Source organism: Eretmochelys imbricata, chromosome 6 (assembly GCF_965152235.1).
Source record: "Eretmochelys imbricata isolate rEreImb1 chromosome 6, rEreImb1.hap1, whole genome shotgun sequence".
NCBI classification, from domain to species: Eukaryota; Metazoa; Chordata; order Testudines; family Cheloniidae; genus Eretmochelys; species Eretmochelys imbricata.
The window spans coordinates 2,980,919-3,053,007 of NC_135577.1; the positions used below are offsets into that span (position 1 = coordinate 2,980,919).

Sequence of the window (72,089 nt, forward strand, 5' to 3'; positions counted from 1 at the left end):
GTTACTCTCAAACCAGGAATGACAGAGAAGATATCAGCTACACCTGCAAACAGTTACTACGTTTCACCTGATCTAACTTTCTGGTCCTTTGATTCCAAATTTGATGCTAAGGCTGGTTGAAAATTTTTCTTGAGAAGTTTTTTTGAGAGGAAATTGGATTTTCGGTTTAACTATTTTTTCCAAGGAGTTATCTTTTCCCTGGAAATTATAAGCTTTCCATCAAAATACCAAACACCCATCCTCCCTAACCATGGCTGTGGGACTCTGGTGATGTTCCAGGTCAGTTCAGCAAGAGGAGAGTCCATCATGCATCATGGAAGATGTAGTCCAGCCTGGGAGCCTGGCCCATGGATTGTTGGTGTGTAGTGTCTGAGGTACCCTGATGGTATTTCCGAGTCAAATGATTAAGTTTTTACTGAGAAGATTTTGGTCTTCACAAAAAAAAAAAACAAAACAAAACAAAAAAAACATCCTTTGTGGCTCAGGTCTACACAATACCCAGCCTGAAGTGAAAACAGCAGGAAGAAATACACCCCTAACCTCGTACTCTGTAAATGTGGCATAAATTCCATCATTTAATAAACCAGTAAGAAAGAGTCAGTCAAATTAGTCCCCAGGGCAACAATTACACGAAGGATGACTTTGGTTAACTGAATTAATTAATTATGTGTTATGGCTCTCTGAGCTCAGCTATTCCCAGTTGCTTCAGGAATCATGTCCCATAGATCACACATCTTAGTATAAAGCTTCCCGAATGGTCCAAACTGGCAATTTCTGTCAATGATTAAACACCACCACAGCTATCTCTATCTTCTCAGCAGGTACGTGCTATTGTCCTGAATTCCAGACACGCACGCAAGCAGGCATCTTGGGGATCTGCAGGTATTGAATTCCAGACCTCCACCACTGAAAGCCTCAGCCCCAACTCCCGCCACTTCAGCTAAAGGAGCGACCTCCTTGGTTAGAAAAAAGTAGGCAATTGCCTAGTCACTGAAGCCAGGGCTTCCCATGATGTCTCTGGGTTTTCATACAGGATAAAGTAAATGCCAAAAAGCTTACAAAGCATGGTAAGCAACTTTACCCCAAACGGACATGCCAAGACACAGAGCTTCCCTTGCCCAAAGAGTGTGGAAAGATTGACATTCCTTTACTCTCACTCCTTCTTTCACTAAGGAATAATCCCTTCAGATGGATTCTCTCCCAGCAGAGTCACAAGTTGCTGTTTACTTTTCGGATTCGTGAACAGTAATATTTGTGTGTGGGACATGATTAACCTGTGTGTCATTGTGTTTGCACAGAGTGTGCATTTTATCGAACATCTGGAATGACCAAGTGTGAACACCTGGCTCTGTGGACTAAGCCCTTCCCTGAGTGGGTACTGATGTCCACTGAGAAACTGATCTCCATTTATCCTCTCTTACCTCTTTACAGAGAAGGGACAGATTTTCCTCACCATCCACCTGCTCACATCTCTGTAGATGCCTGATCTGTGTTCAGAGGACATGGGAAATCACTCGGATGTGACTGAGCTCATTCTGTCAAGACTGACAGCTCGTCCGGAGCTGCAGGTCCCCCTCTTTGTGGTATTCCTACTGATTTATGGTATCAACCTGCTGGGAAATGGAGCGATGATCTTGTTAATCACAATTGATCCCCGACTCCACACCCCCATGTACTTTTTCCTCAGGAATTTGTCTTTCTGTGACCTCTGCCTTTCCTTGATAATTTCCCCTCAGATGCTGCTGAATTTCTTAGCCGAGAGGAAAAGTATTTCTTACACTGCCTGCACTGTGCAAATGTATCTCTCTATCGTTTTTTTTTTCAGATATTGAGTGCCTCTTGCTAGCTGTGATGGCATATGACCATTATGTGGCCATCTGTAACCCACTGCTCTATACGGTCACCGTGTCCAGACATCTTTGTAAACAGCTGGTGGCTGCGGTGTACACTGTGGGGGTGGTGGATTCAGTGATACACACGTGTTTTACATTTCGGCTGTCATTTTGCAGCTCCAACATCATCAATCATTTCTTTTGTGACGTCCTCCCACTGTTGGTGCTCTCCTGTTCTGACACCCATATCAATGAGATTGTGGTCTTTGCTTCCATGAGCTCCACTCAAGTGATCAGCTTTGTGAGTGTCCTCCTCTCCTATGTAAATACCATCTCCGCCATCCTACAGATCCGCTCTCCCGAGGGAAGCCACAAAGCCTTCTCCACCTGCACTTTCCACTTGACCTCTGTGGTCCTGTATTTTGGCACCCTCTTCTTCATGTATTTATGTCCCACCCCCAGCTATTCCATGGACCCAGACAAAGTGACCTCAGTGTTTTACACGCTATTGATCCCCATGTTGAACCCCCTCATCTACAGCCTGAGGAACATGGAGGTGAAGGATGCCCTGAGGAAAGCAATGAATAAACTCCTAACCAATTCTTGAATCTTTTTAACTGTGTATTGGTTTAGTGGTGGGAAATGGAAATAGGTGAATTCAATTCCCAGACCATTAAAAGTAATTTTTTAGAGCCCGTGGGAGTATTGTTGTTTATTGTATTGTTGTTATTATTATTTTTTTTTCTATTCCTACAAGGTCTGCAGGCCCAAACTGAGATCAGTGGACATAACATGGGAAGCATCACAAGGCCAAAGAGAAAGAATGGTTTTATAAGCTGGTGGCCAGGGGCATCCACCTTGAGGATGAAATGTTGAACTTCAGATCTCAGGACATTTTCTGGCAGTTCCAAAGGGAATTCTGTGACCCAACGAGTTACACGGAGTTTTAGGAATAAAATTAGGAAAAAAATTGCAAAAACTATGTGTGTGTGTGTGCGTGCGTGTGGGGGGGGGGGGAGGAGGGCAGGGGAAGATAGCACAAGAACCCATGTACTTCAATTGCAGGAAGGGTGGTTTAGGTTGGACATTAGGAAAAACATCCCAACAGTGAGGGTGGCTGTGCACTGGAATAACTTGCCTTGGAAGTTTGTCGAATCTCCACCATTGGAGATTTTTATGAGCAGGTTAGAGAAACACCTGTCAGGGATGGTCTAGATAATACTCAGTTTTGCTGTGTGCAGGGGAGTGAAATAGATGATCGCACAAGAAGCCCTGCACTTCGAGGAGGGCAGATGCCAGGCAGAGCACTGGACAGCGCAAGGGACACACACCTGCCAACAGTTGATATTCAGCTCCACTGTACCCCGCACCACATGCACACACAGAGTGCCTAATACACACCAAATGCACACACACAGAAGGCACAGTACACACACACAGAATGCCCACTACAACTCACACAGGGTGCCCACTACACACAACACACACAGTGCCAACTGCACACAACACACACACACACACAGCCTGACACTGAGCTTGATCAGAATGCAGAATAATCTCTACTGGGAAGCTGGGACAGCTGCAATATTTCTAACTTGCCTGAACAAAAAGAACTGAAGGGGATTCTGCTGCCCTGGCAGGGAGATCTGACTAGTTTTCCTAACTGGTCTTTTCTATTGACATCTGTGAAGGTTCCTTCCCCACTCTGAACTCTAGGGTACAGATGTGGGGACCTGCATGAAAACCTCCTAAGCTTACTTTTACCAGCTTAGGTTAAAACTTTCCCAAGTTACAAACTATTTTACCTTTTGCCCTTGGACTTTTGCAGCCACCACCAATTTTTAACCGGTATTATTATTAGGAAAGAGTCCATTTGGAAACGTCTTTCCTCCCCAAAATTCTTTCAAACGTTACCCGCTCCCCCTTTCTGGGGAAGGTTTGATAAAAATCCTCACCAATTTTCATAGGTGACCACAGACCCAAACCCTTGGATCTTAAGAACAATGAAAAACACTCAGTTTATTAAAAGAAGAATTTTAATAGAAGAAAAAGTAGAAAAGAATCACCTCTGTAAAATCAGGATGGTAAATAACTTACAGGGTAATTAGATTCAAAACATAGAGAATCCCTCCAGACAAAACTTTAAGTTACAAAAAGACACAAAACAGGAATATCCATTCCATTCAGCACAGCTTATTTTCTCAGCCATTTAAAGAAATCAGAATCTAACGCATATCTAGTTAGATTACTTACTACGTTCTAAGACTCCATTCCTGTTCTGTCCCTGGCAAAAGCATCACACTTACAGAGAGAGAGGCTTTGTATCTCCCTCCCCCCAGCTTTTGAAAGTATCTTGTTTCCTTATTGGTCATTTTGGTCAGGTGCCAGAGAGGTTATTCTAGCTTCTTAACCCTTTACACGTGAAAGGGTTTTTCCTCCGGTCCGGAGGGATTTTAAAGGTGTTTACCCTTCCCCTTATATTTATGACAACATCTATTCTGAGACCTGGTTCAGGCTTAAAAAATAGATCAACAGACCTCTATCGCACAGGGCGGGGAAATTTTTCACACCCTGTGCAAGGCAGTAAGTTTGTGCTGACCCTAAGTGTCATTCTTCCATTAACCTACCTATTGCCTCTAGGGGACGTGGATTAACTACATCGAAGGAAAAACCCTTCCCTCAATGTGGAAAGCATCTACACCATGGCGCTGATGCACACCAATGCTGAGTCAATGTAATGGCTTTAGTATAGACATTCCCTGACTCGAAGGGGGGGGGGGGTTCCCCCTTCCCATTAGAGTGATTTTTCTCTCCTATTCCATCGTTCTTCTACCTCCCTTGTAAAGCTCTTTCCTTCTTTTGATGGTAAATATGTGCATAAAGTTTTACTCTCAGCATCATTCCTTCCTTCCCCACCCATGAATGCCATTTCAACTAAAGGCTGAAATGCTCTGAAACTGACTTGTTTGCCCATGACTTGGTGGTACCTCTTCTTTTTTTCTCCCTTCACTTACTATATGTTAGGAGGGATGGAAGCAGTACCATCTCAGAACCCTAAAATCAGACATAGAGTCAAATCTTTCCCTGTTTGCTAACCACACCAACATTACCCTTAATACCTCTGGAGCTGCTTCCTTGGCCAGAAGAGGTTAAATTTGGCTTTGATGACATTGAGATTTGATCCCCGGAGCATCTTTGCTCCCAGGACAACAGGTGTGCACAGCAAATGGAATTAATGTTGTTGCCGTGTATTTCCTTGTGGAAATGGAACACAGACTGGCAGAGAATCACCTGGCCTGGATCGCTGTCTCTCCTGTGAGGTCATTTTAGCATTATACAAAACTGAGGTGACTTTATTCCACTTTATTTGTTGGTCACCTCTCCAAAAGTCTCTTTAAATAATTTCCCAACATTGAGACACAAATCTCTCTTTTAGTAATTTCACAGGTTTGGGACACAAAGGTGTCCAGAAATGAGTGAATTTCTTCTGGACTAATAATTTATTGTCAAAAATAATACCATTCTGATTCACCTGAAACTCTTCACAAATGTGTTACAAATACGCTGAATAGCTTTTTCCCAAAACAATGTTTGTGTGTCGGGGGTGGGGTGAGGGGGGGATTTAGATGCCAGTCAGAATGCAGCCACTGTAGGAGGCAGTGGTGGGCCTTCCCTTTGGAATTTTTAGCACAAGAGTTGGGGTGTTCACCTGTGAGGTGGGAGATCCAGGTTCAATTCCCCCTTCTGTCAAGGGTTTGGAAAAGCTCTGTGTGACATTGCACTCCATATGCTTTATGAAAATATGCATATGAATATGACATCACTGGAATTTGCTTTATGATGAGTGTCCCTTGTAACATATCATTATAGATGTAATAATCTAGTAAGTGTGTTCATTCTATTTGTTTACATGGATTATTTTTATGTCTGGAATTAGGAGAATAAGATATAAACTTGTATTACTGTTTTAGACATATTAAGTGGAAGTCATTAAAGATGCTTCAGAATCAATGAACTGTGAATGGCTTTGTTTACCTATAAGCCTTTTTCTGTACATGTGTGAGGAACAAGGAAGAATGGAGATAGGAGTCTTACAGTGACATGTGTCGATGTCACCAGATACTGAACTCCATCTTGAAGCTGGTACTTTTCCTGAGCGGGGTGGGATTCCAAACAAAGTTTTCCCACCTTGGGGAAGTTCTATATAAAGTGGGGAAGCAAACAATGAGTGCCTTCAACTGGCTTAGCTTGTGATAGCTGCAAGCACCTGGAAACATAACAACTGTAACCACAGGGGTGGGTGAGAACAGGCTGGACCCAGGTTAGAAAAGGCATCCGGTCTGAGAAGGATTTTACCTGAAATAACAACTGGGGTGAGAAGTTAACATTTGTAACTGATTTCTGAGTGTATTAAGCTTAGCCTTGCACATTTTACTTTGAGATTTACTTTGTTCTATCTGTTATGACTTAAAATCACTTGAATCCTACTTTTTATACTTAATAAAATCACTTTTGTTTATTTATAATCTCAGTGTGAGTAATTTTTACCTGGGGGGAAACAGCTGTGCATATCTTTCTTGAAGTGATAGAGAGGGCAAACATGTATCATTTTACCCTGTATAAGCTTTATACAGAGTAAAATGGATTTATTTGTGGTTTAGATCCCATTGGGAGCTGGGTATCGGAGTGTTCAAGACAGGTATCCTACTGAGGTTTTTTCAATCTAGATCTGTAGCTTTGGGGGTTTGACCCAGACCCAGGGTCAGTGGTGCAGCAGACCGGTGTGTCTGTCTCAACAAGGCAGGGTTCTGGAGGCCGAGGATAGCAAGGAAAACAGGCTCACAGGTAATTTCAGCACATCAGCTGACCATCCCAAAGGGGGTCTCTGAGACTGAACCCGACAAATTATGCACTTGGGTTACCTGCATTTCCAAAAAACATCCCAGCCCCTGAGTGATGTGCTATTTCAGTCTGGGTTTCTCTCAATCTCTCCTTTCAGAGTTGTTCTACTGTGGATAACTAATTTAATAAGCATTAAACAGCTTTATACAGATTAAAATTGATTTATTTGGGGTTTAGATCTGATTAGGAGCTCGATATCGGAGTGCTCAAGACAGGTATCCTCCTGAGGTCATTTCAGTCTAGATCTGCAGGTTTGGGGGTGTGGCCCAGACCCTTGTTCTGTGTTGCAGCAGGCTAGCATGTCTGACTCATCAAGGCAGAGTTCTGGAGGCCCAGGCTGGCAGGGAAAACAGCACACCAGATGACAGGAAGGAGGGAGGAGGGTGTCATGCTTGGACATACTTTGTTGAAGCAGCTGCAGAGATCTTCAGTGTTAACCACCAGTGACCAACACATGAAGTGGAATATACTCACCTCAGTTTCAAATTATATTGAAAAGGCCTAACGGGAGAGACAGCAATAGAGACCAGGTGATTTGCTGGCCCTGTGTGTTCCATTTCAAGAAGAAAAGACACGGCAACAACATTAATTGCATATGCTGTGCAAACTTTTTGTTCTGGGAGCAGAGATGCTCCAGGGAGCAAATCTCAAAGTCATCCCAGGAAGCAGATCCAGAGGTACTAAGGGAAACTTTGGTGTGATTAGAAAACAGGAAAACATTCAACTCTGATTTTACGGTTCTGATTTCAGGGTTCTGAGCAGGTACTGCTTCCATCTACAACTCATTATAAGTGATGGGAGAGAATACAAAGAGGTACCACCAAGTCATGGGCAAACAAGTCAGTTTCAGAGCGCTCCAGCCTTTAATTGAAATGACAGTGAGCCATTCACGGTAGGGAAAGGAAGGAATTATTCTAAGAGGTGAAATGTCAACTTTTATGAACATATTTACCTATCAAAAGAAGGAAAGAGTTTTACAAAGGAGGGAGAAGAGTGATTGGAAAAGGAGAGAAAAATAGCTTTAAGAGGAAGGGGGAAAACTACATCATCGAGTCAGGGAATGTCTATACTAAGACCATTGCATTGATTCAGCTATGGTGTGCAGCAGCGCCATAGTGTAGATGCTTTCCACATTGATGGAAGGGTTTTTCCATCAATGTAGTTAATCCATGTCTCCAAGAGGCAGTAGGTAGGTCAATGGAAGAATGACACTGAGGGACAGTACAAGCTAACTGCTTTGGACAGGGTGAGGAGACAGGTGCATTTCCCTTTTCCTGCCCACGGCTCAGGCTGGTGTCCCCCCTCCTCCCAGTGCAGGGCTCCTTATAGGATCATAGAATCATAGGACTGGAAGGGACCTTGAGAGGTCACCTATTCCACTCCCCTGCACTCATGGCAGTGCTAAGTATTATCTAGACCATCCCTAACAGGTGTTTGTCTAAAATGCTCTTAAAAATCTCCCAGTGGTGGGTATTCCACAACCTTCCTAGGCAAGTTATTCCAGTGCACAGCCACTCTTACTGTTGTGATGTTTTTCCTAATGTCCAACCTAAACCTCCCTTTCTGTAATTGAAATCCATTGGTTCTTGTCCTATCCTGTCCCCCCACCCCCCCGAGACATTACTTTGTAGTTTTATTCCTAAACTCTGTTTAACAGATGATAAATTATAGGAAATAAATAAAATTAAGAGAAGAATAATCGGGACAGCGCTGGGATGCTCAGAGATATTTTGTAGCAGCATCTGCAGAACATGCTGCAAAAGTCTTGAGTGTTAACCACCAGTTTGGGGAGTATTCTCTATTTTGCAGCCTGCCCTGACCTTGGCATTTTCAGTGAGGACTGCCCCAGGCACCTCTGGGTCACAGGAGGCAGAAAACGAGGAGAAGGAGTTATGAGCATGAGTCTTAGAGGAAGTAGGGACATAGAGTTGCCTGGGAACAGACCTGGAGTGACAAACTTGGGAGTTTCTGAATACAGCGATTGTTGGCTGTAGGTTATTTCTACTGGTGTTCAGGGAAGCAGGACTTTGGGTACATTCTTTGTCACCTCTCCTCCAAGGATTATACCAAAGAATATAGCTGACATTCATCATCAATTTTTCCTCCTTATACAATCAACCCTGCAGTGCCTCACAGATTGGCACCACTTAGGAAAAGGGGGCACCCATATGCTCGGGACCACTGATAATACCCGGCAAGCCTGAACACCCGTGGTGGATAATTTCTGCTACCATAGTGAAGAAGGGAAGAGTCATCACTGGGCTTGCCATGGATCTCCTTGCGGGGAGGAGATGACTGCAATGTACTTGTGCATCTGCAGCCATGGATCAGTGCATGGGTCCATCCCTTTGGTGACCTCACCTTTCATGTTTATCGAACACTACTGTCAGTCAGCATTACAACTTTGGTGTTACTGGGATATTTTCTAGGCTGGTGGCAGTGACATATCAGGGTCCAACCCAGAGTAATCAGCAGCTGTGTCAGAACCTTACAATGCCTTGCTGAAGTGGCTTCCACCGGGGCCACTCACAAACAACGTCTAGCATGCAAAGTGCACCCTTAGCCTCTGTATGTGTAACTGCAGCCTGAACAGGAATAGTTGGGTTACACTCAGACTCTCACCACCCTTGGGTATACTGTAGGGTGACCCCAACACACTCCCAAGTCTTTGATTTCCTCCAGAAATGTGCGTCCTGTGCTACCCAGTCCTCTCCTGGACAATACAAGCTACATTGTCCATTATTTCTTTAATAGCACTAATATGACTGCCACTTAGCTTCTCAGACACTTCTATTTAAACACAGTGGATTAGATCAAACAAAAAAACAAAGTTTTTTAATGACAAAGATAGATTTTAAGTGAGTGGAAATAAGGAGGCATAGAAGTCAGACATGGTTTCAAGAAAAATTAAGCTAGAATGCAACTTGTGCCTAAGTTAACAAATTATGTGAAATTCAAAGCAAAAGTTTCCTCATCACATGCTTTCAGCAGTCCTAGTGATGAAACTTCTTCGGTCAGGACCCCTCCCCCAGTCCTATGGCTGCTTCCTTTCTCCCTTCAGATGCAGTGAATCAATGGGCAGAGAGAGAGAGAGAGAGAGAGAGAGAGAGAGAGAGAGAGAGAGAGCGGTGCCTTTGGATGTCTGCCCCTTCTTTTTATAGTCCTATCCCTCCTTAAGAAACATTTCCACCTGGTTTCCAGAAGATGAAATGTCTATGTAGAAGGATGTTCCCTGCTGCTTTTTCCTCACCTTTTTAGGTTATCTTTGTTTCCGTTCCTGCTTGACGACTCTGGTTACTGTTTAGATACAAAATTAAGTAGAACACACCTTTCTTTGGTTAAGACGGACCAGTTTGCCAGCCTCAGTTTGCAACATGTATTAGTAACAAGATACAGGGTCATCTTATAACTTCACATACTTTATCAAAAAATTTGTATTAATATTTGCAGTGAGAGCATGACTATTTCTTGTTGACTCACAGATTTGTTTAGCATATAAAAGCTGAGCTCTGTGTGCAGATAATATGCATGCAATAGGGATAGTTTTTTGAACTTCAGAAGTCCATAGCATCCCACAAATACTTTTTAGGATATAGATATTCAGGCCTGTCTGTAAAGGCCTATACTCTAAGAATTCAGGTGTATTCTTATCGCTTGGCTAGTTCTAGAGATATAAAAGAAAGAAATCACTGTCTGCCGGTGTAAGGGCCTTCTCTTACTGTGACAGATTGAGGCCCTGTTCTTAGGCTAAGGCCTTTGACTAAGCAGCAGAGGCAGCCATAAGCTAGGAAGCGACCGGTCACATCCTCACATTCCAAACTAGTCACATTGAAATAAGGTGCTATTGGGCTGTTAGGCACTATCAGGACAGGATTGTATCCTATCACCTCCAGAGAAAGGGAAGTGCCTAGAAAATGTAAAAGGAAACTTAGTTTGATAGCATCCTGTCTGGCAAGAACTCACTTATCAATAGCTGGGATGTGAAATCCTCACTTCTGTATTGTTTTGTCATTATAGTTCCCACCTTGCTATTGTTTGTCTGTATAATCTCTGTCTGGTTCTGTGATTGTTCCTGTCTGCTGTATAATTAATTTTGCTGGGTGTAAACTAATTAAGGTGGTGGGATATAATTGGACAATATGTTAGGATTGGTTAGTTAAATTTCAGGAAAATGATTGGTTAAGTTATAGCTAAGCAGAACTCAAGTTTTACTATATAATCTGTAGTCAATGAGGAAGTGAGTGGGTGTGGGTGGGAGTGGGCATGGGCATGTGGGTGAGGGAAATGGGAGCAGGGAATGGGGGTAAGAAAATTGGAATCATGTTTTGCTAAAGGGGGAAATGGGAACAGGGAATGGGAGTAAGGAAGTTGGAATCATGTTTGGCTAAGGGTAGGAATGGGAACAGGGACACAGGTGTAAGGCTCTGTGGTGTCAGAGCTGGGAAGGAGGACAGTAAGGAAGGAAACTGGAATCATGCTTGCTGGAAGTTCACCCCAATAAACATTGAATTGTTTGCACCTTTGGACTTCGGGTATTGTTGCTCTCTGTTCATGCGAGAAGGACCAGGGAAGTAAGTGGGTGAAGGAATAAGCCCCCTAACAATACTGTTTTACATCATCACTGCACATATTCAGGAATTGTTCCTGAGTAACCAAATCACACATTTCTTCCAAGCTTCTAATGCCTTTTCCCCCTCACCCACTTATCTAACAAATCTCTCATTTCATTTACATAAGCCATATTACTCAATCCAGATCCCCGCTTAAGACTCCTGTAGGTTTCAGTTGTAATCTGAAACTGTTTCAAAACCATAAATTTACCATGGTTTGAAGCATCATCAAAAGAATCATCAATAGAAATCTTATTGAATATGTCCAGAGCTCTTTCAGTCAATTTTGCGACCAATGTGCTCATTTTTTGATTGTCAGGAACTGTATGGAGGGTGCACAGTCTCTCAAAGGTGATGAAATATTGAGCAATATCACTGGACTCATCATATCATGGAGATATTCGCTCCCATTGTGTATTTTTGGGGAAGTGGGGTCAGCTTCTGGAGGGATTTGTCTCTTCCACTACATAACAACAAGTTCAGCCTTCTGGGCCTCAGTCTGGGCCTGTATTTCTCTGTCTCTTAACCACAGGACTCATTGTCCATGATTGCTTCTGCTTTCTTAGCCCTTTTGTGGGCAGCTTCTTCCCTGGCTGCCTATGCCTCTTTGAGCTTCAATTGAAACTCCAGGTCCTTTGCCTTCTCTTCTGCTTCCAGTCTGGCCAGCTCTACTTTAGCAGCTGCCTCACTGGTAGTCATTTTTCTGCTTTTTTGTGCTGGGTCACACCCCCTCTGCAGTTCACTGAAACTGAGATTCACTCAGTTCAGGGGCTCCTTAGTTAACAGAGACATTCCGAATACCCAGTTTTCAGCCATTCTGGCAGTCTGCAACATCTGCAGTTCTAGCTTCTTTTGATCTTCACTCTTACTTATTTCATTTATTTTTCTGTCCCTACTTACCTTACCCGAAATAAGCAAACAGAAAATATCAAACCAGTAATCACTTTGTCTATGCGCAACCCACCGCAGCCAAAAATCACTGAAAATCACAACTAGATTCACAAAGCAATCAGCTGTGCACAGATCCTTCTCAGCTACGCCACTCTTACGTGTTGGGTCACAGAAACCTCTTTGGGACTGCCACCCAATGTGCTGAGTCTCCCTGTGAGCCTGTTATCCCTGCCAGCTTGGGACTTCTGTACCTCACCTTGTTTGTGCTAGACACACTTGCCTGCTGCAAACCTAGATCCAAGTCTGAACCACATCCCCCACAAGCTGCAGGCTTCACTGAAAACAGCTTAAGAAGTACTCCTGTCTCCAGCACTCAGATACCCAGCTCCCAATGGGGTCCAAACCACAAAGAAATCCGTTTTACTCTTTATAAAGCTTATACAGGGTAAACTCATAAATTGTTTGCCCTCTATAACACTGATAGAGAGATATGCACAGCTGTTTGTCCACCCCCGCCCCTCCCCCAGTATTAATACATACTCTGGGTTAATTAATAAGTAAAACGTGATTTTATTAAATACAAAAAGTCGAATTTAAGTGGTTCCAAGTAATAACAGACAGAACAAAGTGAATTACCAAACAAAATAAAATAAAACATGTAAGTGTGAGCCTAATACAGTGAAAACTAAATGCAGCTAAATCTCACCCTCAAAGATGTTGTAATAAGCCTCTTTTACAGACTAGACTTCCTCTTAGTCTGGGTCCAGTAATCACTCACACCCCTGTAGTTACTGTGCTTTGGTCCAGTTTTTTTCAGGCATTTCCTTGGGGTGGAGAGGCTATCTTTTGTGCCAGCTGAAGACAAAATGGAGGGGTTTCCAGAGAGGCTTATATAGTCTCTCTCTTGTGGGTGGAAACCCCTTCCCCTCTCCTATGCAGAATCAAGCTCCAAGATGGAGTTTTGGAGTCACATGGGCAACTCAAAGGTCCATGCATGACTCAGTTCCTTACACGACAATGCTACATTCCCAGGAAAGCTAAGATGTGGACTGGTGTCTCTCAAAGTTCATTGTTATCTTTAGTGTTTCTTGATTGGGCACTCACATAGAATAGTCTTTTCTCAAGAATCTGTCCAACTGCTTCACTAAGCCTACTTAAAATCAAAGAAGTACATAATCAGTATTCACAACTTCGAATACAAAAATGTTACATGCATGCAAACAGGATGAATATATCCAGTAGATCATAACGTTTGCAGAGATATGTTACATGGCCTATCTACCATAAAACATATTCCAGTCATGTCATATTTACAGCCATGAGCCTATTTCTATAAAGAATTATGCGGTGCAGTGTCATACTCTGTTTCACGGACTATAAATTATGGGAAATAAATAAAACTAACAAAAGAATCAGAAGGGAGCTGGCCTGTTCGGAGATATCTTGTAGCAGCATCTGCAGAGATGATGCAGAGATCTTCAGTGTTAACCACCAGTTTGGGGAATATCCTCCTTTTTGCAGCCTGCAATAACCATTTTCAGTGAGCACTGCCCCAAGCACCTGCGGGTCACAGGAGGCAGAGAAGACAGGAGGAGGAGTTCTGAGTTCCTAGAGGAAGTATAGGCATAGTGTTTCCTGGGCAGAGACCGGGGGTGACAGACTTTGGAGATTCTGAATACATCTGACTTGGATCATCAATTTTTCCTCCAAATACAATCAACCATGCAATGCCTCACATTTTGGCACCACTTTGGAGAAGGGGGTACCAACTTTCTCTGGAGCACTGATAATACCAGGAAAGCCTGAACACCCATGGGGAATAATTTCTTTTACCATAGTGAAGAAGGGAAAAGTCATCACTGGGCCTGCATTGGATCTCCTAGGGGGAGGTGATGACCACAATGTCCTTGTGCATCTGCAGCCATGGATCAGTGTATGGGCCCATGCCTGTGGTGACCTCACCCTTTCATGTCACTCAAACACTACTGTCAGTCAGCACCACACCTTTGGTGTTATTGGGATATTTTCTAGTTTAGTGGCATTGACATACCATTGTACAACTCAGTAATCAACAACTGTGTCACACCTACGTGGAACCTTACAATGCCTTGCTGAAATGGCTTCCACCTGGGCCACTCACAAACAACTTTCAAGCATGCAAACCACACCCAAGGCATCTGTGTTTAACTGCAACCTGGCTTGGAATACTTGAGTTACTCTCAGGCTCTCACCACCTTTGGTTATACTGCAGGGGGACCCCAACACACTCCCCAGTCTTCGATTTCCCTCCCGAAATGTACATCCTGTGCTCCCCAGTCCTCTCCTGGACAATACAAGTTACATTCTCCATTATTTCTTTATCAGCATAATATGCATACAACTCTTAGACATTTGTATTTAAACACACTGGATTAGATAAAACAAAAAAACAATGAAACAAAGTTTATTGAACAGAAAGATTTTCAGTGAGTGCAAATGAGAAGGCAAAGAAGTCACACAGGGTTACAAGAAAAATAGAGCTAGAAGGCTACCTGTGCCTAAGTTAACAAATGATGTGAAATAAGAAGCAAAAGTTTCCTCACCACATGCTTAGAGAAGTCTTACTTGCCATCCTTCTTAGGTCAGGACCCCTCCCCCAGTCCAATGGCTGCTTCCTTTGTCCCTTCACATGCAGTGAATCAATGGGCGGGCAGAGAGAGAGCGAGAGAGAACGGTGCATTGGGATGTCTGCCCCTTCTTTTTATAGTCCTGTCCCCAGTTTGAGAAACATTTCCACCTGGTTACCAGGAGACAAAATGTCTATGTAGAAGGATGTTCCCTTCTGCTTTTTCCTCACCTTTTTGGGCTACCTTTGTTTCTCTTCCTGCTTAATGACTCTGGTTACTGTTTAGATACAAAATTAATCAGAGCACACATTTCTTTGTTGAAGAGAGATGAGTTTGCCAGCCTCAGTTTGGAACATTTATGAATAACATGATACAGTGTCATCTTATAACTTCTCATACATTATGAAAAAAAAATATTAATATTTGTGATGAGAGCATGACTATTTCTAGTTGACTCATAGATTTATTTATTGTCTTAAACTGTGTGCAGATAATATGCATGCAAGAGGGATAGTTCTGTGAACTGCAGAAATCTGTAGCATACTGTGGTCTCCCCCTGAGCTCTTCTGGTCATCATGTGGTCTCCATCAAGCAAAATGAGTGAACCTATCTTTTCTACTTTGGGGAGTAACCTAGCAAGGGAAGGACATAGGATACCATGGTGATTGGCATGCTATAAATTGCTAGAGAATCTGGAGTACTCTTATATGTCTTACAGGTTTTATATTCCACCCATTCGGGCCAGGACAATGAGGTGATTCTGAAACCAGGAATTACTGAGACAATATCCTCTATAGCTGCAAACAATTTGCACGTTTCACCTGTGTCTAACTTTCTGTTCCTTTGATTCCAAATTTCTTTCTAAGTCTGGTTGAAAATTTTTCTTAATAACTTTTTTATGGGAAATTGGATTTTGCATTTAACTATTTTTTCATGAAATTATCAGCATTCCATCAAAATAAAAAAAACTCCCCTCCTCCCTAAACCCATGGTTGTAGGACTCTGGTGATGTTCCAGGTCAGTTCAGCAAGAGGAGAGACCATGATGCATAATGGGGGGATGTAGTGCAGCCTTGGAGCCTGGCCCATGGAAGAGATTGGTGGTGTGTGGTATCTGAGGCACCCCCATCGTATTTCCATGTCGAAATATTAAGGTTTTAGCAAAAAAATGTTAGTCTCCACACACACAAAAAAAAAAAAACACAAAAAAAACTTTGTGGATCAGGTATACACAGTACCGAACTTGCACTGAAAAAAGCAGGATGAAATACACTGTAACCTCATACTCCGTAACTATGGTAGAATTTGCATCATTTAATAACATAGTAAGAAAGAGTGGGATAAATTAATTCCCAGGGAACCAATTATACCAAGGTGTCTTTGGTTCACTGAGTGCATTAATTAGGTGTTCTAGCTCTCTGAGCTCAGGTATTCCCAGTTGCTTCTGGAATCATGTCCCCCAGATCACACATGTCAGTATAAAATTTCCTGCATGCTTCAAACTGGCAGTTTCTACTGATTGGGAAATGTCACCACATCTCTCTCTCTCTTCTCAGCAGGTACGTGCTATTGTCCTGAATTACAGTCACACACACACTCAGACATGATTTTTCTCAGCAGCTATTGAATTCAGGACCTCTAGAACTTAACGCCTCAGTCCCAATTCCTACCCCTTCAGCTAAAGGAGAGACCTTCTGGTTTGGAAAAAATAGACAATTACACAGTCACCAAACCCAGGGCTTTCCATTATGTCTCTAGATTTTCATACAGGCTCAAGTAAATGCCAAAAAGCTTAATTAGCACAGTAAGCAACTTGACCCCAAAAGGACATGCTAAGCCATAGAGCTCCCCTTGCCCAAAGATGGTAGAAAGATTGACACTACTTTACTCTTACCCCTTCTTTTGGGAAGGAATAATCTCTTCAAGCTGAGATGGTTTTTATCCCGATTCTGTTACAGCAGAGTCACAAGTCACTTTTGGCTGCTGGGATAAGTGAACAGGAGTGTCCGTGTGAGGGGCATGATTAACGTCTGTAATTGTATTTATGCAGTGTGTATTTTATCGAACAACTGGAAAGACCAGCCATGAACATCTGGCTCTGTGGACTAAGCCCTTCCCTGAGCGCGTACTGATGACAATTGAGAAACTCATCTCCATTTATTTTCACGTACTTCATTAAGAAAAGGAACAGGTTTTCCACACCATCCACCTGCCCACATCTCTGTAGCTGCCTGATGACTGTTCAGAGGAGATGGAAAGGGGAAATCACTCGGAAGCAACTGAGTTCATTCTCTCAGGACTGACAGTTGGTCCGGAGATGCAGGTCCCCCTGTTTGGGGTGTTCCTACTGATTTATGGTATTACCCTGGTGGGGAATGCGGGAATGATCTTGTTAATCAGGATTGATCCCCAACTCCACACCCCCATGTACTTTTTCCTCAGTAATTTGTCTTTCTGTGACCTTTGCTATTCCTCGATAATTTCCCCTAAGATGCTGCTGAATTTCCTAGCTGAGAGGAAAAGCATTTCTTACACTGCCTGCGCTGTGCAAATGTATCTCTTTTACGTTTTTTCAGATGTTGAGTGCCTCTTGCTGGCTGTGATGGCCTATGACCGTTATGTGGCCATCTGTAACCCGCTGCTCTATACGGTCACTATGTCCAGGCATCTTTGTAAACAGCTGGTGGCTGGGGTGTACGCTGTGGGGTTGGTGGATTCAATGATATACGCATGTTTTACATTTCAACTGTCATTCTGCAGCTCAAATATCATCAATCATTTCTACTGTGACATCCCACCACTGTTGGCGCTCTCCTGTTCTGACACTCACATCAATGAGATTGTGATGTTTACTTTAGTATGCTGCATTATCCTGAGCAGCTTCATGAGTGTCCTCCTCTCCTATGTCTATATCACCTGCACCATCCTGCACATCCGCTCTGCCAAGGGCCGACGCAAAGCCTTCTCCACCTGCACTTTCCACTTGACCACTGTGGTTCTGCTTTTTGGCACCCTCCTCTTCATGTATTTACGACCCACCTCCAGCTATTCCATGGACACAGACAAAGTGGCCTCAGTGTTTTACACACTGGTGATCCCCTTGTTGAACCCCCTCATCTACAGCCTGAGGAACAAGGAAGTGAAGAACGCCCTGAGGAAAGCAATGAATAAACTCCTAACCAATTCTTGAATCTGTTTAACTCTGTATTGATTTACTGATGGGGAGTGGAAAGAGGTAAATTCAATTCCCAGCACATTGCAATCTAATTCCCCAAAGCCCATGGTAGTATTGTTCATTATTCTATGTTATTACTTTTAATTTGTGTGTATTCCAACAAGGTCTGCAGGCCCCGACCAAGATCAGTGAACAAAACAAGGGAAGAGTCACAGGTCCAGAAAGAGAGAATTATTTTATCAGCAGGTGCTAGGGGCATCTACTTAGAGAGTGAGACGCTGAACTTCACATCTCTGTTCCAATCGTTATTTAATTAGTTATCCACAGTAGAACAACTTTGTCAGGAGAGATTGAGAGCAACCCAGACTGGAACAGAACATCAATCAGGGGCAGGGATGCTTTCTGGAAATGCAGGTAATCCATGTGTATAGTGTGACAGGTTTGGTCACAGACACCCCTATTGGTACTGTCACCTGATGTGCTGAAATTACCTCTGATCCTGTTTTCCCTGCCAGCCTGGGCCTCCAGGACCCTGCCTTTTTGGGCCAGACACACTAGCCTGCTGCAACACAGACCAAGGGTCTGGACTACAACCCCCAAACTACAGATCTAGACTGAAAGTAGCTCAGCAGGATACCTGTCTCCAGCATGCAGACATCCAGTTCCCAATGAGATCTAAACCCCAAACAAATATGTTTTACTCTGTATAAAGCTTATACAGGGTAAAATGATAAATGTTTGCCCTCTATATCACTGCAAGAGAGATATGCACAACTGTCCCTCCCCCCACCCCCCAGGAACAATTATTTACAGTGAGTTTATAAATAAACAAAAGTGATTTTATTAAGTGTAAAAAATAGGATTAAGCGGTTTCAGTAAGTCACAAAACGAAATAAAACAAAACACGCAAGGCTAAGCTTAATACACTCAGAAATCAGTTACAAATGTTAACTTCTCACCCCAGTTCTTACTTCAGGTAAAATCCTTCTCAGGTCAGATATCTTTTCTGACCAGGGTCTCACCTGTTCTCACCCACCTCTGTGGTTACAGTCCTTTTGTTTCCAGGTGCTTGCAGGTATCTCTGTGTGGTGGGGAGGCTGTCTCTTAAGCCAGCTGAAGAAACTCATTGTTTGCCTTCCACACTTTAGATAGAACATCCATAAGGTGGAAAACCTTTGTTTCAAATTCCACCCCCTCAGGAAAATTACCAGCTTCAAGATGCATTTCAGTATCAGGTGACATGGTCACATGTCACTGTAAGACGCCAGTGTGACGTTGCACTGCATAAGGCTTTATGGAAATATGCTTATCAATGTAATATGACATAACTGGAATATGTTTTATCTTAGATAGGCCATGTAACATATCTCTGCAAAGGTTATGATCAACTGGATATATTCATCCTATTTGTATGCACATAACATTTTTGTATTCGAAGTTATGAGTAATGGCTATGTACTTGTTTGATTTTATGTATCCTCAGTGAAGCAGTTGGTCAGCTTCCTGAGAAAAGATTATTCCCAGTAAGTGCCCAGTCAAGAAACACTGAAGCCAGCAATGAACTTGGAGGCAGCAATCCACATCTGAGCATTCCCAGGAATGTGGCGTCAGCCTGTAAAGAACTGAATCATGCATGGACATGTGACTTGCCCCTTTGACTCCAAAACTCCATCTTGCTGCTGGGATTCTACACAGGGGGAGGGAGGGGTGTTCACCCACAACACAAAGTCTATTTAAACCCTTGGAAGACCCTCCATTTTGTCTTCAGCTGGCTCAAGAGATATCCTGTGGGGGTGGAGAGGAAACCAGAAAGAAACTAGGACAAGGGTCAGTAACTACAGGGGTGTGAGTGATTGCTGAGCCCAGACTAGAAGGAGACTAGTCTGTAAAAGGAAGCTTACTGGAACACCTCTGAGGGTGAGGTTTTATCTGTATTCAGTTTTCTTACTGTATGAGGCGTAGAGTTGAATCTTCTATTTTATTTTGCTTGGTAATTCACTTTGTCCTGTCTGTTACTGTTTGGAACCACTTCAATCCTACTTTATGTATTTAATAAAATCACTTGTTACTTATTATTTAACCCAGAGTAATTGATACCGGGGGAGGGGGGCAGCTGTGCATATATCTCAGTGTTATAGAGGGCAAACAATTTATGAGTTTACCCTGGATAAAATTTATTCAGGGTAAAACAGATTTATTTGTAGTTTGAGAGTTGGACATCTGACTGTTAGAGACAAAAACACTTCTTAAGCTGCTTTCAGTTATGCCTGCAGTTTGTGGGACGTGGTTCAGACCTGGGTATGTGTTTGCAGGCAGCAAGCGCGTCTGACACAACCAGGCAGGGTTCTGGAGTCCCAAATTGGCAGGGAGAGCAGGGACAGAAGTAGTCTTGGAACATCAGTTGACAGCCCCAAGGGGGTTTCTGTCATCCTACCCATCACATTCTTCCTGGTTTGTGCCACACATACACAGGAAGGCTTGCTGGTAAACAGAGACTTTCACAGTTCATTGATTCTGAAGCACCTTTAATGGCCTCCACTTAATGTGTCTAAATCAGTAATACAAGTTTATATCTTATTCTTCTAACTCCAGACAGAGAAATAATGCCTGTAAACAAATAGGATGAACACACTTAGTAGATTATAAGATTTATAATGATGTGGTACATGGGACATTTAGCATAAAGCATATTCCAGTTATGTCATATTCAGACGCATATTTTCATAAAGCATACGGAGTGCAATGTCACACACAGCTTTGCCCAGCCCTGGATGGGAGGGGGAAATGAACCTGGATGTCCCACCTTACAGGTGAACACCTCAGCTATTGGGTAAAAATTACAAAGAGAAGGACCACCACTGCCTCCTAGAGTGGCTGTCTTGCGACCGGCACCTAAACCCTCCCCCTGCACACAAGCATTGTTTTTGGACAAACCTATTAGGAGTATTTGTGATACATTTGAGAAGAGTTTCAGGTCAATTCAAACGGTATTGTTTTTGACAATAAATTATTAGTCCAGAAAAACCTCACCCATTTCTAGACATCTTTGTGTCTCAATGCTGGGAAATTACTTAAAGAGACATTTGGAGAGGTGACCAACAAATAAAGTGGAATACAGTCACCTCAGTTTTGTATCATATTAAAAAGACCTCACGGTAGACACAGCAATCCAGAGTAGCTGATGCTGTGGCCCTCTCTGTTCCATTTCCAAAAGGAAAGACATGGCAACAGGATTAATTTTACTGGGAACAAAGATACTCCAGGGATCAAATCTCAAAGTCATCAAAGCCAAATTTAACCTCTGACACCAAGGAAGTAGCTACTGATGTATTAAGGGTATCGTTGGTGTTGTTAGCAAACAGGGAAAGATTCATCTCTGATTTCTGGGTTCTGAGCAGGTACTGCTTCCATCCTTCTCAACTCATTGAAAGTGAAGTGAGGAAAAACAAAGAGATACCACCAAGTCATGGGCAAAAAAGTCACTTCAGCCTTTAATTGAAATGACAGTGGGCCATTCATGGGAGGGGAAGGAAGGAATTATTGTGAGAGGATAAATTTCAACATTTGTTAATATATTTACCTATCAAAAGAAGGAAAGAGATTTACAAAGGGAGGGAGAAGAGTAACTGGAAGGGGAGGGGAAAATAGCTTTAATAGGAATGGATTAAACTCCGCCATCGATTCAGGGAATGTCTATCGTCAGGCCATTACATTGACTCAGCTATGGTGTGCAGCAGCGCCGTAGTGTAGATGTTTTCCACATTGATGGAAGTGTTTTCCCTTCGATGTAGTTAATCCACTCCCCTGCACTCATGGCAGGACTGAGTATTATCTAGACCATCCCTGACAGGTGTTTGTCTAACCTGCTCTTAAAAATCTCCAGTAGTGGAGATTCCACAACCTTCCTTGGCAATTTATTGCAGTACTTCGCCACCACCACTGTTGGGATGTTTTTCCTAATGTCCAATCTAAACTGCCCTTGCTGCAATTAAAGTCCATTGGTTCTTGTCCTCTTGTTCCCCGCCTCCCCCATTGTTTTGCATTTTTATTCATAAACTGTGTGACGGGTTGGGTCACAGAAACCCCTTTGGGACTGCCACCTGATGTGCCTAGATTACTTCTGAGCCTGTTTCCCTGCCAGCTTGGGACTTCAGTACCTTACCTTGTTTGAGCCAGACATGCTTCCCTGCTACATACAAAGATCCAAGTCTGAACCACGTCCCCCACAAATTGCAGGCTTAACTAGAAACAGCTTAAGAAGTGCTCCTGTCTCCAGCACTCAGATACCGAGCTCCCAATGGGGTTCAAACCCCAAAGAAATCCGTTTACTCTGTTTAAAGCTTATAAAGAGGCAACTCATAAATTGTTTGCCCTCTATAACACTGATAGAAAGATATGCACAACTGTATGCCCCCACCCAGGTATTAATACATACTCTGGGCTAATTAATAAGTAAAACGTGATTTTACTAAATACAGAAAGTAGAATTTAAGTGGTTCCAAGTAATAATAGACAGAACAAAGTGAATTACCAAACAAAATAAAATAAAACACGCAAGTCTTAGCCTAATATACGAAAAACTAAATGCAGGTAAATCCCACACTCAGAGATGTTTCAATAAGCCTCTTTTACAGATTAGATTTCCTCCTAGTCTATGTCAAGCAATCACTCACACCTCTGTAGTTACTGTCCTTTTATCCAGTTTCTTTCAGGCACCTCCTTGGGGTGGAAGGGCTATCTAAAAGCTGAAGACAAAATGAAGGCGGTTCCCCAAGGGCTAATATAGTCTCTCTCGTGGGTGGAAATCCCTTCCCCGCTCCTATGCAGAATCAAGCTCCAAGATGGAGTTTTGCAGTCACATGGGCAACTCACATGTCCATGCATGACTCAGTTCCTACAGGCCAATGCCACATTCCCAGGAAAGCTCAGATGTGGATTGGCATCTCTCACAGTTCATTTTTAGCTTAAGTGTTTCATGATTGGGCACTTACAGAGAATAGTCTCTTCTCGAGAAGCTGACCAACTGCTTCACTGAGGCCACTTAAAATCAAAGAAGTACATTACCAATATTCGAACTTCGAATACACAATTGATACATGCATGCAAATAGGATGAATATATCCAGTAGATCATAACCTTTGCAGAGATATGTTACATGGCATATCTCGCATAAATCATATTCCAGTTATGTCATATTGAAAGTCATAAGCACATTGTTGTAAAGCATTATGGGGTGCAACATCACACTCTGTTTCACGGACTATAACTTATGGAAAATACATAAAACTAACAAAAGAATCGGGAGGGAGCTGGCCTGCTCGGAGACATTTTGTAGTAGCATCTGCAGAGATGATGCAAAGATCTTGAGTGTTAACCACCAGTTTGGGGAATATCCTCCTTTTTGAAGCCTGCCCTGATGTCGGAATTTTCAGTGCGGACTGCCCCAGGCACCTCCAAGTCACAGGAGGCAGAGAAGACAGGAGGAGGAGTTATGAGTTTTTAGAGGAAGTAGGGGCATAGTGTTTCCTGGGCAAAGATCTGGAGTGACAGACTTGGGAGTTTCTGAATACAGAGATCTCTGGCTGTTGGTTGTTTCTTTTGGTGTTCAGGGAAGCAGGACATTGTGTACATTCTTTGTAACCCCTCACCCACAGATTGTACTAAAGAATATAGCTTACTTGGGTTGTTGCGGTTCAATGACAAGACAGCACAGAGCTTTAAGCAAGCAAGCGAGCTGCTCTGCTAACGGGCTTCTGCCTGTCAGCTTTCCACCTTCCCCTTTATTCTTTCTCTCCCCCCGCACATTACCTTCTGCAACAGATAAAAGGAATACACTGGCTTTGTTTAACATTGTTATTTACCAATTTCTATCTACCGCATTCCTTGCTCTTGGGCCTTGAGCCCAGTCCTGGGAGGCTTCCCATGGCTCACGTCATCTGGGCGAGATTCCAAGGTTCATGCCCTTGAGAAGAGCTGTGTGTGCACAGCTCCTATACAAAACTCCGGGTGTGCCCTGAATGTTGCCAAGCACATGAACCTTGTATGAATCCTACATTGGGTCATCAATTTTTCCTCCTAATATAATCAACCCTACAATGTCTCACAGGTTGACACCACTTAGGAGAAGGGGGCACCAACATGCCCTGCAGAATTGATAACACTTGCCAAGCCTTCACACCCATGCAGGATAATTTCTTCTATCATAGTGAAGAAGGGAAGAGTTAACACTGGGCTTGCCAGGGATCTCCCTGAGGGGAGGTGATGACCACATTTGCCTTGTGCATCTGCAGCCATAGATGGGCTGAACACTTGGGGGACCTCACACTTTCATGTCAATTGAACACTACTGTCAGACCGCACCACACCTTTGGTGTTACTTGGATATTTTCTAGGTTCATGGCTGTGACATACCAGGGTCCAACCCAGACTAATCAGCAGCTGTGTCACACCTACCTGAAACCTTGCAATGCCTTGCTGAAGTGGGCCACCTGGGCCACTCACAAACAACCATCTAGCATGCAAATCACACCCTGAGCATGTGTGTGTTACTGCAGCCTGGCCAGGAATACCTGGGTTACACTCAGGCTCTCACCACCCTTGGTTATACTGTAGGGTGACCCCAACACACTCCCCACTCTTCAATTTCCCTCCTGAAATGTACATCCTGCGCTGTCCAGTCCTCTCCTGGACAATACAATCTACATTGTCCATTATTTCTTTAATAGCACTAATATGCTTGCAACTTAGCTTCTCAGACACTTCTATTTAAAGAAACTGGACTACATAAAACAATAAAACAAAGTTTATTGATAAGAAAGATTGATTTTAAGTGAGTGCAAATAATGAGGCATAGAAGTCAGAGAAGGTTTCAAGAAAAATAAAGCTAGAATGCAACTTGTGCCTAAATTAACAAATGATGTGAAATTCAAAGCAAAAGTTTCCTCACCACATGTCTTCAGCAGTCTTACTGACCAAATTTCATATGTCAGGACCCCTCCCCCAGTCCACTGGCTGCTTCCTTCATCCCTTCAGATGCAGTAAATCAATGGGCAGAGAGAGAGAGAAAGAGCACAGTGCCTTGGGATGTCTGCCCCTTCTTTTTAGAGTCTGTCATAAATATAAAGGGAAGGGTAAACCCCTTTAAAATCCCTCCTGGCCAGAGGAAAAATCCTCTCACCTGTAAAGGGTTAAGAAGCTAGGATAACCTCGCTGGCACCTGACCAAAATGACCAATGAGGAGACAAGACACTTTCAAAAGCTGGGAAGAGGGAAAACATCAAAGGGTCTGTGTCTATCTGTGTGAGGCTTTTGCTGGGGACAGAACAGGAAAGGAGTCTTAGAACTTAGTAAGTAACCTAGCTAGATATGTGTTAGATTATGATTTCTTGAAATGGCTGAGAAAAGAGCTGTGCTGAATAGAATGAATATTCCTGTCTGTGTGTCTTTTTTGTAACTTAAGGTTTTGCCTAGAGGGATTCTCTATGTTTTGAATCTAATTACCCTGTAAGGTATTTACCATCCTGATTTTACAGAGGTGATTCTTTTTTACTTTTTACTTCTATTTAAAGTCTTCTTGTAAGAAAAATGAATGCTTTTTCATTGTCCTTAAGATCCAAGGGTTTGGGTCTGTGGTCACCTATGCAAATTGGTGAGGGTTTTTTTCCAAACCTTCCCCAGGAAGTGGGGTGCAAGAGTTGGGAGGATTTTGTGGGGAAAGACGTGTCCAAAGCATGTTTTCCCAGTAAGCCAGATAAACATTTGGTGGTGGCAGTGGAAGTCCAAGGGCAAAGGTTAAAATAGTTTGTACCTTGGGGAAGTTTTAACCTAAGCTGGTAAAAGTAAGCTTGGGGGGTTTTCATGCAGGTCCCCACATCTGTACCCTAGAGTTCAGAGTGGGGAAGGAACCTTGACAGCCACATTCCCAGGAAAGCTCAGATGTGAAATAGCATCTCTTACAGGTCATTTTTACCTTAAGTGTTTCTTGATTGGGCACTTACAGAGAATAGACTTTTCTCAAGAAGCTGACCAACCTCTTCACTGAGGCTACCTAAAATCAAACAAGTACATAGCCAATATTCATAATTTCGAATACAAAATTGATACATGCACACAAATAGTATAAATATATCCAGTAGATCATAGCCTTTGCAGAGATATGTTCCATGGCATATCTTGCATAAAACATATTCCAGTTCTGTCATATTTACAGTCATAAGCATATTTCTATTAAGCATTATGGGGTGCAATGTCACACTCTGTTTCACAGACTATAACTTACAGGAAATATATAAAACTAACAAAAGAATTGGGAGGGACCTTGGTTATACTGCAGGGTGACCCCAACACACTCCCCACTCTTCGATTTCCCTCTAGAAATTTACATCCTGTGCTGCCCAGTCCTGTCCTGGACAATACAAGATACATTCTCCATTATTTCTTTAACTCACTAAGATGCCCACAACTTAGTTTCTCAGACACTTCTATTTAAACATTCTGGGTTAGATAAAACAATAAAACAAGGTTTGTTGACTACAAAGGTAAATTTTAAGTGAGTGGAAATAAGGAGGCATAGAAGTCAGACATGGTTACAAGAAAAATAAACCCGGAATGCAACTTCTGCCTATGTTAACAAATGATGTGAAATTCAATGCTAAATTTTCCTCACCACATTACTGACCAAACTTCCTCAGCCACGATCCATCCCACAGTCCAATGGCTGCTTCCCTTGTCCCTTCAGATGCAGTGAATCATTGGGGAGAGAGAGAGAGAGAGAGAGAGAGAGAGAGTGCACAGCGCCTTGGGATGTCTCCACCCTCTTTTTAGAATCCTATTCCCCCTTCAGAAACATTTCCACCTGGTTACCAGAAGACAAAATGTGTACGTAGAAGGATGTTCCATGCTGCTTTTTCCTCACCTTTTTGGGCTTCCTTTTTTCCCTTCCTGTTTGGTGACTCTGGTTACTGTTGTAAAGGAAAACCTAGGAGGCCTAAACTAATATGCCAAAAACTTTGGTCAAACTAAATGTGTATATGAAGCATAAGAAGAGAGTGAGGAAAATTCCATTAAGGGGCAATTGCAACAACACAGCTTAAGAAATGTAACCATAACCGCTAAAAGTTAAATAAATGTTAACCGCAAAGAAAACACCTGTCAATAACAAGAAAAGCTTGTTTTGCAAAACTCCAAGTAAGGCAAAGCTACAGTTAAAGCTTACACTATATGCCAAATAAGGAAAATGCTGTTGAAGGAAGTGGGTTTGATAAATTGTGGTTTTCAGCAATATAAGCTTCTGTATTTCTGTTCACACCAGAGCAGCTCTGGCTGACTCTCCCTGTATGTGTGTGCTTGAATAAAGGAGCCCTAGGTTTGTTCTGATCCAAACAGAATGTGTGGTTAATTTTCCACCACAATCTTGGTGGCGTGACTCGGATAGACAGCCGACCCCCAGAACCGGAGGACCGCGAGCAGTTCCCCACCAGACCCAGGGCCCATCTGAAAGGTAAGAGACCTTTTGAAATCTCTATTGTGGGTTTCTGGTGGCGGACTGCTCGTAGGCTCTGGGTTCGGATGAGTTGCACGCTCTATTTGGACTTTTGCTGCTGGACATGCCTGATGACCTTGGGGTGGGTGAGAGTCCCATCCAGGTTTGGTTTCCCCGGGAACAGCCACTGAGTTTGGCTTGGCAGGTCACGGATAGACCTGGGCAGGTCATGAATAGACTCGATTCTATGTGCCAGTGTGAAAGTGAAGGTCGGTAGACAGGTGTGAGTGTGGGTCACAGGAAGACACCCAGAGCGCCCTGCAAAGCTGTGAGCTCATGACCAGCAAGGGGCCTGTCTGAGTCTAGGAGAGTGTGATCCCATCCCTTCCATCCTCTGACGGTCTGTTTCCATTCCCTTTTCCTCCCCTGTCTCTGGTTCTCGCCTGAAGGCAGTTTGAATAGCCACTGAGTGATCTGATCACCTCGCCTGAAGTGACAGAGTATGTGGCCGCAGCCAATGATCTTTGCTGAAGGGGGGCTGTAAGACAGTCATGGAGGCCCTAAACAAACCTTCGCTGTGTGAGCGGGATGAGTGAAAGATCCGTAGGGATTCTGGGAGCCAGGGAGTCCAAAAGGGATTCCCACACTCACCAGCTAAAATGGAGGCTGGTGAGTCAAAAAGGATCACCGTCCCACCAAAAGGAACACACTGGTTCACTTACTAGTTTCTGGAAAAATTGGAAATGGTATACCAGGGATAGGGATAATTTAAAGTTAGAGGGGAAATTTCGACCTTGACAAGGTTGTACACCTCAGAAATGCACTTCTGGCCAATGTCAGAATGAGGCATATTTCTATTGGCATGAAGAAACGAAAGAAAAAACAAACAAACAAAATGTCCGCCATGAATCTCAAATGAGGAGTCACAAGGACTCCCAGGAATAACTTACTACACAATTAAAAGAGAAAAAAAGAAAATTGGCAAAGAATTTAAATCCAACTAAGCCCACAAGAAATATTAAGTAACAGAAGCTCCTTATGTTCACCCCTCTGACAGTGTCTCCCCATACTGAGGAAATGTTCCCCTTGCACCAATTCCTGGACTTTGGTGCTTTGGGTCATGAGACCTCGGTGTCTGCACATATATGTTGGTCTCCTACAGAATGGTATAATTTACTTAAAAATTTTCCAAAAATAAGAGAGGACCCTGTTCAATTCAAAGAGGAACTGCAAATTGTTATAAACTATTATAACCCTACTTGGGCAGATTTAAAGCAGCTTCTCCGAGGGATCATGCTGAGGGAAACACTGAGTCACCTTTGTAAAGAAGCTCATTGGCCCAAGCAAAATCCAGGCCATGACCAGGAAAAGTTAAATAAAATCAGATAGAAGCTGTTCGATAAAATTCTCACAGTCTGCACAAAGAAAGACGACTGGAGCAAAAAATAGCACCTGTAATGTAAGTAAAAATAAGAATTTGAATAAAACCCAAATACTCTCACCGCCACATTAAAACTATGTTAAGGACCTTCCAGCTCCAGAACATACAGTGTGTAATCTGCCAGCAACATAGTGTTGGTAAAGCTGTCAAGGTTAGGCAGGCAGCACATCCCCCGTCCTGGGGACCTTTTGTAAATATTCAAATGGATTTTATTTAAATGTCTAAGTGTTGTAATTTTAAGTATGTTAGTTTTAGTTCATGTATTTTCCAACTGGGTTGAGGCATTTCCCTATAAAAAGGCAGATACCAAAACTGTTGTAAAACTTTATTTAAGGATTTTGTACCACAAGTTGGCATAACGGTGAGTAGCAACACTGATAGTGGACCTAATGTTATTGAATAAATTATAAGAAGTTATGTGTAGCTTTACAAATCCAACACAATCTCCACTGCCCCCACCACCTGCAGTGTGCTGGGACAGTAAAACGTCAAAATGGGATTCTGAAAAATAAACTGGCCAAGATCTGTGCTAAAACAAATTTAAAGTGGCCAAATGCCCTCCCACTCACTGAAACCAGGAGACTGGATCTACATAGAAGTCCATCAGCAAGGCCCCATGCTGAAAGACCCTTATCAAGTCCTATTAATAATCAACACCTCTGTGAAGTGCCAAGAATTGACTACCTGCCCATGTTTCTCACTGTAATGGCTCTCCGACTGATGATCAGTCTATCTTTCCTTCTGGCGTTGTTGCTCCTTCTGGACAACAGGAGTGAAGGACAAGGTGAAAAGCCGGTAACCTCTCCCTTATCCACTGACAAAACTACTGTGCATTTGGACTTTGCTAGAAGAACCAAACCATTACAGGGTCATGTGCTAGTAACCTCTCCTCTGCATAATGCTAAAGCATGGCTGTTCCAAGAAAGAAGAAGGAACACTCGCTCTGCTGAAACCACCAAAGTCCAGGGATTCCTGACTACAAAAGACATTAAGAATTGGACATGATGGAAAAAGACAAAGTATTGTTTACTGGCAAGGAGGGAGTTGTGAACACTTTGCTTGGGAATGTGGCACTACTTGGTATTTGGGGTTTCTCCTGGGGGCGGCAAAATGCGCCATTGGGCAAGTACCCTGGGGATGGACTGTCCTCCCTAATTGGCTCCCAGACAATGGATATCCAAAACGCCTTGCTACCACAACCATGAACCCCACCATCCCTTCCTCCATTAACCTCACCACCACCCCCACAACCTACCCAAATATAGACGATACCCTATATTCAAATGAAACCCAATGGCCAAAACCTTTGCATTTGTGATTTTTGGAAATTTTTCTAGGAGAAATTATTTTTTAAGGTTCAGGACCATTCATATGAGCAAATGATTGGGTGGAGAACCGATGGGTTGGTGGAAATAGAAATATATGATATCACTGCAACTGAGCCCCAAAAGTCAGAAATTAAAATTAATGGGGCCCATAGCTGGACAAAGATGATGGTCATTCTCAGAGTTTGTAGCATAATAGATTAAAAAAAGACCCTTACTGTTATTTAATCACCCAACTGGTAATTAATCAAACAAACACCCCAAAAGTTTGTTCTGCTGCTGAAAAAATTACCGGTACTGAAAATGTTCCAGTAACTGACCATTAGCCTCTGTCCTATTGTAATATACCCCGTCCTAGGCCATTGATGTAACATGTCTCAGTCTTTTTGGGAAGGTGTTTAGCCAACAGATGTGGTCTAATACTTCTCAAGGGAGAGATGTGTCAGTGTGTTGGGACACCGATGGACTGTAATTCATGCTACACTAGGGACTGTAAAATTTACACCACCTTATCTACTTTTCAGATTACCTCTATATATCCTAATTGTTCAAAAGAAGCTGCCATTCGGTTGGCACAGCAACGGATCTGGGTTTCAGCTAGAAAGAAAAGGGACTTGGTTCAACACCTGTGGGATGGTGCAAATCGCGTAGCTGCAATCTGGAATATCCATAAAGGTCAGCAACATGAGGAAAAATTGGAACAGTTGGAAAAAGCCACGAGCCTTATTACTGGAGCACAACTAGCCCAGGTTCAGGCTGGTGTTGATGAATTATACCATATATCCGCCCTTGTTCAATGACCCAAAAGCTGTTAACAGAAATGGTACTAGGTATGACCAACGCTGGAAAGGCATTGCAGTGGGATCTGGCTTGTTTGGAGGTTCAGAATTTTCTGAATGACCAGCTTATGGCCATTCAGAAGGATCTTGAACATCAGGCATGGCCTACTGCCCTTACAAATACCTCAGGAGTTCCATGTAATCTGTGGCCGTGGAGACATACTTGGAGATTTTCTGAATGGAGATGCAGACGTTCACAGTGCTCCTTCCAAGCATACGGGCCAGTCGGAGGGGTAGGGGCTCCCACCTACTGAATCCTGCTGGGTCTGTGGGGAGGATGCATGTGCAATTGGATAATTCACTGAGACATTTGGGAACTTGAACTACCTGCTATGCCCAACCGATTTGTAGTCAGTGCTCCTGGAACAACGCCTGATATTTGGGTAGGGATTGGAAGCCAATGGACACTCTGGCAGTTCGAGCCCCCTCAACTCCAATGTATACGAAGACTAAAACCAGGAGAAGTTATCATTGTTCATGACAACATTTGTTGGGAGGGTATGGGAAACGGGACTACCCTGACCGGACACCTACTTTTCCAAGCTAATAATAGCCATGTGCATCTTGAAACCACCACCTTGAATGATGTACATTTTAATCTCACCACAGCCGCAGGCAATCATATCATTCATTGGCCTATGGATAAAACTCTGCAATTCACCCTTAGGTTCCAGATACCCTTTAACTGGACTGCTTTAGTACCTGACCGATTCCAAAATTTGCTTTCAATCCTACCAGAGGTTCAGAAAATTTCCAAATTACTGGGACAAATTCACATGCTCCAAAATATATATCAAGCCGAAAAGAATGCCTTTAATACTGCCTATAGAATGTCTACTTTGTGTACCCAGACTAATGTATTGTGTTTCATAGATAAAGCTATATAACAATCCCAACTACATCATATTGTGACCATGGGAATGCTGTTGCTTTTACCGCTGTTTAGCATAGGGTTATGTTCTTGTTTCTGTAAGAAATGTACTTATCATTGCCTATCCAGCCCTAGACCTGCCAACCTCAGCGCAAGGAAGCAGGTGGTACTCATGATTGTAAATGAAATGTGTAACACAGTTTGGGCAGAAGAACAGGAGGACAAAAAGGAGAAAATTAACAGGCTCACGGCTATAGAACTATAGGCCCAATTAGTGGTGCCAAAAAGGCACCAAAAGGGGGAATGTGAAGGAACATCTAGTAGGCCTATACTAATAGGCCAAAAACTTTGGTCAAACTAACTGTGTTTGTATAAAGAGCCTGTGGGAGTATTTTTCTTTATTGTATTGTTATTATTATTAATTTTTTTCTATAACACCAAGCTCTGCAGGCTGCAACTGAGATCAGTGGAGAAAACATGAGAAGCATCACAGGGCCAGAGAGGAAGAATGATTTTATAAGCTGGTGGCTAGGGGCATTCACCCAGAGGGTGAAATATTTACCTTCACATCTCAGGACATCAGGTGGCAGTTTCCAAGGGGTTTCTGTGACCCAACCAGTTACAAAGAGTTTTAGGAATAAAATTAGGAATAAAATTGCAAAAGAGTGTGTGTGTGTGTATATGAAGCATAAGAAGAGAGCGAGGAAAATTCCATTAAGGGGCAAATGTAACAGCAAAGCTTAAGAAATGTAATCGGAACAGCTGAAAGTTAAAAAAAAAAATGTTAAGTGCAAAGAAAACACCTGTCAAGAACAGGAAAAGCTTGTTTCGCTAAACTCCAAGTAAAGCAAAGCTACAGTTAAAGCTTTCACTATCTGCCAAATAAGGAAAATGTTGTTGAACGAAGTGGGTTTGACAAATTGTGCTTTTCAGCAATATAAGCTTCTGTATTTCTGTTTACGCCAGAGCAGCTCTGGCTGACTCTCCCTGTATGTGTATGCTTGAATAAAGGAGCCTCAGGTTTGTTCTGATCCAAACAGAACGTTTTCTGTTCAGATTAGTGAACAGGAGTGTTTGTGTGGGGGGCATGATTAACCTGCCTGTCACTGTATTTGCACAGTGTCTGCATTTTATCGAACACCTGGAATGACCATAGGTGAACATCTGGCTCTGTGGACTAAGCCCTTCCTGGAGCGGGTACTGATGTCCATTAAGAAACTGATCTTCATTTATCATCACTTACTTCATTACAGAGAAGCAACAGGTTTTCTGCCCACATCTCTGTAGCAGCCTTATCTCTGTTCAGAGGGGATGGAAGAGGGCAGTCACTCAGAGGGGACTGAGTTCATTCTCTCAGGACTGACAGATCTTCCAGAGCTGCAGGTTCCCCTGTTTCTGGTGTTCCTAGTGATTTATGGTATCACCCTCTTTGGAATGGGGGGATGATCTTGTTAATCACAATTGATCCCCAACTCCATACCCCCATGTACTTTTTCCTCAGTAATTTGTCTTTCTGTGATCTCAGCATTTCCTTGATAATTGCCACTAAGATGCTGCTGAATTTCTTAGCCGAGAGGAAAACATTTCTTACACTGCCTGCACTGTGCAAATGTATCTCTCTATCATTTTTGCAGAAGTGAGTGCCTCTTGCTGGCTGTGATGGCGTATGACCATTATGTGGCCATCTGTAACCTGCTGCTCTATACGGTCACCATGTCCAGGCAGCTTTGTAAACAGCTGGTGACTGGGGTGTACGCTGTGGGGGTGGTGGATTCAATGATATACACGTGTTGTACATTTCGGCTGTCATTCTGCAGCTCAAAGATCATCAATCATTTCTTCTGTGACGTCCTCCCACTGTTGGCGCTCTCCTGTTCTGACACCCGCGTCAAAGAGATTATGATGTTTGCTTCCATGAGCTGCATTGTAGTGAGCATCCTTGTGACTGTCCTCCTCTCCTATGTCTATATCATCTCCACCTTTCTACAGATGCGTTCTGCCGAGGGCCGCCACAAAGCCTTCTCCACCTGCTCTGTCCACTTGACCTTTGTGGTCCTGTATTTTGGCACCCTCTTCTTTATGTATTTACATCCCACCTCCAGCTATTCCATGGACAGAGACAAAGTGACCTCAGTGTTTTACACGCTATTGATCATCATGTTGAACCCCCTCATCTACAGGCTGAGGAACACGGAGGTGAAGGATGCCCTGAGGAAAGCAATGAATAGACTCCTAACCAATTCCTGAATCTGTTTAACTCTGTATTGGTTTAGTGGTGGGGAATGGATAAAGGTGAATACAATTCCCAGCCCATTATGAAGTCATTTCACAGAGCCTGTGGGAGTATTTTTCTTTATTGTATTGTTATTATTATTAATTTGTTTCTATAACACCAAGCTCTGCAGGCTGCAACTGAGATCAGTGGAGAAAACATGAGAAGCATCACAGGGCCAGAGAGGAAGAATGATTTTATAAGCTGGTGGCTAGGGGCATTCACCCAGAGGGTGAAATATTTACCTTCACATCTCAGGACATCAGGTGGCAGTTTCCAAGGGGTTTCTGTGACCCAACCAGTTACAAAGAGTTTTAGGAATAAAATTAGGAATAAAATTGCAAAAGAGTGTGTGTGTGTGTATATGAAGCATAAGAAGAGAGCGAGGAAAATTCCATTAAGGGGCAAATGTAACAGCAAAGCTTAAGAAATGTAATCGGAACAGCTGAAAGTTAAAAAAAAAAATGTTAAGTGCAAAGAAAACACCTGTCAAGAACAGGAAAAGCTTGTTTCGCTAAACTCCAAGTAAAGCAAAGCTACAGTTAAAGCTTTCACTATCTGCCAAATAAGGAAAATGTTGTTGAACGAAGTGGGTTTGACAAATTGTGCTTTTCAGCAATATAAGCTTCTGTATTTCTGTTTACGCCAGAGCAGCTCTGGCTGACTCTCCCTGTATGTGTATGCTTGAATAAAGGAGCCTCAGGTTTGTTCTGATCCAAACAGAACGTTTTCTGTTCAGATTAGTGAACAGGAGTGTTTGTGTGGGGGGCATGATTAACCTGCCTGTCACTGTATTTGCACAGTGTCTGCATTTTATCGAACACCTGGAATGACCATAGGTGAACATCTGGCTCTGTGGACTAAGCCCTTCCTGGAGCGGGTACTGATGTCCATTAAGAAACTGATCTTCATTTATCATCACTTACTTCATTACAGAGAAGCAACAGGTTTTCTGCCCACATCTCTGTAGCAGCCTTATCTCTGTTCAGAGGGGATGGAAGAGGGCAGTCACTCAGAGGGGACTGAGTTCATTCTCTCAGGACTGACAGATCTTCCAGAGCTGCAGGTTCCCCTGTTTCTGGTGTTCCTAGTGATTTATGGTATCACCCTCTTTGGAATGGGGGGATGATCTTGTTAATCACAATTGATCCCCAACTCCATACCCCCATGTACTTTTTCCTCAGTAATTTGTCTTTCTGTGATCTCAGCATTTCCTTGATAATTGCCACTAAGATGCTGCTGAATTTCTTAGCCGAGAGGAAAACATTTCTTACACTGCCTGCACTGTGCAAATGTATCTCTCTATCATTTTTGCAGAAGTGAGTGCCTCTTGCTGGCTGTGATGGCGTATGACCATTATGTGGCCATCTGTAACCTGCTGCTCTATACGGTCACCATGTCCAGGCAGCTTTGTAAACAGCTGGTGACTGGGGTGTACGCTGTGGGGGTGGTGGATTCAATGATATACACGTGTTGTACATTTCGGCTGTCATTCTGCAGCTCAAAGATCATCAATCATTTCTTCTGTGACGTCCTCCCACTGTTGGCGCTCTCCTGTTCTGACACCCGCGTCAAAGAGATTATGATGTTTGCTTCCATGAGCTGCATTGTAGTGAGCATCCTTGTGACTGTCCTCCTCTCCTATGTCTATATCATCTCCACCTTTCTACAGATGCGTTCTGCCGAGGGCCGCCACAAAGCCTTCTCCACCTGCTCTGTCCACTTGACCTTTGTGGTCCTGTATTTTGGCACCCTCTTCTTTATGTATTTACATCCCACCTCCAGCTATTCCATGGACAGAGACAAAGTGACCTCAGTGTTTTACACGCTATTGATCATCATGTTGAACCCCCTCATCTACAGGCTGAGGAACACGGAGGTGAAGGATGCCCTGAGGAAAGCAATGAATAGACTCCTAACCAATTCCTGAATCTGTTTAACTCTGTATTGGTTTAGTGGTGGGGAATGGATAAAGGTGAATACAATTCCCAGCCCATTATGAAGTCATTTCACAGAGCCTGTGGGAGTATTTTTCTTTATTGTATTGTTATTATTATTAATTTGTTTCTATAACACCAAGCTCTGCAGGCTGCAACTGAGATCAGTGGAGAAAACATGAGAAGCATCACAGGGCCAGAGAGGAAGAATGATTTTATAAGCTGGTGGCTAGGGGCATTCACCCAGAGGGTGAAATATTTACCTTCACATCTCAGGACATCAGGTGGCAGTTTCCAAGGGGTTTCTGTGACCCAACCAGTTACAAAGAGTTTTAGGAATAAAATTAGGAATAAAATTGCAAAAGAGTGTGTGTGTGTGTGGAGGGTGGGGGGAGGATAGCACAAGAACCCACAGACTTCAATAGCAGGAAGGGTGGTTTAGGTTGGACATTAGGAAAAACACCCCAACAGTGAGGGTGGCTATGCACTGGAATAACTTGCCTAGGAAGGTTGTGGAATCTCCACCATTGGAGATTTTTAAGAGCATTTTAGACAAACACCTGTCAGGGATGGTCGAGATAATATTCAGTTGTGCTGTGACTGCAGAGGAGTGGAATAGATGACCTCTCGAGGTCCCATCCCATCCTATGATACTATGATTGCCCAAGAAGCCCTGCACTGGGAGGAGGGGCGACACCATCCAGAGCACTGGGCAGGGCAAGGGACACGCACCTGCCAACAATTGATATTCAGCTCCACTGTAACCCCCACCACATGCACACACAGAGTGCCTAATACACACCAAATGCACACACACATACAGAAGGCGCAGTACACACACACACACATAATGCCCACTAAAAGAAAAGGAGTCCTTGTGGCACCTTAGAGACTAACCAATTTATTTGAGCATGAGCTTTCCCCACTGTCCTGCTGGTAATAGCTTATCTAAAGTGAGCAACAGGTTAGGCCATTTCCAGCACAAATCCAGGTTTTCTCACCCTCCACCCCCCCACACAAATTCACTCTCCTGCTGGTGATAGCCCATCCAAAGTGACAACTCTTTACACAATGTGCATGATAATGAAGTTAGGCCATTTCCTGCACAAATCCAGGTTCTCTCACTCCCTCACCCCCCTCCAAAAACCCACCCCCATACACACACAGACTCACTCTCCTGCTGGTAATAGCTCATCCAAACTGACCACTATTACCAGCAGGACAGTGGGGTGGGAGGAGGTATTGTTTCATATTCTCTGTGTATATATAAAGTCTGCTGCAGTTTCCACGGTATGCATCTGATGAAGTGAGCTGTAGCTCACGAAAGCTCATGCTCAAATAAATTGGTTAGTCTCTAAGGTGCCACAAGGACTCCTTTTCTTTTTGCGAATACAGACTAACACGGCTGTTACTCTGAAATAATGCCCACTGCAACTCACACACAGTGCCCACTACACACAACACACACAGTGAAAACTGCCCACCAAACACACACACACAGCCTGACACTGAGCTCAATCAGAATGCAGAATAATCTCTACTGGAAGCTGGGACAGCTGCAATATTTCCAACTCTCCTGAACAAAAAGGAACCAAAGGGGATTCTGCTGCCCTGGCAGGGAGATAGGACTAGATTTCTCAAGTGGTCTTTTCCCTCGACATCTTTTCTGAGACCTGGTTTAGGCTTAAAAAATAGATCAACAGAGCTCTATTGGACATGGCGGGAAAATTTTTTACACCCTGTACAAGGCAGTAAGCCTGCGCTGACCCTAATTGTCATTCTTCCATTGACCTAGCTATTGCCTCTCGGGGACATGGATTAACTATATTGAAGGAAAACCCCTTCCCTCAATGTGGAAAGCATGTACACTTTGGTGCTGCTGCACACCATAGCTGAGTAATGTAATGGCCTTAGTATAGACATTCCCTGACTCGATGAGGGGGGTTTGCCCTTCCCATTACAGTGATTTTTCTCTCCTTTTCCATTATTCTTCTCCCTCCCTTGTAAAGCTCTTTCCTTCTTTTGATAGGTAAATATGTTCAGAAAGTTTTACTCTCAGCATAATTCCTTCCTTCCCCACCCATGAATGTCATTTCATCTAAAGGCTGAAATGTTCTGAAACTGACTTGTTTGCCCATGACTTGGTGGTACCTGTTTGTTTTTTCTCCAGCCTTTAATTGAATGACAGTGAGCCATTCACGGGAGGAAAGGAAGGAATTATTCTAAGAGGTGAAATGTCAACTTTTCTGAACATATTTACCTATCGAAAGAAGGAAAGAGTTTTACAAAGGAGGGAGAAGAGTGATTGGAAAAGGAGAGAAAAATAGCTTTAAGAGGAAGGGGGAAAACTCCCCCATCAATTCAGGGAATGTCTATACTAAGGCCATTACATTGATTCAGCTATGGTGTGCAGCAGTGCTGTAGTGTAGATGCTTTCCACATTGATGGAATGGTTTTTCCTTCAATATAGTTAATCGATGTCTCTGAGAGGCAGTGCTAGGTCAATGGAAGAATGACAGTGAGGGTCAATACAACCTAACTGCCTCGGACAGTGTGAGAAAAATTTCCCTGCCCTGTGCAACACAGCTCTGTTCATCAAATTTTTAAGCATAAACCAGGCCTCAGAGAAGCTGCTGATGGAAAAGACCAGCTGGGAAATCTAGTCTTATCTCCCTGCTATTTCAGCAGAATCCTCTTTGGTTCTTTTTGTTCAGGCGAGTTGGAAATATTCCAGCTGTCCCAGCTTCCCAGTCGAGATTATTCTGCATTCTGACTGAGCTCACTGTCAGGCTGTGTGTGTCTCTTTGGTGTACAGTTGTAACTGTATGTGTTGTATGAAGTGGGCGCAGTGTGTGTTGTTTGTAGTGCGCACTCTCTGTGTGTGTTTACTGGGCATTATGTGTGTGTTTGCTTGGTGTGCAGTGGGCACTATGTGTGAGCATGTGTTGGGGAATACAGGGGAGCTGAATATCAAATGTTGGCAGGTGCGTGTTCCTTGCCCAGCCCATGGCTCATGCTGGTGTCCCCCGTCCTCCCAGTGCAGGGCTCCTTGTAGGATCATAGAATCATAGGACTGGAAGGTAGCTCGAGAGGTCATCTATTCCCCTCCCAGGCACTCATGGCAGTGCTATGTATTATCTAGATGATCCCTAACAGGTGTTTGTCTAAAATGCTCTTAAAAATCTCCAATGGTGGAGATTCCACAACCTTCCTAGGCAAGTTATTCCAGTGCATAGCCACCCTCACTCTTGGGATGTTTTTTTCCTAATGTCCAACCTAAACTGCCCTTTCTTCAATTGAAATCTTTTGGTTCTTGTCCTATCCTGTCCCCCCCAGAGATGTTACTTTGCCGTTTTATTCCTAAAGTCTGTTTCACAGATTATAAATGATAGGAAATAAATAAAATTAAGAAAAGAATAATTGGGACAGAGCTGGGATGCTCGGAGATATTTTGCAGCATCTTCTGCAGAGGGTGCTGCAAAGACCTTCAGTGTTAACCACCGGTTTGGGGAGCATCCTCCTTTTTGCAGCCTGCCCTGCCCTTGTCATTTTCAGTGAGGACTTCCCCAGGTGCCTCTGGGTCACAGGACACAGAAAACCAGGAGAAGGAGTTATGAGCATGAGTCTCAGAAGAAGTAGGGGCATAGTGTTTCCTGGTCACAGACCTGGAGTGAAAAACTTGTGAGTTTCTGAACACAGAGACTGTTGGCTGTTGGTTATTTCTACTGGTGTTCAGGGAAGTAGGTCTTTGCTTACATTCTTTGTCACTCCTCCTCCAAGGATTATACCAAAGAATATAGCTGACATTCATCATCAATTTTTCCTCCTTATACAATCAACCCTGCAGTGCCTCACAGATTGGCACCACTTAGGAGAAGGGGGCACCGATATATGCCAGAGCACTGATAATACCAGGCAAGCCTGAACACCCGTAGTGGATAATTTCTCCTACCATAGTGAAGAAGGGAAGAGTCACCACTGGGCTTGCCATGGATCTCCTTGTGGGGAGGAGATGACCACAATGTACTTGTGCATCTGCAGCCATGGATCAGTGCATGGGTCCATCCCTTTGGTGACTTCACCCTTTCATGTCAATCGAACACTATTGTCAGTCAGCACCACACCTTTGGTGTTACTGGGATCTTTTCTAGATTGTTGTCTGTGAAATACCGGGGTCCAACCCAGACAAATCAGCAGCTATGTCACAACCTTGTAATGCCTTGCTGAAGTGGCTTCCACCGGGGCCACTCACAAAAAAAAATCTAGCATGCAAATCACACGCTTAGCCTGCGTGTGTGTAACTGCATCCTTGCCAGGAATAGTTGGGTTACACTCAGGCTCTCACCACCCTTGGTTATACTGCAGGGTGACCCCCAACATACTCCCAAGTCTTTGATTTCCTCCAGAAATGTACATCCTGTGCTGCCCAGTCCTCTCCTCGACAATACTAGCTATATTATCCATTATTACTTTAATGTCACTAATATGCCTGTCAGTTAGCTTTTCAGACACTTCTATTTAAACACAGTGGATTGGATCAAACAAAAAAAACCAAAGTTTTTTGATGACAAAGATAGATTTTAAGTGAGTGCAAATAAGGAGGCATAGAAGTCAGACATGGTTTCAAGAAAAATTAAGCTAGAATGCAACTTGTGCCTAAGTTAACAAATGATATGAAATTCAAAGCAAAAGTTTCCTCACCACATGCTTTCAGCAGTCTTACTGACCAAACTTCTTAGGTCACGGCCCCTGCCCCAGTCCTATGGCTGCTTCCTTTCTCCCTTCAGATGCAGTGAATCAATGGGCGGAGAGAGAGAGAGAGAGAGAGAGAGAGAGAGAGAGAGAGAGAGAGGTGCCTTCGGATGTCTGGCCCTTCTTTTTATAGTCCTATCCCTCCTTGAGAAATATTTCCAGCTGCTTTCCAGAAGACAAAATGTCTATGTAGAAGGATGTTCCCTGCTGCTTTTTTTCCTCACCTTTTTAGTCTACCTTTGTTTCCGTTCCTGCTTGACAACTCTGGTTACTGTTTAGATACAAAATTAAGCAGAGCACACATTTCTTTGTTGAAGAGAGACCAGTTTTCCAGCCTCAGTTTGAAACATGTATTTATAACAAGTTACAGTGTAATCTTATAACTTCACATACTTTATCAAAAAAAAATTATTAATATTTGTGATGAGAGCACGACCATTTCTAGTTGACTCATAGATTTATTTAGCATATAAAAGCTGAAGTTTGTGTGCAGATAATATGCATGCAAGAGGGATAGTTTTGTGAACTGCAGAAGTCCATAGCATGCCACAAATACTGTTTTACATCATCACTGCACATATTCAGGAATTGTTCCTGAGGAACCAAATCACACATTTCTTCTGAGCTTGTAATGCCTTTTCGTCTCACCCACTTATCGAAAAAATCTCTCATTTCATTTACATAAGCCACATTTCTCAATCAAGATCCCCGCTTAAGACTCCTGAATTTAACACTGAAGGTTTCATGAGTAATCTGAAAATGTTTCAAAACCAGGTCCTTAAATTTACCATAGTTTGAAGTGTCATCAATAAGAATCATCAATAGGAATCTTAATGAATATGTCCAGAGCTCTTTCAGTCAATTTTGTGACCAATGTGGTCATTTTTTGATTCTCAGGAATCGTATGGAGGGTGCACAGTCTCCCTTCAAGAGGTGGGCAGACTCTCCGATCCCCCCTCAGCTTCCAACTGGACTTCCCTCTCTGGGCTCCCCTCTGGTTCTGTCATTTTCCATGGAAACAAATCCTTCTCCTGGATCAGGTCCCTCCTGATGATAGATAACTCTGCACCTGTTTCCCTTAATCCCAGGAGTACTTTCCCATTCAGTTTAACAGCATACATATGCTCACTGCCTGGTTCTATAGAAGCCACCTTTACAAATCCTGTGTGGAAAGAGGCAACAGCCTGGCTCTGAGAAGCAGCTGCTTCATGTGTTACCTGCTGCCTGTTCCCACTCAGGAAAGGACAATTATTCCTCAGGTGCTCAGTGGACTTACAATCTTAGCACCTCTTGGGCTCCTCTGCTTGTACAGGAGATTTGGGAGGAGTAACAGGGGAATGGGGAGGTGAACGCCCAGCCTCTTCTTTCCCTGGGGTAAAACGGTGATTCTGCTTTCCCCCAACCCTGTACACCTCTGCCACTGGTTTATGTTTAATTGCAGCTTGTGACGGTTCAAAAGAGTCTGCAAACTCAGTCAGTCCACTCATTGCATCCACCTTTTTGCCAAACCAATACTGTTTTACATCATCACTGCACATATTCAGGAATTGTTCCTGTGTAAGCAAATCATACATTTCTTCCAAGCTTGTAATGCCTTTTCCCCTCACCCACTTAACGAACAAATCTCTCTGTTCATTTACATAAGCCACATTACTCAATCGAGATCCCCGCTTAAGACTCCTGAATTTAACACTGAAGGTTTCAGGTGTAATCTGAAATGGTTTCAAATCCAGTTTCTTAAATCTACCATAGTTTGAAGCATCATCAATACACATCTTATTGAATATGTCCAGAGCTCTTCCAGTCAATTTTGCTACCAATGTGGTCATTTTTTGATTGTCAGGAATTGTATCAAGGATGCACAAACGTGATGAAATATTTGGCAATATCACTGGATTCATACCGTGGACATTGTTGTTCCCACTTGTGTATTTTGGAGAAGTGGGGCTAGATGATGGTGCGTTTTGTCCCTTCCACTCCATATCAGCCAGTTAATGCTTCTGGGCCTCAATCTGGGCCTGTATTTCTCTGTCTGTTAACTCCAGGCCTCCTTTGTCCCTGGCTGCCTCTGCTTCCATAGCCCTTTTGTGGGCAGCTTCTTCCCTGGCTGCCTCTGCCTCTTTGAGCTTCAATTGAAACTCTCGGTCCTTTGCCTTCTCTTCGGCTTCCACTCTGGCCAGCTCTACTTTAGCAGCTTCCTCACTGGTAGTCATTTTCCTGCTTTCGTGTGCTGGGCCACACCCCCTCTGCACTACACTGAAACTGAGATTCACTCAGTTCAAGGGCTTCTTAGTTAACAGAAACTTTCCCAATGCCCATTGTTCAGCCTTTCTGGGCAGTCCACAGCTTCTGCAGTTCTAGCTTCTTTTGATCTTCACTTTTAATTATTTTGCTTATCTTTCTGTCCCTATTTCCCTTACCCAATATAAGCAATCAGAAAATAACAAACCAGAAACCACTTTGTCTGTTCTCCACCCACCACACCCAAAACTCACTGAAAATAACTACCAGAGTCTCAAAGCAATCAGTTGTGCACAGATCCTGCTTGACTATGCCACTGTGACGTGTTGGGTCCCAGAAATCTCTTTGGGACTGCCACCCAATGTGCTGAGTCTCTCTCTGAATGTGTTTTCCCTGCCAGCTTGGGACTTCAGTACTTTACCTTGTTTGAGCTAGACACACTTGCCTGCTGCAAACCCAGATCCAAGTGTGAACCATGTCCTGCACAAGCTGCAGCCTTAACTGAAAACAGCTTAAGAAGTGTTCCTGTCTCCAGCACTCAGAGACCCAGCTCCCCAAACCCCAAATAAATCTGTTCTACTCTTTATAAAGCTTATATAGGGTAAACTCATAAATTGCTCGCCCTCTATAACACTGATAGAGAGATATGCACAGCTGTTTGCCCGCCCCTGCCCCCTCCCCCGGTATTAATACATAATCTGGGTTAATTGATAAGTAAAATGTGATTTTATTAAATACAGAAAGTAGAATTTAAGTGGTTCCAAGTAATAACAGACAGAAAAAAGTGAATTACCAAACAAAATAAAATAAAACATGTAAGTGTAAGACTAATACAGTGAAAACTAAATGGAGGTAAATCTCACCTTGAAAGATGTTGTAATAAGCCTCTTTTACAGACTAGACTACCACCTAATGAGGGTCCAGCAATCACTCACACCCCTGTAGTTACTGTCCTTAGTTTTTTTCAGGCATCTCCTTGGGGTGGAGGGGCTATCTTTTGTGCCAGTGGAGACAAAATGGATGGGTTTCCAGAGGGGCTTATATAATCTCTTTCTTGTGGATGGAAACCCCTTCCCCTCTCCTATGCAGAATCCAGCTCCAAGATGGAGTTTTGGAGTTACATGGGCAAGTCGCATGTCCATGCATGACTCATTTCCTTACACGACAACGCTACATTCCCAGAAAAGCTCAGATGTGGACTGGCATCTCTCAAAGTTCATTGTTAGTTTAAGTGTTTCTAGATTGGGCACTTCCAGAGAATAGTCTTTTCTCAAGAAGCTGACCAACTGCTTCACTGAGGATACTTAAAACAAACAAGTACACAGCCAATATTCATAACTTTGAATACAAACATTTTACACATATGCAAATAGGATGAATATATCTGGTAGATCATAACCTTTGCAGAGATATGTTGCATGACATATCTTGCATAAAACACATTCCAGGTATGTCATATTTGCATTCATGAGCCTATTTCTATAAAGAATTATGGGGTGCAATGTCACACTATGTTTCACAGACTATAAATTATAGGAAATAAAGAAAATTAACAAAAAAATTAGAAGGGAGCTGGCCTGCTCGTAGATAATTTGTTGCAACATCTGCAGAGATGCTGCAGAGATCTTGAGTGTAAACCACCAATCTTGGGAATATCCACCTTTTCGCAGCTTACCCTGACCTTGGCATTTTCAGTGAGGACTGCCCTAGGCACCTGTGGGTCACAGGAGGCACAGAAGACAGCAGGAGGTGTTATGAGCATGGCTCTTAGAGGAAGTAGGGGCATAGTGTTTCCTGGGCAGAGACTGGGATGACAGACTTTGGACACAGGGATTGCTGATTTTTTGGTAGTTTCTAGTGGTGTTCAGGGAAGCAAGACTTTGTGCACATTCTTTGTAACCCTCACCCACAGATTATTCCAAAGAATATAGCTGACTTGGATTATCAATTTTTCCTACGAATACAATCGACCCTGCAATTCCTCACAGGTTGGCACCACTTAGGAGAAGGGGGCATGAACATTTCCTGGAGCACTGATAATACCACCCAAGCCTGCACACCCTTGCGGGATAATTTCTGCTACCGTAGTGAAGAACGGAAGAGTCACTACTGGGCCTGCCTTGGATCTCCTTCTGGAGAGGTGAGGACCACAATGTCCTTGTGCATCTGCAGCCATGTATCAGTGCATGGGCCCCTCCCTTGGTGGACCTACCCTTTCATGTCAAATGAACACTGCTGTCAGTCAGCACCGCACCTTTGGTGTTACTGGGATATTTTCTCCTTTGGTGCTGTTACATACCAGGGTCCAACTCAGACTAATCATCAGTTGTGTCACACCTGCCTGCAACATTGCAATGCCTTGCTGAAGTGGTTTTCACCTTGGCCACTCACAAACAACCGTCAAGCATGGGACTCACACCCGAGGCATGTATGTGAAACTGCAACCTGGCCAGGAATAGTTGGGTTACACTCAGGCTCTCACCACCCTCGGTTATACTGAAGGGTGACCCCCAACACACTCCCCTCTCTTCGATTTCTCTCCAGAAATGTACGTCCTGTGCTGCCCAGTCCTCTCCTGGACAATAGAAGCTACACTATCTATTATTTCTTTAATAGCACTAACATGCCTACAACTTAGCTTCTCAGACACTTCTATTTAAACACACTAGAAAAGATAAAACAATAAAAAACAAAGTTTATTCACTACAAAGATAGATTTTATGTGAGTGCAAATAAGGAGTCATAGAAGTCAGAGATTGTTTCAAGAAAAATTAAGCTAGAATGCAACTTCTTCCTAAGTTAAAAAATGATATTAAATTCAAAGCAAAAGTTTCCTCATCACATGCTCTCAGCAGTCTCACTAACCAAACATCTTAGGTCAGAAGCCATCCCTCAATCCAATGGTTGCTTCCTTTATCCCCTCAGATGCAGTGAATCAATAATTTTTTTCCAAGAAATTATCTTTTCCCCACTCTGGTGATGTTCCAGGGCAGTTCAGCAAGAGCAGAGACCATCATGCATCATGGGGAATGTAGTAATGGAAGAGATTGGTAGTGTGTGGTATCTGAGGAACCCCCGTGGTACTTCCGAGTTGAAATATTAAGTTTTTAGCTAAAAGATTTTGGTCTACACAAACACACACAAAAAACCTCTGTGGATCAGCTCTTCACAGTACACAGCTTGCACTGAAAACAGCAGGATGAAATATACCGCTAACCTCATACTCTGTAACTCTGGTAGAAATTGCATCATTTAATAACACAGTAAGAAAGAGTAGGTCAAATTAATCCCCAGGGCACCAATTACACTGAAGGTAGCTTTGGTTCACTGAATGAATTAATTCGGTGTTGTGTCTCTCTGAGCTCAGGTATTCCCAGTTGCTTCAGGAATCATGTCCCATAGACAAACATCTCCTTATAAAACTTCCCGAATGCTCCTAATTGGCAGTTTCTTTCAATGAGGAAACACCAACACATCTCTCTCTCTCTTCTAAGCAGGTATGTGCTATTGTCCTGAATTACAGACACACACACACATATACAGACACCATTGGGATCAGCAGGTATTGAATTCCAGATCTCCAGCACCGAAAGCTTCAGCCCCAACTCAAAACCCTTCAGCTAAAGGAGCGACCTGCTGGGTTGGATCAAAAAGGCGATTACCTAGTCACTGAATCCAGGGCTTCCCGTGATGACTCTGGGCTTTCATACAAACTCCAGTAAATGCCAAACAGCTTAATTAGCACATTGAGGCACTTTACCCCAAAATGACATGCGAAGCTATCGAGGTCCCCTTGCCCAAAGAGGGTGGAAAGATTGACACTCCTTTCCTCTCATGCCTTCTTTAACTAAGGAATAAACCCTGCAGACTGATTCTCTCCCAGCAGAATGACAGGTCACAGTTTTCTGTTTGGAGTAGTGAACATGAGTGTTTGTGTGGGGGGCATGATTAACCTGCACAGTATTGTGTTTGCAGAGTGTCTGCATTTTATCAAACACCGGGAATGATCAGCTGTGAACATCTGGATCTGTGTACAAAGCCCTTTCCGGAGCAGGTACTAATGTCCATTGAGAAACTTATCTCCATTTATCTTGACTTACTTCATTACAGAGAAGGGACAGGTTTTCTGCACCATCCACCTGCCCACATCTGTGTAGCTGTCTGATCTCTGTTCAGAGGAGATGGAAGAGGGAAATCACTCGGAGGTGACTGAGTTCATTCTCTCAGGACTGACAGATCATCCGGAGCTGCAGGTCCCCCTGTTTGTGGTATTCCTACTGATTTATGGTATCACCCTGGTGGGGAATGGGGGGATGATCTTGTTAATCACAATTGATCCCCGACTCCACACCCCCATGTACTTTTTCCTCAGGAATTTGTCTTTCTGTGACCTCTGTGTTTCCTTGATAATTTCCCCTAAGATGCTTCTGGATTTCTTAGCTGAGAGGAAAAACATTTCTTTCACTGCCTGCACTGTGCAAATGCATCTCTCTATCATTTTTGGAGATGTTGAGTGCCTCTTGCTGGCTGTGATGGCGTATGACCGTTATGTGGCCATCTGTAACCCACTGCTCTATACAGTTACCATGTCCAGGCACCTTTGTAAACAGCTAGTGGTTGGTGTGTACGCTGTGGGAGTGGTGGATTCAATGATATACATGTGTTGTACATTTCAGCTGTCATTCTGCAGCTCCAACATCATCAATCATTTCTTCTGTGATGTCCTCCCGCTGTTGGCACTCTCCTGTTCCGACACCCGCATCAATGAGATTGTGACGTTTGCTTTTATGAGCTGCATTACAGGGAGCAGCTTTGTGACTGTCCTCCTCTCCTATGTCTATATCATCTCCACCATCCTGCAGGTCCGCTCTCCCAAGGGCCGGCACAAAGCCTTCTCCACCTGCTCTTTCCACTTAACCTCTGTGGTCCTGTTTTTTGGCACCCTCCTCTTCATGTATTTACGTCCCACCTCCAGCTATTCCATGGACAGAGATAAAGTGACCTCAGTGTTTTACACACTATTGATCCCCATGTTGAACCCCCTCATCTACAGCCTGAGGAACACGGAGGTGAAGGACGCCCTGAGGAAAGCAGTGAATAAACTCCTAACCAATTTTTGAAGCTGTTTAACTCTGTATTGATTTAGTGGTGGGGAGTGAATACAGGTGAATTCAGTTTCCCAGCCCATTACAAAGTAATTTCGCAGAGCCCATGGGAGTATTGTTCATTTGTTCATTATTCTATTGTTATTATTATTAATTTCTTTCTATAAGAACAAGGTCTGCAGGCCCCAACTGACATCAGTGGACAAATCCTGAGGAAGACTCACAGGTTCAGAAAGAGAGAATGATTTTATAAGCTGGTGGCTAGGGGCATCCACCTAGAGGGTGAGATGTTCAACTTCTCATCTCAGGACATCTTGTGGCAGTTCCAAATGGGTTTCTGTGACCCAACCCATCACACAGAATTTAGGAATAGAATGGCAAAACAATGTGGGTGTGTGTGGGTGGGGAGGACAGCACAAGAACCGATGGAAATGGAACATGTATGGCCAGAGCGTCAGCTGGCCTGGATTTCTGTCTCTCCCATGACGTCATTTTAACAGGATACAAAACTGAGCTGACTGTATTCCACTTTATTAGTGGTCACCTCTCCAAATGTCTCTTTAAGTAATTTCCCAGCGTTGGGATGCAAAGGTGTCTAGAAATGGGTGAATTTCTTCTGGACTAATTATTTATTGTCAAAAACCATACTGTTTTGAATTGACCTGAATCCATTCACAAATGTGTTACAAAAGTTCCTAATAGCTTTTTGTCCCAGAACAATGAGTGTGTATGGGGGGAGGATTTAGGTGCCGGTTGCAATGCAGCCAATGTAGGAAGTGGTGGTGGTCCTTTCCTTTGTAATTTTTAGCCCAATAATTGGGGTGTTCACCTGTGAGGTGGGAGACCAAGGTTCAATTCCCCCTTCTGTCCAGTGCTTGGCAAAGCCATGTGTGATATTGCACTCCATAGGCTTTATGAAAATATGCTTAAGAATATGACATCACTGGAATATGCTTTATGCTAAGTGTCCCATGTAACATATCATTATAAAGGTTATAATCTACTACATGTGTTCATCCTATTTCTTTACATGGATTATTTCTATGTCCAGAGTTAGGAGAATAAGGTATAAACCTTGTATTTCTGATGTAGATATTTTAAGTGAAGGCCATTAAAGGTTCTTCAGAATCAATGAACTGTAAATGGCTCTGTTTACCTGCAAGCCTTCCTGTGTACCTGTGAGACAACCCAACTAGAGTGGAGACTGGGGTTTTACAGTGACATGTGGCCATGTCGCCAGATGCTTAGCTCCATCTTGAAGCTGGTACTTTTCCTGACGGGGGTGGAATTCCAAACAAAGGTTTCCCACCTTGGGGAAGTTCTATATAAAGTGGGGAAGGCAAACTATGAGTGTCTTCATCTGTCTTAAGAGATGGCCTCCCCACCCCACAGAGATACCTGCAGGCACCTGGAAACATAAGGACTGTAACCACAGGGCTGGGTGAGAACAGGCTGGACCCAGGTCAGAAAAGGCATCTGATCTGAGAAGGATTTTACCTGAAACAACATTTCTCATTAACTGAGAAGTTAACGTTTGTAATTGATTTCTGAGTGTATAAGCTTAGCCTTGAGTGTTTTTTTTTATTTTACTTTGTGATTTACTTTGTTCTATCTGTTATGACTTAAAATTACATAAATCCAACTTTTTATACTTAATAAAATCTCTTTTGTTTATTTATAAACTCAGTGTGAGTAATTGTTACCTTGGGGTGAAACAGCTGTGCATATCTTTCTTGCAGTGGTACAGGGGATGAACATACATCATTTTACCCTGTATATGCTTTATACAGAGTAAAATGGATTTGTTTGGGGTTTAGATCCCTTTGGGAGCTGGGTGTCCTCGTGCTGGAGACAGGTATACTCCCAAGCTGGTTTCAGTCTAGATCTGCAGTTTTGGCGGTGTGACCCAGACCCTGGGTCTGTGTTGCAGCAGGCTAGCATGTCCGGCTCAACAAGGCAGGGTTCTGGAGGCCCAGGCTGACAGGAAAAACAGCACATGAGATGACAGGAGGGAGGGAGGGGGGTAGCATTCTTGGAAATACTTTGCTGCAACATCTGCAGAGATGCTGCGGAGATCTTCAGTGTTAACCAGCAGTGACCAACAAATGAAGGGGAATACAGTTACCTCAGTTTCGTATTATATTCCAAAGGCCTCATGGGAGAGACAGTGATCTAGAACAGCTGATGCTCTGGCCCTCTGTGTTCCATTTCCACAAGGAAAGACACAACAACTACATTAATTGAATGTGCTGTGCACACCTGTGATCGTGAGAGTAGATAATCCAGGGAGCAAATCAAAAAGTCATCCCAGAAAGCAGATCCAGAGGTATTAAGGGCAACGCTGGTGTGGTTAGCAACCGACAGAAAGTTCCGCAAAAAGAAAAGGAGTAATTGTGGCACCTTAGAGACTTAGCCCTGGTCTACACTAGGACTTTAGGTCAAATTTAGCAGTGTTAAATTGATGTAAACCTGCACCCATCCACAAGATGAAGCCCTTTATTTCAACTTAAAGGACTCTTAAAATCGATTTCCTTACTCCACCCCTGACAAGTGGATTAGTGCTTAAATCGGCTTTGCCGGGTCGAATTTGAGGTACTGTGGACACAATTTGACGGTATTGGCCTCCGGGAGCTATCCCAGAATGCTCCATTGTGATCACTCTGAACAGCACTCTCAACTCAGATGCACTGGCCAGGTAGACAGGAAAAGAACTGCGAACTTTTGAATCTCATTTCCTATTTGGCCAGGGTGGCAAGCTGCAGGTGACCATGCAGAGCTCATGAGTGGAGGTGACCATGATGGAATCCCAGAATCGCAAAAGAGCTCCAGCATGGACCGAACGGGAGGTACGGGATCTGATCGGTGTACGGGGAGAGGAATCCGTGCTATCAGAACTCTGTTCCAGTTTTCAAAATGTCAAAACCTTTGTCAAAATCTCCCAGGGCATGAAGGACAGAGGCCATAACAGGGACCCGAAGCAGTGCCGCATGAAACTTAAGGAGCTGAGGCAAGCCTACCAGAAAACCAGAGAGGCGAACGGCCGCTCCAGGTCAGAGTCCCAAACATGCCGCTTCTATGATGAGCTGCATGCCATTTTAGGGGGTTCAGCCACCACTACCCCAGCCGTGTTGTTTGACTCCTTCAATGGAGATGGAGGCAACACGGAAGCAGGTTTTGGGTATGAAGAAGATGAGGATGATGAGATTGTAGATAGCTCACAGGAAGCAAGCGGAGAAACCTGTTTTCCTGACAGCCAGGAACTGTTTTTCACCGTGGACCTGGAGCCAGTACCCCCCAAACCCACCCAAGGCTGCCTCCTGGACCTGGCAGACAGAGAAGGGACCTCCGGTGAGTGTACCTTTTAAAATACTACACATGGTTTAAAAGCAAGCATGTGAAAGGATTCATTTGCCCTGGCATTCGCAGCTCTCCTGGATGTACTCCCAAAGCCTTTGCAAAAGGTTTCTGGGGAGGGCAGCCTTATTGCGTCCTTCATGGTAGGACACTTTACCACTCCAGGCCAGTAACACGTACTCGGGAATCATTGTACAACAAAGCATTGCAGTGTATGTTTGCTGGCATTCAAACAACATCTGTTCTTTATCTCTCTGTGTTGTCCTCAGGAGAGTGAGATATCATTCATGGTCACCTGGTTGAAATAGGGTGCTCTTTTTCAGGGGACACTCAGAGGTGCCCATTCCTTCTGGGCTGTTTGTCTGTGGCTGAACACAAATGTTCCCTGCTGTTAGCCACGGGGAGGGGGGAGGGTTGAGGGGGTAGCCACGTGGTGGGGGAAGGCAAAATGCGACCTTGGAACGAAAGCACATGTGCTATATATGTAATGTTAACAGCAAGGTTTACCCTGAAAGAGTGCAGCCACTGTTTTATAAAATGTTTTTTTTTAAATACCCCTGTCCCCCTTTTTTTCTCCACCAGCTGCATGTGTTTCAATGATCACAGGATCTTCTCCTTCCCAGAGGCTAGTGAAGATTAGAAAGAAAAAAAAATGCACTCGTGATGAAATGTTCTCTGAGCTCATGCTGTCCTCCCACACTGACTGAGCACAGACGAATGATGAATGCGTGGAAGCAAATAATGTCAGAGTGCAGGAAAGCACAAAATAACCGGGAGGAGAGGTGGCGGGCTGAAGAGAGTAAGTGGCGGGCTAAAGACAGGGCTGAAGCTCAAATGTGGCGGCACTGTGATGAGAGGAGGCAGGATTCAATGCTGAGGCTGCTGGAGGATCAAACCAGTATGCTCCAGTGTATGGTTGAGCTGCAGCAAAGGCAGCTGGAGCACAGACTGCCACTACAGCCCCTGTGTAACCAACCGCCCTCCTCCCAAGTTCCATAGCCTCCACACCCAGACGCCCAAGAATGCCGTGGGGGGGCCTCCGGCCAACCAGCCACTCCATCACAGAGGATTGCTCAAAAAACAGAAGGTTGGCATTCAATAAATTTTAAAGTTGTAAACTGTTAAAGTGCTGTGTGGCCTTGTCCGACCCTCCTCCACCACCCCTCCTGGGCTACCTAGGTAGTCATCCCCCTATTTGTGTAATGAATGAATAAAGAATGCATGAATGTAAAGCAACAATGACTTTATTGCCTCTGCAAGCGGTGATCGAAGGGAGGAGGGGAGGGTGGTTAGCTTACAGGGAAGCAGAGTGAACCAAGGGGCAGGGGGTTTCATCAAGGAGAAACAAAGAGAACTTTCACACCGTAGCCTGTCCAGTCATGAAACTGGTTTTCAAAGTTTCTCTGATGCATACCGCGCCCTCCTGTGCTCTTCTAACCGCCCTGGTGTCTGGCTGCACATAACCCACAGCCAGGCGATTTGCCTCAACCTACTACCCCCGCATAAACATCTCCCCCTTACTCTCATAGATATTGTGGAGCACAAAGCAAGCAGTAATAACAGTGGGAATATTGGTTTCAATGAGGTCTAACTGAGTCAGTAAACTGCACCAGTGCGCCTTTAAACGTCCAAATGCACCTTCTACCACCATTCTGCACTTGCTTAGCCTGTAGTTGAACAGCTCCTGACTACTGTCCAGGCTGCCTGTGCACGGCTTCATGAGCCATGACATTAAAGGGTAGGCTGGGTTCCCAAGGATAACTATAGGCATTTCAACATCCCCAACAGTTATTTTCTGGTCTGGGAATAAAGTCCCTTCCTGCAGCTTTTGAAACAGACCAGAGTTCCTGAAGGTGCGAGCGTCATGTATCTTTCCCGGCCATCCCACGTTGATGTTGGTGAAACGTCCCTTGTGATCCACCAGAGCTTGCAGCACTATTGAAAAGTACCCCTTGCTGTTTATGTACTCGCCGGCTTGGTGCTCCGGTGCCAAGATAGGGATATGGGTTCTGTCTATGGCCCCACCACAGTTAGGGAATCCCATTGCAGCAAAACCATCCACTATGACCTGCACATTTCCCAGGGTCACTACCCTTGATAGCAGCAGATCTTTGATTGCGTGGGCTACTTGCGTCACAGTAGCCCCCACAGTAGATTTGCCCACTCCAAATTGATTCCCAACTGACCGGTAGCTCTCTGGTGTTGCAAGCTTCCACAGGGCTATTGCCACTCGCTTCTCAACTGTGAGGGCTGCTCTCATCTTGGTATTCATGCGCTTCAGGGCATGGGAAAGCAAGTCACAAAGTTCCATGAAAGTGCCCTTACACATGCGAAAGTTTCACAGCCACTGGAATCGTCCCAGACCTGCAATACTGTGTGGTCCCACCAATCTGTGCTTGTTTCCCGAGCCCAGAATTGGCATTGCACAGCACGAACCTGCCCCATTAGCACCATGATGCATGCATTGGCAGGGCCCATGCTTTCAGAGAAATCTGTGTCCATGTCCTTATCACTCACGTGACCGCGCTGACGTCGCCTCCTCACCCAGTATTGCTCTGCCAGGTTCTGGTGCTGCATATACTGCTGGATAATGTATGTGGTGTTTAATGTGCTCCTAATTGCCAAAGTGAGCTGAGCGACCTCCATGCTTGCCTTGGTATGGTGTCCGCACAGAAAAAAGGCGCGGAACGATTGTCTGCCGTTGCTCCGACGGAGGGAAGGGAGACTGAACACATGGCTTACAGGGTTGGCTTACAGGGAATTAAAATCAACAAAGGGGGTGGCTTTACATCAAGGAGTATTTCAGGCAGGACTTCACGGAGGGTTCCAATAAGAAATGGTGCACCTAAGTAATTGTTCTTATTGGAACAAGCAGGTTGGTCTGGCCTCTGATTGATACATGGCTAGATTTACCTCTCTGCACCTTCTCTGTGAGTGACTGCAGTGTGACCTAGAGGAATGAGTCCCCTAGATGGGGGATCGGGGGAAGCAAATGAGTACAAAACAAATCTGGTCTATTTCTTGTTTTGATCCACTCCATCTATCTTTTACATCTTTGGCTGGCAGCAGATGGTGCAGAAGGACTGCAAGCCATCCACATCTCATGGCTGCTCGGCAGAAGACGGTGCAGTAGGACTGCTAGCCATCCTCATCTCTTGCCTGCCCGGCAGAAGATGGTACAGTAGGACTGCTAGCAATCTGTATCACCTGCCTGATCACCATAAGATGGTTCAGTAGGATTGACTGCAGGACTAAAGAGAATGACCTGGTCAAGTCACTCCAAATTTAGTCCCTGCGCCCATGTCTGTCCAGGCGCTCCTGGCCAACGTGGCCAGGAGCACCTCGGACATGACGATGACGGCTACCAGTCGTATTGCACCGTCTGCTGCCACAAGTCAATGGGTTGATGCTGCTGTGTAGCAATGCAGTACATCGTCTGCCAGCACCCAGGAGATGTACAGTGATGGTTACCTGAGCGGGCTCCATTCTTGCCGTGGTATGGCGTCTGCACAGGTAACTCAGGAAAAAAGGCATGAAACGATTGTCTGACCTTGCTTTCACGGAGGGAGGGAGGGAACGGGGGCCTGACGATATGTACCCAGAACCACCCACGACAATGTTTTAGCCCCATCAGGCAATGGGATCTGAACCCAGAATTCAAATGGGCAGCGGAGACTGCGGGAACTGTGGGATAGCTACCCACAGTGCAACACTCCGGAAGTCGACTCTAGCCTCGGTACTGTGGAAGCACTCCGCCAAGTTAATGCACTTAATGCACTTAGAGCATTTTCTGTGGGGACACACACACTCGAATATATAAAACCAATTTCTAAAAAAATGACTTCTATAAATTCAACCTAATTTCGTGGTGTAGACATACCCTAACAAATTTATTAGCGCATGAGCATTTGTGAGCTACTGCTCACTTCATCGGATGAAGTGAGCTGTAGCTTATGAAAGCTTATGCGCTAATAAATTTGTTAGTCTCTAAGGTGCCACAATTACTCCTTTTCTTTTTGCGGATACAGACTAACACGGCTGCTACTCTGAAACCAGGGAAAAGTTCGACTCTTAGTCTGATTTTTACTGTTCTGAGATGGTATAGCTTCCGTCCTCAACTCATTGTAAGTGAAAGGAGGAAAAACAAAGAGATACCACCAAGTCATGGGCAAATAAGTCAGTTTTAGAGCATTTTGGCCTGTCATTGAAATGACAGGAGGCCATTCATGGGAAGAAAAGTAAGGAATCATCCTTAGAGGAGAAATGTTAAATGTTCTGAAAATATTTACCATTCAAAAGAGGTGAAGAGCTTTATCAAGAGTGGGAGAAGAATGATGGAAAGGGATAGAAAAATCACTTTAATATTAAGGGAGGAAACTCCCCCATCAATTCAGGGAAAGTCTGTACTAAAGCCATTACCTTGACTCATCTATGGTGTGCAGCAATACAATACAGTCAATTGAAGTGTTTTCTCTTCAATGTAGTTAATCCACGTCCCCAAGAGGCAGTAGCTAGGTCAATGGAAGAATTACACTGAGGGTCAGTACAAGCTAACTGCCTCGCACAGGGTGTGAAAAGTTTCCCTGCCCTGTGTGATGGAGCTCTGTAGATGTAATTTTTATGCATAAACCAGGCCTCAGAGAAGCTGCCAATGGAAAAGACCAGTAGGGAAATCTAGTCCTATCTCCCTGCCAGGGCAGCAGAATCCCCTTCGGTTCTTTTTGTTCAGGCAAGTTGGAAATATTGCAGCTGTCCCAGCTTCCCAGTAGACATTATTCTGCATTCTGATTGAGCTCAGTGTCAGGTTGTGTTTGTGTAGTGGGCACTCTGTCTGGGTTTGTGTGTTTGGTGTGCATCAGGCATGATGTGTGTGCATGTGGTGGGGGGTACAGTGGAGCTGAATGTCAAGTGTAGGCAGGTGTGTCTTCCTTGCCCTGCCCATGGCTCAGCTTAAGAAGTGTTCCTGTCTGTAACACTCAGATACCCAGCTCCCAGTTACGTCGAAGCACCACATCAATGCATTTTATTATGTATAAAAATTATAGAGGGGAAAATCTAAATTTGTTCACCCTCTATAACACTGATAGAGAGATATGCACAGCTGTATGCACCCCCCCCCAGGATATTAATACATACGCTAGGTTAATTAATAAGTAAAAAGTGATATTATTAAATACAAAAGGTAGGATTTATGTCTTTCCAAGTAATAACTCACAGAACAAAGTAAATTACCAAGCAAAATAAAATAAAACACACAAAACTAAGCCTAATACAGTAAAAACTAAATGGAGGTAAATCTCACCCTCAGAGATGTTCCAATAAGCCTCTTTTACTGACTAGACTTCCTCCTAGTCTGCATCCAGCAATCATTCACACCTCTGTAGTTACAGTCCTTTGTTCCACTTTCTTTGAGGCATCTTCTTCGGATGGTGAGGTAGCTGAAGACAAAAGGGAGGGGTTTCCCCAAGGGCTTATATATAGTCTCTCTTGGGGGTGGAAGCACCTTCCCCTCTCCTATGCAGAATCCAGAGCTCCAAGATGGAGTTTTGGAGTCACATGGGCAAGTCACATGTCCATGCATGATTCAGTTCCTTTTCGGACAACGCCACATTCCCAGGAAAGCCCAGATGTGGATTGGCGTCTCTCAAAGTTCATTGTTAGCTTAAGTGTTTCTCGATTGGGCATTTACTGAGAATAGTCTTTTCTCAAGAAGCTGACCAACTGCTTCACTGAGGCTACTTAAAATCAAACGAGTACATAACCAGTATTCACAACTTCAAAAACAAAAATGTTACCTGCATGCAAATAGGATGAATATATCCAGTAGACCATAACCTTTGCAGAGATATGTTACATGGCATATCTGGCATAAATATATTCAAGTTATGTCATATTTACATTCATAAGCATATTTCTATAAAGTTTATGGGGTGAAATATCACACTCTGTTTCACGGACTATAAATTATGGGAAATAAATAAAACTAACAAAAGAATCAGAAGGGAGCTGGCCTGCTCGGAGATATTTTGTGGCAGCATCTGCAAAGATGCTGCAGAGATCTTGAGTTTTAACCACCAGTTTGGGAAATTTTCAACCTGCCCTGACCATGGCATTTTCAGTGAGGACTGCCCCAGTCACCTGTGGATCACAGGAGGCACAGAAACCAGGAGGAGGAGTTCTGAGTTCCAAGAGGAAGTAGGGGCACAGTGTTTCCTGGGCACAGACCTGGGGTGACAGACTTTGGAGATTCTGAATACAGAGATTGCTAGCTGTTTCCACCGGTGTTCAGGGAAGCAGGAGATCGTGTACATTCTTTGTAACCCGTCTCCCACAGATTATACTAAAGAATATAGCTGACTTGGATCATCAATTTTTCCTCCTAATACAATCAACACTGCAATGCCTCACATTTTGGCACCACTTAGGAGAAGGGGGCACGAACATTCCCTGGAGCACTGATAATACCAGGAAAGCCTGATCACGCATTGGGAATAATTTCTGTTACCATAGTGAAGAACGGAAAAGTCATCAGTGGGTCTGCATTGGATCTCCTTGGGGGAGCTGATGACCACAATGTCCTTGTGCATCTGCAGCCATGGATCAGTACATGGGCCCATGCCTGTGGTGACCTCACCCTTTCATATCAATCGAACACTACTGTCAGTCAGCACCACACCTTTGGTGTTACTGGGATATTTTCTAGGTTGGTGGCTGTGACATACCAGGGTCCAACTGAGACTAATCAGCAGCTCTGTCACACCTACCTGCAACCTTGCAATGTCTTGCTGAAGTGGCTTCCACCGGGGCCACTCACAAACCACCGTCAAGCATGCAAATCACACCCTGAAAATGTGTGTGTAACTGCAGCCTGGCCAGGAATAGTTGGGTTACACTCAGGCTCTCACCACCCTTGGTTATAGTGCAGGGTGACCCCAACACACTCCCCACTCTTCGATTTCTCTCCAGAAATGTACGTCCTGTGCTGCCCAGTCCTCTCCTGGAAAATACAAGCTACACTATCTGTTATTTCTTTAATAGCACTAACATGTCTACAACTTAGCTTCTCAGACACTTCTATTTAAACAAACTAGAAAAGATAAAACAATAAAAAACAAAGTTTATTCACTACAAAGATAGATTTTATGTGAGTGCAAATAAGGAGTCATAGAAGTCAGAGATTGTTTCAAGAAAAATTAAGCTAGAATGCAACTTCTTCCTAAGTTAAAAAATGATATTAAATTCAAAGCAAAAGTTTCCTCATCACATGCTCTCAGCAGTCTCACTAACCAAACATCTTAGGTCAGAAGCCATCCCTCAGTCCATTGGCTGCTTCCTTTATCCCCTCAGATGCAGTGAATCAATCATTTTTTTCCAAGAAATTATCTTTTCCCCGTAAATTATAAGATTTCCATCAAAATACCAAACACTCTTCATCCCTAAACCATGGCTGTGGGACTCTGGTGATGTTCCAGGGCAGTTCAGCAAGAGCAGAGACCATCATGCATCATGGGGAATGTAGTAATGGAAGAGATAGGTGGTGTGTGGTATCTGAGGAACCCCCGTGGTACTTCCGAGTTGAAATATTAAGTTTTTATCTAAAAGATTTTGGTCTACACAAACACACACACACACAAAAAACCTCTGTGGATGAGCTCTTCACAGTACACAGCTTGCACTGAAAACAGCAGGATGAAATATACCGCTAACCTCATACTCTGTAACTCTGGTAGAAATTGCATCATTTAATAACACAGTAAGAAAGAGTAGGTCAAATTAATCCCCAGGGCACCAATTACACTGAGGGTGGCTTTGGTTCACTAAATGCATTAATTAAGTGTTTTGTCTCTCTGAGCTCAGGTATTCCCAGTTGCTTCAGGAATCATGTCCCATAGATCAAACATCTCCTTATAAAACTTCCCGAAGGCTCCTATTTGGAAGTTTCTTTCAATGAGGAAACACCAACACATCTCTCTCTCTCTTCTCAGAAGGTATGTGCTATTGTCCTGAATTGCAGTCACATACGCACACACTCAGACACTATGGTGATCAGCAGGTATTAAATTCCAGTCTTCCAGCACTGAAAGCCACAGCCCCATCTCCGACCCATTCAACTAAAGGAGCGACCTGCTGGGTTGGAAAAAAAAGTTGATTACCTAGTCACTGAAGCCAGGGCTTCCCAGGATGACTCTGGGTTTTCATACACACTCCAGTAAATGCCAAACAGCTTAATTAGCACAGTAAGGAACTTTACCCCAAACCAGCATGCCAAGCCATAGAGGTCCACTTGCTCAAATAATGTGGAAGGATTGACACTCCTTTCCTCTCACCCCTTCTTTAACTAAGGAATAATCCTTTCAGACTGATTCTCTCCCAGCAGAGTCACAAGTCACTGTTTTCTGTTCGGATTAGTGAACAGGAGTGTTTGTGTGGGGGCACGATTAACCTGCACGTTATTGTGTTTGCAGGGTGTCTGCATTTTATCAAACACCTGGAATGATCAGCTGTGAACATCTGGATCTGTGTACAAAGCCCTTTCCGGAGCAGGTACTGATGTCCATTGAGAAACCGATCTCCATTTATCTTCACTTACTTCATTACAGAGAAGGGACAGGTTTTCTGCACCATCCACCTGCCCACATCTGTGTAGCTGACTGATCTCTGTTCAGAGGAGATGGAAGAGGGAAATCACTCGGAGGTGACTGAGTTCATTCTCTCAGGACTGACAGATCGTCCGGAGCTGCAGGTCCCCCTCCTTGTGGTATTCCTACTGATCTATGGTATCACCCTGGTGGGGAATGGGGGGATGATCTTGTTAATAACAATTGATCCCCGACTCCACACCCCCATGTACTTTTTCCTCAGGAATTTGTCTTTCTGTGACCTCTGCATTTCCTTGATAATTTCCCCTAAGATGCTTCTGGATTTCTTAGCTGAGAGGAAAAACATTTCTTTCACGGCCTGCACTGTGCAAATGCATCTCTCTATCATTTTTGGAGACATTCAGTGCCTCTTGCTGGCTGTGATGGCGTATGACCGTTATGTGGCCATCTGTAACCCACTGCTCTATGTGGTCACCATGTCCAGGCACCTTTGTAAACAGCTAGTGATTGGGGTGTACACTGTGGGAGTGGTGGATTCAATGATATACATGTGTTGTACATTTCAGCTGTCATTCTGCAGCTCCAACATCATCAATCATTTCTTCTGTGATGTCCTCCCACTGTTGGCGCTCTCCTGTTCCGACACCCGCATCAATGAGATTGTGATGTTTGCTTTCATGAGCTGCATTACAGGGAGCAGCTTTGTGACTGTCCTAGTCTCCTATGTCTATATCATCTCCACCATCCTGCAATTCCGCTCTGTCGAGGGCCAGCGCAAAGCCTTCTCCACCTGCTCTTTCCACTTGACCGCTGTGGTCCTATGTTTTGGTACCCTCCTCTTCATGTATTTACGTCCCACCTCCAGCCATTCTATGGACAGAGACAAAATAGTCTCAGTGTTTTACTCGCTGGTCATCCCCATGTTGAACCCCCTCATCTACAGCCTGAGGAACGCAGAAGTGAAGGATGCCCTGAGGAAAGCACTGAATAAACTCCTAACCAATTCTTCAATCTGTTAAATTCTGTACTGGTTTTCTGATGGGGAGTGGAAACCGGTGAAATCAATTCTCAGCCAATTGTGAATAATTTTGCAGAGCCTGTGGTCATATTGTTCATTATTTTATTGTTATTATTATTAATTTGTTTATATTCCAACAAGGCCTGCAGACCCCAACTGAAATCAGTGGACAAAACACAGGAAGACTCACAGGGAAAGAAAGAGAGAATGATTTTAGAAGCTTTTGCTAGGGGCATCCACCTAGGGGGTGAGTTGCTCAATTTCATGTCTCTGTTCCATGGGTTATTTAATTACTTACTTAGCTGAACAACTTTGAAAGGTGAAAGCAGCCCAGGCTGAAATAGAAGATCACTCAGTCGCTGGGATGCTTTCTGGAAATGCAGGAAACCCAAGTCCAGAGTGTGACAGTTTTGATCACAGAGACCCTCATTGTTACTCTCACCTAATGTGGTGAAATTACCTCTGAGCCCATTTTACCTGCCAGTCTGGGCCTCCAGAAACCTGACTTGTTGAGCCAGACATGATAGCTAGCTACAAACCAGATTGAGGGTCTGGGCTACACCCCCAAAACTGCGGATCTAGACTGAAACCAGCTCAGCAGGATACCTGTCTCCAGCACGCAGACACCCACCTAATGGAATCTAAACCCCAAATAAAACCATTTTACTCTGTATAAATGTTATCCAGGGTAAAATGATAAATGTTCACCCTCTATATCACTGCAAGACAGATATGCACAGCTGTTTGCCCCCCAGGTAACAATTACTTGCACTGAATTTATAAATCAACAAAAGTGATTTTATTAAGGATAAAAAGTACGATTTAAGGGGTTTTAAGAAATAACAGAGCAAACAAAATAAGTCACAAAGCAAAAAAAAAAAAAAAAACACACAAGGGTGAGCTTAATACACTCAGAAATCAGTTACAAATGTTAACTTCTTATCCCGGTTGTTACTAAAGATAAAATCCTTCTAAGATCACATGCCTTTTGTGACCTGGGTCCAGCCTGCTCTCACTCACCTCTGTGGTTACAGTCCTTTTGTTTCCAGGTGCTTACAGGTATCTCCATGGGGTGGGGAGGCTGTGACTTAAGCCAGCTGAAAACACTCATTGTTTGCTTCCCCAATTGAATAGAACTTCCCTAAGGCAGGAATCCTTTTTTGGAATTCCAACCCCCTCTGGAAAAGTACCAGCTTCAAGATGGATTTCAGTATCAGGTGACATGGTCACATTGTAAGAGGCTAGTCTCCATTTTTCTTCCTTTGTCCCACAGTTACACAGGAAGGTAAACAGAGCCATTCACAGTTCATTGATTCTGAAGCACCTTTAATGGCCTCCACTGAAAATGTCTACATCAGTAATACAAGTTTATACCTTATTCTCCTAACTCCAGACATAGAAATAATCCATGTAAACTAATAGGATGAAAACACTTAGTGGATTATAACCTTTATAATGACATGTTACATGGGGCACTTAGCATAAAGCATATTCCAGTGATGTCTTATTCATAAGCATATTTTCATAAAGCGTATGGAATGCAATATCACACAGAGCTTTTCCCAGCACTGGACAGAAGGGGGAATTGAACCTTGGTCTCCCACCTCACAGGTGGACACCTCAACTATTGGGCTAAAAATTACAAAGGGAAGGGCCACCACCGCTTCCTACTGTGGCTGTGTTTTGACCGGCACCTAAATCCACCCTCCGCACACACTCATTGTTCTGGGACAAAGCTGTTAGAAATATTTGTATCACATTTGTTAATAGTTTCAGGTGAATCCAAATGATAGTGCTTTTGACAATAAATGATTAGTCCAGAAGAAATTCACCCATTTCTAGACAAAGTTGTGTCCCAAAACTTGGAAATTACATAAAGAGACATTTGGAGAGGTGACCAACTTAAAAAAAAGAAGGAAAGAGCTTTACCAAGGGAGGGAGAAGAGTAAATGGAAAAGGAGAGAAAAATAGCTTTAAGCGGAAGGGGGAAAAGTCCCCCGTTGATTCAGGGAATGTCCATACTAAGCCCATTACATCGACTCAGCTATGGTGTGCAGCAGTGCCATAGTGTAGATGGTTTTCACATTGATGAAAGGGTTTTTCCTTCAATGTAGTTAATCCATGTCCCCGAGAGGCAGTAGCTAGGACAATGGGAGAATGACACTGAGGGCCAGTACAAGCTAACTGCCTCACACAAGGTTTGAAAAGTTTCCCCGCCCTGTGCAACATAGCTCTGTTGATCTAATTTTTAAGAATAAACCAGGCTTCAGAGAAGCTGCTGATGGAAAAGAGCAGTTGGGAAATCTAGTCCTATCTCCCTGCCAGGGCAGCAGAATCCCCTTTGGTTCTTTTTGTTCAGGCTAGTTGGAAATATTGCAGCTGTTCCAGCTTCAAAGTAGAGATTATCCTGCATTCTGATTGAGCTTAGTGTCACTCTGTGTGTGTGTAGTGGGCACTCTGCCTATGTGTCTGTGTTTGGTGTGCAGTGGACACTGTGTGTGTGCATGTGGTGGGGGGTACAGTGGAGCTGAATGTCAAGCGTAGGCAGCTGAGTGTCCCTTGACCTGCCCACGGCTCAGCTTAGGATGTGTTCCTGACTCTAACACTCAGATGCCCAGCTCCCAATGGGGTCCAAACCCCAAATAAATCTGTTTTACTCTGTATAAAGCTTCTACAGTGGATACTCATAATGTGTTCACCCTCTATAATACTGATAGAGAGATACGCACAGCTGTATGCCCCCCCCCCCAGGTATTAATACATACTCTGGGTTAATTAATAAGTAAAAAGTGATTTTATTAAATAGAAAAAAGTAGGATTTAAGTCGTTCCAAGTAATAACACACAGAACAAAGTACATTACCAAACAAAATAAAACACGCAAGTCTTGTTTAATGCTGTAAAAATTAATGGAGGTAAATCTCACCCTCAGAGATGTTCCAATAAGCCTCTTTTACTGACTAGACTTCCTCCTAGTCTGGGTTGAGTAATCACTCACACCCCTGTAGTTATTGTCCTTTGTTCTAGTTTTTTTCAGGTATCTCCTTCGGCTGGAGTTGCTATCTTTTGTGCCAGCTGAAGACAAAATGGAGGGGTTTCCTCAGGGGCTTATATAGTCTTATAGGCTAAGATATAGTCTCTCTCTTGGGGTGGAAACCGTTTCCCCTCTCCTCTGCAGAATCCAGCACCAAGATGGAGTTTGGGAATCACATGGGCAAGTGACATGTCTATGCATGACTCAGATCCTTGCAGGCCAACGCCACATTCCCAGGAAAGCTCACACATGGATTGGCATCTCTCAAAGTTCATTGTTATCTTAAGTGTTTCTGGATTGGGCACTTACAGAGAATAGACTTTTCTCAAGAAGCTGACCAACTGCTTCACTGAGGCTCCTGAAAATCAAACAAGTACATAACAAGTATTCATAACTTTGAATACAAAAATGTTACATGCATGCAAAGAGGATGAATATAACCAGTAGATCATAACCTTTGCAGAGATATGTTACACGGCATATCTAGCATAAACCACATTTTAGTTATTTCACTTTTATCCACATAAGCATATTTCTGGAAAGCATTATGGGGTGCAACATCACACCCTGCTCCTGAACTTACTGACAGAGACTTGGACACTGTCCACAGTGGAGGCAGTGCATGTAAAATCCCTTTTTGTTTGTGTTCACACCCCCTTTCAGTACCTTTAAACTGTATGATGTCATTCATAGGTGTTCTAGCAAGGTTTGGGGTTCTTGATCTACAGAAGATTGAAAACAGGTTGGGGTGTAGTTTTGCTAATTGAAGGCAGACAGCAATATCTGTTAAAGTGGAGGTGTCTTGGCATTTAGCCACCAATGCCATGAGGCTGTGTGCCTCAGTTTCCCCTTCCACACAGCAGCATAGGCCTGTTATGCTTTTGCTGCTATGACAAGCTTTCAGACTGTTTACAGGTATAAGCCAAAAAGCAACATGCTTTTGGGACTGTCTTGTCATCATTCCTAGCATGAACAAAAGTTTTTTTTCCACAGAGCAGAGGTGTCTCACATCTTTCAAGGGTTTACCACAAGTATTAACTCCTTTGTCTTGACCATAGATGAAGTAGCAAAAGACACAAGATTAACAGGAAATCTTCAGTGGACAGGCTTTGTTCACACAATTTAGCTTGTTTAGTGTCTATAGCATTTCCCCATTCCTTTGTGTACCCTCATAGGTGCTCTGATGCAGGTTCTTCTGCCCATTTGGAGAAGGCTTTTAATTCAGACATGTGTTTGAGGCTTTAAAAGGAAAGGGGGCACTGAAACCATGCCTGCCCTCGGCTGCTCCCTCTTGTGAAGCTTCCCAAAGGCAGAGATTTTCTCCCACCATCCTTGAAGAGAGAGTGTTATTTTAATTTTTATAAGGGTATCAGGAATAACATTCTTTAATGGAGTGCTTTGGATCAGTAAGATCCCCTCATTTACCAACAGGTCGGCTGGGTAGACTCTCCCCTCCTGGCGATCTGACCCCCAGTCTTCCCTTAAAACCTGATTCACAGGAGAGGGGTCTGTCCTTTTAAATGCAGATTTTTCACCCTCCTCCTGGGAAAAAGCCTCCCGACAAAATGTGGGCAGAATCTCTGATCCCCCATCACCTTCCATCTGGACTTCCCTCTCTGGGCTCTTCTTGGGGTCAGACACTGCTGCCTCCCCCAAAAGGGAAGGTGACCCTGGTCCGGCTGTAGGCTTACAGCTACCAGCTATGACAGACCCTTCCCTGGCCAGCAAAATCCCGCTCTTTCCCTCAGGTTGGCCTTGCTTCCAGCTACAGAGTCCCTGGGGTCTGTTCCCACCACAGCGGTTACCAAGACCCCAACTTCCACCTTTGAGCTACATGTTTCTGTGCACCACAGAACAGGGCCTGTCCCCTGCCGATCTGCAACTTCCTGGCAGTCAGCAACTGGGACGGCCTCCTTGTTACACATGGAACATTCCCCTCCCAGAGGCAGATGATCACAGGACAGGAGCTGGCTTTTTCCAGCCCCTCCCGCAGGGACTTGTCTTAAGCCCTGGAGCTACAGCAACTGGTTACACCCATTCCTGCCCCCAAAGCTGCATGCTTCACTGCTACAGAGGAATTTAAGAGACTCTCTCCTATTCCTCCACTAGCCCATGTGTCTTCACACACACATCATGCCCTGTGGCTTTGAGCACAAGATTCCTTCTAGCTGTTAACCAAGCCAAGGAGAGATTCTGCCACATCAAAGAAATCATTCCCCAGTCAAAACAGTGCAAGATTGTGTGCCATTGTGGCAACAGTCAGCTCAGCCTGCACATCACCAGTTTCTATGAGTACCTTAGTGAAAGGGGCAAGGACTTTCTAACCTCCCACCATTTCTAATTCTGCATTTCCCCTGGCAACAAATCCTTCTCCTGGATCAGGTCCCTCCTGACCATAGAAATCTCTGCACCCGTGTCCCTCAATCCCAGGAGAACTTTCCCATTCAGTTTAACAGCATGCATGTGCTCACTGCTTGGCTGGGTAGAAGCCCCCTTTACAAATCCTGGGTGGAAGGAGGCAGCAGCCTGGCTCTGAGAAGCAGCAGCTTCATTTGTTTCCTGCTGCCTGTTCCTACTCAGCAAAGGACATTTATTCTTCAGGTGCTCAGTGGACTCACAATCCAAGCACCTCTTGGGCTCCTCTGCACGTACAGGAGATTTGGGAGGAGTAACAGGGGAATGGGGAGGTGGATGCCCAGCCTCCTTTTTCCCTGGGGTAAAATTGTGATTCTGCTTTCCCCCAACCCTGTGCCCCTCTGCCACTGGTTTCTGTTTAATTGTAGCTTGTGATGGCTCAAAAGAGTGTGCAAACTCAGCCAATCCACCCACTGCATCCACCTTTTTGCCCCTCAAATGCTGTTTTACATCATCACTGCACATATTCAGGAATTGTTCCTGAGTAACTAAATCACACATTCATTCAAAGCTGGTAATGACTTTTCCCCTCACCCAATTATCGAACAAATCTCTCATTTCATTTACGTAAGCCACATTACTCAATCCAGATCCCTGCTTAAGACTACTGAGTTTAACCCATTAGGTTTCTGGCATACTTTGAAACTGTTTCAAAACCAGTTTCTTAAATTTACTGTAGTTTGAAGCATCATCAGTACACATCTTATTGAATATGTCCAGAGCTCTTCCGATCAATTTTCCTACCAATGTGGTCATTTGTTGATTGTCAGGAGATATATGGAGGGTGCACAAATGTGATGAAATATTCGGCAATGTCACTGGACTCATCGTAGCACGGACATATTCTCTCCCATTTGTGTATTTTTGGGGAAGTCAGGTCAACTGCTGGTAGGTTTTGACTCTTCCAGTCCATAACAGCCAGTTCATGCTTCTGGGCCTGTAATTTCTCTGTCTCTTAACCCCAGGACTCATTTGTCCCTGACTGCCTCTGCTTCCATAGCCCTTTTGTGGGCAGTTTCTTCCCTGGCTGCCTCTGCCTCTTTGAGCTTCAATTGAAACTCCTGGTCCTTTGCCTTCTCTTCTGCTTCCAGTCTGGCCAGCCCTACTTTAGCAACGGCCTCACTGGTAGTCATTTTCCTGCTTTCTTGTTCTGGGCCACACACCCTCGGCAGTTCACTGACAGTGAGATGCACTCAGCTCAGGGGCTTCTTAGTTAGCAGAAACTTTCCCATTGCCCAGTGTTCAGCCTTTCTGGGCAGTCTCTAACTTCTGCATTTCCAGCTTCTTTTGATCTTCATTCTTACTTATTTTGCTTATTTTTCAGTTACCATTTCCCTTATCCAAAATAAGGAAACAGAAGATAACAAACCAGTAACCACTTTGTCTGTTCTCCACCCACCACACCCAAAACTCACTTAACATCACTACCAGAGTATCAAAACAATCAGCTGTGCACAGATCCTGCTCGACTACGCCGCTGTGACGTGTTGGGTCCCAGAAACACCTTTGGGACTGCTACCCGATGTGTTGAGTTTCCCCGAGTGTGTTTTCCCTGCCAGCTTGGGACTTCAGTACCTTACCTCGTTTGAGTGAAACATACTTGCCTCCTGCAAACCCAGATCCAAGTCTGAACCACATCACCCACAATCTGCAGGCTTAACTGAAAACAGCTTAAGAAGTGCTCCTGTCTCGAGCACTCAGATACCCAGCTCCCAGTGGGGTCCAAACCCTGCAAATAAATCTGTTTTACCCTGTATAAAGCTTATACAGGATAAACACATACATTGTTCGCCCTCTATAACTCTGATACAGAGATATGCACAGCTGTTTGCTCTCCTCCCAGGTATTAATAAATACTCTAGGTTAATTAATACCTAAAAAGTGATTTTATTAAATACAAAAAGTGGGATTTAAGTGGTTCCAAGTAATAACAGACATAACAAAGTAAATTACCAAACAAAATAAAATAAAACACACAAGTCTAAGCTGAAAAGAGCAAAATATAAATGCAGGTAAATCTCATGATCTGAGATGTTTCAATAAGCCTCTTTTACAGACTAGACTTCCTGCTAGTCTGGGTCCAGCAATCAGTTACACCCCTGTAATTACGGTCCTTTGTTCCAGTTCCTTTCGAGAATCTCCTTGTGGCAGCTGAAGACAAAATGGAGGGGCTTCCCCAGGGGCTTATATAGTCTTTCTCGTAGGTGGAAACCCCTTCCCTTCTCCTACGAAGAATCCAGCTCCAAGATGGAGTTTTGGAATCACATGGACAAGTCACATCTCAATGCATGACTCAATTCCTTTCAGGCCAAAATCAAATTCCCAGGAAAGCTCAAATGTGGATTGGCATCTCTCAAAGTTCATTGTTAGTTTAAGTGTTTCTTGATTGGGCACTTACAGAGAATAGTCTTTTCTCAAGAAGCTGAATGACTGCTTCACTGAGGCTACTTAAAATCAAACCAGTAGATAGCCAATATTCATAACTTTGAATACAAAAATGACACATAAATGCAAATAGGATAAATATATCCAGTAGATAATAGCCTTTGCAGAGATATGTTACATGGCATATCTGGCATAAACCATATTCCAATTATGTCATGTTTACATTCATAAGCCTATTTCTATAAATCATTATGGAGTCCAACGTCACACTCTGTCTCCCAGACTATAACATATAGGAACTAAATAAAATTAACAAAAGAATCAGGAGGGAACTGGCCTGCTCAGAGATGCTTCAGAGATCTTGAGTGTTAACCACCAGTTTGGGGAATATCCTCCTTTTTGCAGCCTGCCCTGCCCTGACTTTGGCATTTTCAGTGAGGACTGCCCCAGGCACCTTAGGGTCACAGGAGGCAGAGAAGCCAGGAGGAGGAGTTACGAGCATGACTCCTAGAGGAAGTATGGCATAGTGTTTCCTGGGCACAGATCTGGAGTGACAGACTTGGGAGTTTCTGAATACAGAGCTTGCTGGCTGTTGGTTGTTTTTACTGGTGTTCAGGAAAGCAGGACTTTGTGTACATTCTTTCTAATCTCCCCCTCCTCCCACGGATTTCTATAATTTGGATTATACAAATGAATATAGCTGACTTGGATCATCAATTTTTCCTCCGAATACAATGAACCCTGCAATGTCTCATAGGTTGACACCACTTATGAGATGGGGCACCAACATGCCCCAGAGCAAAGATAATACCAGCAAAGCCTGCACACCCATGGGGATAATTTCTTCTATCACAGTGAAGAAGGTAAGAGTCATCACTGGGCCTGCCATGGATCTTCTTGGAGGGAGGTGATGACCACAATGGGCTTGTAAATCTGCAGCCATGGATCATTGCATGGGCCCATCCCTGTGCTGACCTCACCCTTTCATGTCAATTGAACAGTACTGTCAGTCATCACTACACCTTTGGTGTTACCGGGATACTTTTTAGGGTGGTGACATACCAGGGTCCAACCCAGACTAATCAGCAGTAGTGTCACACCTGCCCGTAACCTTGCAATGCCTTGGTGAAGTGGCTTCCACCTGGACAACTCACAAACAACCATCTAGCATGCAAATCACACCCTGAGCATGTGTGTGTAACTGCAGCCTGGCCAGGAATAGTTGGGTTACACTCAGGCTTTCACTACCCTTGGTTATACTGCAGGTTGACCCCAACACACTCCCCACTCTTTGATTTCTCTCCAGAAGTGTACATCATGTACTCCCCAGTCCTCTCCTGGACAATACAAGCTACATTGTCCATTATTTCTTTAATCGCACTAATATGCCTGAAACTTAGCTTCTCAGACACTTCGATTTAAACACACTGGATTAGATAAAACAATAAAACAAAGTTTATTGACCACAAAGGTAGATTTTAAGTGAGTGCAAATAAGGAGGAATTCTGTGGAGGGTGTACAAAGCTGATGAAATATTCAGCAATATCACTGGACTCATCATACCGCAGACATTGTCGCACCCATCTGTGTATTTTTGGGGAAGTGGGGCCAACTGCTGGAGGGCTTTCTCTCTGCCACTCCATAACAGCCAGTTCATGCTTCTGGGCCTCAATCTGGGCCTATATTTCTCTGTCTCTTAACTCCAGGGCTCCTTTGTCCCTGGCTGCCTCTGCTTCCATAGCCCTTTTGTGGGCAGCTTCTTCTCTGGATGCCTCTGCCTCTTTGAGCTTTAATTGAAACTTCAGGTCCTTAGCTTCTCTTCTCTTTCCAGTCTGGGCAGCTCTAGTTTAGAAACTGCCTCACTGGTCCTCATTTTCCTACTTTCTTGTGCTGGGCCACACCCCTCTGCAGTTCACTGAGATTGAGATTCACTCAGATCAGGGGCTTCTTAGTTAACAGAGACTTTCCCAGCACCCTGTGTTCAGCCTTTCTGGGCAGTTTGCAACTTCTAGCTTCTTTTGATTTTCACTCTTAATTATTTTGTTTATTTTTCTGTCCCTATTTCCCTTACCCGAAATAAGGAAACAGAAAATAGCAAACCAGTCACCACTTTGTCTGTTCTCCACCCACCACATCCGAATCTCCCTTAAAATCACTACCAGTGTCTCAAAGCAATCAGCTGTGCACAGATCCTGCTCCAAAGGAGCTTAGATACTTTCTCTCTTGTGGGTGAAAACCCCTTCCCCCAGAAGAATGATGGGGTGCAACGTCACACTCTGTTTCACAGACTATAAATTATAGGAAATAAATAAAATTAAAAAAAAGAATCAGGAGGGAGCTGACATGGTCGGAGATACTTTGTTGCAGCAACTGCAGAGATGATGCAGAGACCTTCAGTGTTAAAGACCAGTTTGGGGAATATTCTCCTTTTTGCAGCCTGACCTGACCTTGGCATTTTCAGTGAGGACTGTCCCAGGCAGCTCTGGGTCACAGGAGGCACAGAAGCCAGGAGGAGGAGTTACGAGCATGACTCCTAGATAAAATAGGGGCATAGTGTTTCCTGTGCACAGACCTGGAGTGAAAGAGTTGGGAGTTTCTGAATACAGAGATTTCTGGCTGTAGGTTATGTCCACATGTGTTCAGGGAAGCAGAACTTTGTGTCCATTCTTTGAAACCCCTCCCCAAGGATTATACAAAGAATGTAGCTGACTTGGATCCTCAATTTTTCCTCCTAATACAATCGACCCTGCAATGCCTCACAGGTTGGCACCACCTAGGAGAAGGGGGAACCAATATGCCCTGGAGCACTGATAATACCAGCCAAGCCTGCACACCCGTGGGGGATCATTTCTCCTATCATAGTGAAGAAGAGAAGAGTCATCACTGGAGCTGCTAAGGGTCTCCTTGGCGGGAGGTGATGACCATAATGTCCTTGTGCATCTGCAGCGATGGATCAGTGCATGGGCTCATCCCTGTAGGGACCTCACCCTTCATGTCAATCGAAC

At 43.9% G+C, this 72,089-nt stretch overlaps 3 protein-coding genes and 3 pseudogenes across 3 annotated transcripts; all 6 read left to right on the forward strand.

The window, feature by feature from the left end:
• Positions 1 to 1,502: 1,502 nt before the first annotated feature.
• Positions 1,503 to 2,439, forward strand: LOC144265907 (olfactory receptor 8U3-like; annotated as a pseudogene).
• A 14,652-nt stretch (positions 2,440 to 17,091) lies between these two features.
• On the forward strand, positions 17,092 to 18,030 carry LOC144266317 (olfactory receptor 5W2-like). The gene has a single exon (XM_077819765.1). The coding sequence runs from the start codon at positions 17,092 to 17,094 to the stop codon at positions 18,028 to 18,030; it is 939 nt and encodes a 312-aa protein (XP_077675891.1).
• Positions 18,031 to 33,283: 15,253 nt separating this feature from the next.
• Positions 33,284 to 34,219, forward strand: LOC144265908 (olfactory receptor 8U3-like; annotated as a pseudogene).
• A 1,019-nt stretch (positions 34,220 to 35,238) lies between these two features.
• Positions 35,239 to 36,174, forward strand: LOC144265909 (olfactory receptor 8U3-like; annotated as a pseudogene).
• Positions 36,175 to 47,355: 11,181 nt separating this feature from the next.
• LOC144266701 (olfactory receptor 5W2-like) lies at positions 47,356 to 48,294 on the forward strand. The gene has a single exon (XM_077820182.1). The coding sequence runs from the start codon at positions 47,356 to 47,358 to the stop codon at positions 48,292 to 48,294; it is 939 nt and encodes a 312-aa protein (XP_077676308.1).
• A 12,010-nt stretch (positions 48,295 to 60,304) lies between these two features.
• LOC144265910 (olfactory receptor 5G9-like) lies at positions 60,305 to 61,252 on the forward strand. Its single transcript, XM_077818965.1, has one exon. It carries the CDS (start codon positions 60,305 to 60,307, stop codon positions 61,250 to 61,252), a length of 948 nt encoding a protein of 315 aa, XP_077675091.1.
• Positions 61,253 to 72,089: the final 10,837 nt, after the last annotated feature.

Coding starts and splice junctions, on each gene's coding strand:
- LOC144266317 (XM_077819765.1), top strand. CDS start 17,092: ATGGAAAGGGGAAATCACTCGGAAGCAACTGAGTTCATTCTCTCAGGA.
- LOC144266701 (XM_077820182.1), top strand. CDS start 47,356: ATGGAAGAGGGAAATCACTCGGAGGTGACTGAGTTCATTCTCTCAGGA.
- LOC144265910 (XM_077818965.1), top strand. CDS start 60,305: ATGGAAGAGGGAAATCACTCGGAGGTGACTGAGTTCATTCTCTCAGGA.